The sequence below is a fragment of the Oncorhynchus nerka genome, linkage group LG3, assembly GCF_034236695.1.
Source record: "Oncorhynchus nerka isolate Pitt River linkage group LG3, Oner_Uvic_2.0, whole genome shotgun sequence".
Taxonomy (NCBI): Eukaryota; Metazoa; Chordata; class Actinopteri; order Salmoniformes; family Salmonidae; genus Oncorhynchus; species Oncorhynchus nerka.
In genome coordinates, this window is record NC_088398.1 from 22,394,521 (window position 1) to 22,452,183 (window position 57,663).

The following is a 57,663-nucleotide window of genomic DNA, read 5'->3' on the forward strand; positions in this document are numbered from 1 at the left end:
TCCAGGTAAGAGGCAAAATCCTATTAACTGTGTATCTCCAAATAACAGTGCATGTAATATCATTTCCTACACCAAAACAACCTGCAGTAAATACTACTGACTGAGTTGAACACATCTTTTATTTAGCTTTATTTGGCATATGCTGTGTACCATACTGGCATTTTGAAAAGCGACCGTGCAATATCAAACAGTGATGAGGGAATATGTGAGACAGAAGCCATCTGACGGGTTACTATCCTGTATGTTTTGGAATAATTCACAGTGTTTTCACACAACAACAACAGAACAAACAGTAGCATCAGGGGACCAGGGCTCAGCTGCTTGATTCTAGTGGCTCTGATACACTTCTTTACCAACCAGAGACATTGTTTCAAGTGTCATTAGTCGTATGTACGGGATACGAACACAACAACGCAACAATAAGAAATAATAAAATATAAGAATAGGTAAATGGCTCAGTAGAATATTTTTTTTGTTGCATAAGTATAATACAGGAAGGCACAATGTATAGTCCAATATTTACAGGTGTTTTGGAGAAGGGGGGGGGGGTGTTTAAATTGTGCAGTATTCAGCAGTCATAGTAAGTAAGTGTAAGTGTCTGGTAGCAGCGGTTGTGATGTGTGTATAGCATGAATGTATATGTGTGTGTCTGTGTGGATATATGTACACTGAATATACTGTACCAAACATTAGGAACACCTTCGTAATATTGAATTTCCCCCACCCCTCCTCCACCCCAACCCACAAGGTCTCAAAAGTGTTTGACAGGGATGCTGATCCATGTTGACTCCAATGCTTCCCACAGTTGTGTCAAGTTGGCTGGATGTCCTTCGGGTGGTGGACCATTCTTGATACATACGGGAAACTGTTGAGCGTGAAAACCCCAGCAGCGTTGCAGTTTTTGGCACCTACTACCATAGCCTATTCAAAGGCACTTAAATATTTTGTCTTGCCCATTCACCCTCTGAATGGCTCACATACACAATCCAGGTCTCAACTGTCTCGAGGCTAAAATATCTTTCTTGAACCTATTTCCTCCCCTTATCGAAACTGATTGAAGTGGATTTAACAAGTGACATCAATAAGGGATCATAGCTTTCACCTGGATTGACCTGGTCAGTCTATGCCATCGAAGCAGCAGGTGTTTTCTAAATGTTTCGTACACAAAAGTGTATGTCTGTGTGGGTGTACGTGTGCTAAGGTGAGGAGAATCAGAGCAGGTGGCCAGTCCAGTTCAAGTGTTCAGCAGTCTGATGGCTTGTAGGTAGAAACTCATTGGACATTGAATAACAGGCACCAGAGATATGTACTCTAGGCCTACGAATCTACTCACGTGTTTCTGCAGTTCGACTAGGCTTCTATTGGGTAGGCCACCTACAGTTTTCTTTTAGTTTTTATTCTATGACCAGGCCAGCTGCCCACAGTGTGATGTACAGGTAACTATCAAAGTAAAGGAAACACCAACATGAAGTGCCTTAATAGGGCGTTGGGCCACCACGAGCCAGAACAGCTTCAATGCACCTTGGCATATATTCTGGAACTCTGTTGGAGGGATGCGACACCATTCTTCCATGAGAAATTCCATCATTTGGTGTTTTGCCGATGGTGGTGGAAAACACTCTCTCTGGTATCGCCCCCACAACCACTCCAGTGACCACTCTTGCCCTGTGGATGGGGGCATTGTCATCCTATAGGGGCATTTTTATACAAGACCCTAAGCATGATGGGATGTTAATTGCTTAATTAACTCAGGAACCATACCTGTGTGGAAGTACCTGTTTTCAATATACTTTGAATCCCTTGTTTACTCAAGCGTTTCTATTATTTTGTCAGTTATCTGTATTAGGCAACACCAGGTACAGATCTTCCTCCTCCAATCCATACCTTAATAATTATTTGGGGAAATACAAAGCTGGCCCAAGATCAGAATCTAGGGGCAACCTTATCTATAAAATGAACGCAGTCTTAAGGCAACAATAGTGCCACCTGGTGCAGAATCCTGGAACTATTTTCCAGCCCATGGTAGTGAAGTAGAGAATGCTTCTATAGTGTTACTTATTTGAATGAATCACAGTTTTAGTTATTTAAAATACATGAATATCTAATACATCGTTTTTTTCTGAAACTTGTCTAATTTAGTCGAGCATGCTGTACTGCTGGCCTACAGACCAGCTAAAATGATGAGTGAGACTGGTAACAGAAAACTGTTTAGTCAAAAATGGAACTGAAAAATATAGAGTTAAGAAGTATTACATTTCATGAAAAAAGGGATCCTAGGAAAAGTTACCCTGCAGTTTTAGGAGGTATTTGTTGTACAGGTAAAGGTGTAGGTGAAGACAGTTTTAAAAGTCATTCATAATATTCTCAATGGCTCACTAAACAGGAATGTATTACATTGATTGTCATCAATCAATCACTGAATAGCACCATATAACAGTACAATTTGAACAAAATCAGAAAAGCTACCTTCCATAAGAAATGTAGAAACAATAAGCATGGCCATAAAGGTATAGTGCCTATGTCCATTCATACACACTATGCTTGTCCGATTAAAAACATTAACAAATATTATTATGAGGCAAGACATGCACATTATATATATTATTTGATTCATAGAAGCTTGTATGTTGGTTAATATGTGGGAAAGTGTGGCTACCTAAAGTCATGGCTAAAGTCCTTCAAACATTTGATGGAGCCAGGTACAGTAAGCCAATGGGACCTGACAATCTCATGTTGTCTTCTTCTTGACTGCAATCAATTGGCTGAATGTCTGCAGGCCCCAGTACAGCAGGGAGATGGAGACAAAGGCCTACAGAAAGAGAGAGAGGGAGAGAGAGAGAGAGAGAGGCATTAGGCCAATGTGTTCTTTACTTTATTAGGTGTCTGTGAGTACTGACTGACTCATTTTACACCTACATCTTGTTGGGACTAGATGCTGTTCGTGAGCACTTACCCCAAACAAACATTCATTTTTTAAACTTATGTTTCCAAAATACTCTGGATTGCTTCAAAGTAGATTTTATTTGCTTCATTCTCTTACCCTCATTTTTGGTGTACCATTGTATGCATTCATTCATGTACACTGGACATGATGGTCAGACTGACAGATCTAGATACATAGGATAGTAAGGAAGGATCGATCGATATTATATCTGCCCCACAATTGATAAAGGAGAATAATAACACAGCATCATCTTTCACTTAATACATGACTGAAAGAAGACACAGAATAACTGTGAGCCAGACATATTAGCACGGGACACATAAGGAACGGCAAAGGTTAAGGAGTAGGGCAAAATCATCTCCCATGATGCTCTCATGTTGGGGTCAAGAAGTCGAACGCCACGGGGGAATATGCCAGAACATTCTGCCAAAAGCTGTCCTGTGGCGCCTGTCCCTCCTCCCCCGACCCCCTTTCCCTCTGTGATCTGGCCCATAAACTGCATCCTACCTCGCAGAGCAAGCCAAACCAGGCCCCTGTCCATCACAGGCAACGGCATGATGGGAAAAAAGCAGCGTTTCCTCTGGACGCCACAGCTGTTTTCCTCCGAGAGGGAGAGTGGGAGGGAGTGAGAGCACAACAGGGCCTGGAATGTCCCCCCGCTTTTCCGCCCCTCACTACCTGTCCTGGCAACAGGTTCCCCACTGAGGGAAGGAGAGGACGGAGGGAGGGAAGGAGGGAAGGAGAGGACGGAGGGAGGGAGGGAGGGAAGGAAGGAAGGAAGGAAGGAAGGAAGGAAGGAAGGAAGGAAGGAAGGAAGGAAGGAAGGAAGGAAGGAAGGAAGGAAGGAAGGAAGGAAGGAAGGAAGGAAGGAAGGAAGGAAGGAAGGAAGGAAGGAGGGAGGGGGGGTTGAAGAAGAAAAGAGAAAAGGAGAGGGAGGCAACCCGGGCCTGAGACCAAAGCCTCAACGTCTAGGGCGGACATACCTTTTTACACTGGAGCACTTTACAGAGACATGACGTTGTGATGTGAGCTGTACCCATCCCGGAGATGGATTGGGATCGAAAGTGAAGCAAGGCCTCAGGAGTACCCCACAAATCACATAACAGGCCGAGCTGTCTGTTGGATCGACCGGGAGTACAGTATTGGTTCTACTCCCATCTCTCTGTTGGCCGTTTTAATAGACTTCTCTGGGAAAATACTGCATGTGGGATAGATTACATGCGGAAGCGGGGGTTTGATCGTCTGCAAATAAGCACTACGAACAGAGAACACTGGTTCACCAAGTAGGAATCTCAACAAATCCACTCTCACTCACTTTGTTTTGATTTCAAGAGAGGGTAGTTTGTTAGAGCACCAATGAGTCAAACAAATGGGCTCAGAGCAGGACAAATAGAAATGCATGTGGTAGATCTTAATTTCTGAGTAGTTTCTGTTTTCTTGGGTCCAAATCAAGATATGTTTCTGACCAAGGAGGATACACTTCTACAGTAATGTCGAGACTGCATTGACTATTCGGCCATCATGTGATAAATAAAGTGATATATTGAATAGTCAAGAAAGCTGCCACCAGGTGAGAGGGTAGCCTTTCCTCTCATACCTTTGACTCCCCACCTCCCTACATTGGGGTACCTGTGGCAGTCCTGGGCAGTAGGGGGTTAACATGGTGGCGCCCTGAGTTCTCCCATGCAGCTGCACTCATGATTGAAATGAAAACAGCGCAAAATGGGTGCTGTCAGGAGTGTGATATATGACTTGTAATGGGATGTTTCCAGAGCTCCCCTCCCGTCCATATGGCTAGCCTGCCTGCCTACAGTACACATTAGGAGAGAGAGGGAGGGAGAGAGCGAGAGATGCAATACTCAAACATCTGCATAACAGGGCTAGGAGATTCTTAGACACAAACACATACTCCCTCATTCACAGGCAGGGATACACACGAGTGCACACACACGCATGTGTAGGTATGTATGCATGCATGCATGCAGTGCATTCAGAAGGTACTCAGACCCCTTGACTTTTTCCACATTTTTTTTTACATTACAGCCTTATTCTTAAATGTATTAAAACACATTTTTCCCTCATCAATCTACACACAATACCCCACAATGACAAAGCATAAATGTATTAAATATTTTATTTACATAAATATTCAGACCTTTTGCCTTGAGACTCGAAATTGAGCTCAGGTGCATCCTGTTTCCATTGATCATCCTTGAGAAGTTTCTACAACTTGATTTGAGTCCACCTGTGGTAAATTAAATTGATTGGCCATGATTTGGAAAGGCACACGCCTGTCTATATAAGGTGCCATTGTTGACAGTGCATGTCAGAGCAAAAACCAAGGCATGAGGTTGAAGGAATTGTCTGTAGAACTCAGAGACAGGATTTTGTCAAGGCACAGATCTGGGGAAGAGTACCAAAACATTTCTGCTGCATTGAAGGTCCCCAAGAGCACAGTGGCCTCCATCATTCTTAAATTGAAGAAGTTTGGAACCACCAAGACTCTTCCTGAGCCATCGGGGGAGAAGGGTCTTGGTCAGGGAGGTGACCAAAGACCCGATGATCACTCTGATATAGAGTTCCTGTGATAGAAGAACCTTGTAGAAGGACAACCGTCTCTGCAGCGCTCCACCAATCAGGCCTTTATGGTAGAGTGGCCAGACGGAAGCAACTCCTCAGTAAAAGACACATGAAAGCCCACTTGCCAAAAGGCAAACTCCAAGTAAATAATAGCCTCAAATAAATAATGAAACATGTTCAATTTGGTTTAAATAATGCAAAAACTAAGTGTTGGAGAAGAAAGTAAAAGTGCAATATGTGCCATGTAAGAAAGCTAACATTTAAGTTCCTTTCTCAGAACATGAGAACATTTGAAAGCTGGTGGTTCCTTTTAACATGAGTCTTCAATATTCCCAGTTAAGAAGACTTAGGTTGTAGTTATCATAGGAATTATAGGACTATTTCTATCTATAACATTTGTATTTCATATACCTTTGACTATTCGGATGTTCTTATATGCACTTTAGTATTGCCAGTGTAACAGTATAGCTTCCGTCCCTCTCCTCGCTCCTACCTGGGCTCGAACCAGGAACACAACGACAACAGCCAACCTCGAAGCAGCGTTACCCATGCAACTACTCCAAGTCTTAGAGCGAGTGACGTTTGAAACGCTATTAGCGCGCACCCCGCTAACTAGCTAGCCATTTCACATCGGTTACACCAGCCTAATATCGGGAGTTGATAGGCTTGAAGTCATAAACAGCTGCTGGCAAACGCATGAACGTGCTGTTTGAATGAATGCTTACGAGCCTGCTGGTGCCTACCATCGCTCAGTCAGACTGCTCTATCAAATCATAAACTTAGTTATAACATGATAACACACAGAAATACGAGCCTTAGGGCATTAATATGGCCGGATCCGGAAACAATCATCTCGAAAACAAGACGTTTATTCTTTCAGTGAAATACGGAAACGCTCTGTTTTTTATCTAACGGGTGGTATCCATAAGTCTAAATATTCCTGTTACATTGCACAACATTCAATGTTATGTCATAATTAGGTAAAATTCTGGCAAATTAAGCGGCCCAAACTGTTGCATATACACTGATTCTGCATGCAATGAACGCAAGAGAAGTGACACAATTTCACCTGGTTAATATTAACTACTAACCTTGATTTCTTTTAGCTAAATATGCAGGTTTAAACATATATACTTCTGTGTATTCATTTTAAGAAAGGCATTGGAGCGATGATACCGCATCGATTATATGCAACGCAGGACATGCTAGATAAACTAGTAATATCATCAACCATGTGTAGTTATAACTAGTGATTATGATTGTTTTTTATAAGATAAGTTTTATGCTAGCTAGCAACTTACCTTGGCTTACAGCATTCGCGTAACAGGCAGTCTCCTCGTGGAGTGCAATGTAATCAGGTGGTTAGAGCGTTGGACTAGTTAAGGTTGCAAGATTGAATCCCCCGAGCTGACAAGGTAAAAATCTGTCGTTCTGCCCCTGAACGAGGCAGTTAACCCACCGTTCCTAGGCCTGTTATTGAAAGTAAGAATGTGTTCTTAATTGACTTGCCTAGTTAAATAAAGATTAAATAAAGGTGTAAAAAATAATAATAATAATAATTTAAAAATCGGCCAAATCTGTGTCCAAAAATACCGATTTCCAATTGTTATGAAAACTTGAAATCGCCCTAATTAATCGGCCATTCCGTTTGATCGGTCGACCTCTAGTCTGGAGGAAACCTGGTACCATCCCTACGGTGAAGGATGGCGTGGCAGCATCATGCTTTGGCGATGTTTTCCAGCGGCAGGGACTGGGAAACTAGTCAGGATCGAGGGAAAGATGAACGGAACAAAGTACAGAGAGATCCATGATGAAGTCCTGAGTGCTCTGGAGCAGGTTCTCAGACTGGTGCGAAGGTTCACCTTCCAACAGGACAACGGCCCTAAGCACACAGACAATGCAGGAGAGGCTTTGGGACAAATCTCTGAATGTCCTTGAGTGGCCAAGCAAGAGCCCTGGCTTGAACCGGATCGAACATCTCTGGAGAGACCTGAAAAAGCTGTGCAGCGACGCTCCCCATCCAACCTGACAGAACTTGAGAGATTCTGCAGAGAAGAATGGGAGAAACTCCCCAAATCAAAATCAGATCAAATCAAATTGTATTAGTCACATGCGCCGAATACAACAGGTGTCACAGCATAATAACCTTACAGCATAATGCTTACTAAAAGTAACAAGTAATTAAAGAACTGCAGTAAATAACAATATCGAGACTATATACAGGGGGGTACCAGTACAGAGTCAATGTGCGGTTAGTTGAGGTAATATGTACATGTAGGTAGAGTTATTAAAGAGACTATGCATGGATGATAACAACAGAGAGTAGCAGTGGTGTAAAGGGGGGGGGGGGGGGTTACAAATAGTCTGGGTAACCAATACCGTACAGGTGTGCCAAGCTTGTAGCATCATACCAAAGAAGACTCAAGGCTGTAATCGTTGTCAAAGGTGCTTCAACAAAGTATTTAGTAAATGGTCTGAATAGTTATGTAAACGTGATGTTTCAGTTTACATTTTTTATTAAATTTGCTAAAATGTAAAAAAAACTGTTTTTGCTTTGTCATTACAGGGTATTGTGTGTAGATTGATGAGGGGGGAAAAACGATTTAGTCTATTTTAGAATAAGACTGTAACTTAACAAAATGCGGAAAAACTCAAGGGGTCTGAATGCATTCCCGAATGTACTGTACATGCACTCAAATACACACACATGCTCGAAGGTAGGCACATGGACATATATGTAGCAAACACACACATGCTCCTCTCCTGCTGGGTCTAGTTCCTCCCTCTTCACTATAAGCAGACACACTTGACTCCTGTCTTTGAACCCAGTCAACAGAGAGATGCTGAGCAGGTTAATGTCTCTCCAGAGAGGCTACTCTGTCTGGTGCTTAACAACTGTACAAGAGCCATGGGAAACACTCTCCAACACACACATACAGAAACACAGATAAACGGGGACACACACACACGTATGCACGCATGCGCAGACACCCACGTAACACACATATAGCTTGTGCAGTAGTAATGTAGCAAAATAGTCATGATTAAGTCACAAATGGACTCCTGCAGTGTCTCAGTCTACTCTTTCCACTCTTATCAGCACTACTTTCTCCAAGGATGTCAGAGGACAGATCCAAGGTCACTACAAACCTATTTGGTCCATGAGGCCTTTTCCCTTTCTACTGATCTGGGGTCAGCGAAAGTGAAGGATAATTCACCATCCCGACCTCCTGGCTGTGTGTCTACACACTATTACACTGTCATTACTGCAAAAGCCATAGGCTTGGCACATTCTAAAGCCACAGCCATGGAAGTTTAGGGTCATGTCTCAAATGGTACCCTGTTTCCTTTATAGTGCACTACTTTTGAGCATAAGGCCATAGGGCTCTGGTCAAAAGAAGTGCACTTTATAGGGAATAGGATGCCATTTGGGATACACATTGTAAGCCTCAGCCATGAAAGTCTCGATCTTACTAATACCCATAATGCTCTGGGTGGCTCCAGCGTTGAGGCGGCCCACTCCGGAGAGCGCAGGCGGAAAGTTGGCAGCCGCGTCGCGACGGGAGCGGGTCCAGAAACAAGGGATGAAAAAACAAAGGAGCGAGAAAGAGAGAGAGGGAAAGAGGGGGAGACTTCTGCCTTGCAAAATCAAGCCCAGTGTGCTTTGATGGAGCAATCAGGCCAAGGCAAAGCCCTAGAACTAGAGTCTCAGCGGACGTTCTATAAATCAGTTCAATGGGATTCCACAGAGAAGGGCGAAGATGGATGGAACTCCTGGGGCTTGTAAGAGAGAGAGAGAACAATCCTTCCCTACCCTCCTTCCCTTCTTTCGCTCCACCTCCACCTCTGTCTTCTCCTCCCTCTCATCCTCTACTCTGTTAGCATATTGTACTGTAGGAACCTGGAGCATGATCACATTCAACCATCCTGGCTAGTGGCTAGTAGTGGCCGGGGACTTTAATGCATGGAAACTTAAATCCGTTTTACCTCATTTCTACCAGCATGTTAAATGTGCAACCAGAGGAAAAATAACTCTAGACCACCTTTACTCCACACACAGAGATGCGTACATATAAAGCTCTCCCCCGCCCTCCATTTGGCAAATCTGACCATAACTCTATCCTCCTGATTCCTGCTTACAAGCAAAAAATAATGCAGGAATCACCAGTGACTCGGTCAATAAAGAAGAGGTCAGATGACGCAGATGCTAAGCTACAGGACTGTTTTACACTGGCATATGTTCCGGGATTCTAGAATGCTAGAAGCATCATTACAGAACATGGTTCGATTCCAGGTTGTATCACAACTGGCCGTGATTGGGAGTCCCATATGGCGGCGCACAATTGGCCCAGCGTCGTCTGAGTTAGGGTTTGGCCGGGGTAGGCCGTCATTGTAAATAAGAATTTGTAGGTTACAATTTGTAGGTTACAATAAAGGTTACAATTCTTCCGGTGGCATTGAGGAGTATACCACATCAGTCACTGGCTTCATCAATAAAATCGATGACGTCATCTCCACAGTGACCGTACGTACATACCCCAACCAGAAGCCATGGATTACAGCAACATCCCCACTGAGCTATAGGGAAGAGCTGCCGCTTTCAAGGAGCGGAACTCTAACCCGGATGCTTATAAGAAATCCTGCTATGCCCTCAGACGAACCTAAAAAAACGCAAAGCATCAATACAGGACTAAGATTGAATCGTACTACACCGGCTCCGATGCTTGTCGGATGTGGTAGGGCTTGCAAACTATTACAGACTACAAAGGGAAGCACAGCCGTGAGCTGCCCAGTGACACGAGCCTACCAGACAAGCTAAATTACTGGCAAGCAACACTGAAGCACACAAGAGAGCATCAGCTGTTCCGGATGACTGTGTGATCATGCTCTCCGTAGCCGATGTGAGTAAGACCTTTAAACAGGTCAACATTCACTAGGCCACAGGGCCAGACGAATTACCAGGATGTGCACTCCGAGCATACGCTGACCAACTGGCAAGTGTCTTCACTGACATTTTCAGTGGTAAGGGTAGGTAACAACACATTTGTCATGCTGACCCTCAACACGGGGGCCCCTCAGGGGTGCATGCTCAGTCCACTCCTGTACTGAATGTTCAACCATGACTGCATAGCCAGGCAGGACTCCAACACCATCATTAAGTTTGTCGATGACACAACAGTGGTAGGCCTGATCACCGTATCATGACATGCCCTGGGAGGAGGATCATAGCCCCTCTCTCTGTCTCTCCACAGTTTTATGACTTTACGACAGGTCATAAATACCTGTTAGAAACTGCCATGCAGTGTTGAGAGAGTCTACCAGAACAAAGAGACTTGGACTCCTAAATCCCCAAAATGGGAAAATTGAACAATATTTCCACTTTTGAGAATGTGGAAATGGTCCATGGACACTTAAGGGACAGTTATGACGAGTGCGTTTCATTTTGTGATTTCATGAAGGACAGGAAACACACAAAATGGTATCTCTTAAAGTGTACATTTCCCATTTCTAAAATATTGTGAAACGTATGTGATTAAACATGAAACTATTTGTGTGTAATGAAATATTAACCTTCTAAATGAGAGTATGGATTTTCATATAAAGATGAACTAGTCAGTGGCCACACCCCCATGAGTCCAGACATCACATTAGGCGTCATAGAACCACCCCTTCTTCGACAGAGGATAAAATTCACATCAGACTAGAAAACATGCAGCTGACACAACATGTTTAAATAGTTGGCACTACAACTCTACCAAAGGACAAGAACATACCACGTGGAGCATTGGCTACACGGCTGGAAATGGTTCAACTCTGAGACTATCGATCACTACAGAATACGAGCAAATCTTTGACGTATAATTACTAGTCTGGAGCTAGAAGTTACGTAAGTCTAGAACAAGAATACCGACAACAGCCAAAGCGTCTATTCCATGATAACATTTCTGAATGATACTCTGAAGTATCCATCCTAACCACTTACAACCCTGAAAGACATTGTGACTTCTGGGAAAGTTAACCAGAGACTCTGATGAACCCTACAGGACGATCGAGGATTCCAACAGAGAAGACAACAACAACATACATATATACACATTGCAATTATTCTCGAATGAGCGGACGTTCACGTGCAAAGGATTAGCATTTCAATTAATATAATTATAGACTGTGTGTAGTGAATCCATTTTGTCTTTCCCGCTCTCTCAGTCCCCACCCCTTTCCTTTGACTACCAAACAGTCATACCGGTTTAGCCCACTAGGGACTTTTCTGTCATTGTTAGTAACCAATATCTACTGTTTGTTTGTGATGTATTTCCGTGATTATTTAGTTAGTAAATAAATAGTTAAGACAATTTGTATATTGCTGATTCATTATGGAAACTAGGGTTCGTGCAGATAACCAAGAATTTTACGAAGTTCAGATGAGACTGGTAGAAGGTAAAGAATAATTCATGACTGATTGATGACTGAAATGTAAGAGATTTTTTAGATCTCTAAGAGTTCATTCGGAAGACGCAACTCCTTAAATAAACTTCTCCGTGGTGCCCCAGGTTATTAATGAGTTAATTGTTGCATGATTTAATTAAATCACGTAATCAATGAAATGTTAGGTATCAATTTGATAAAATAGCATGTCATCACATTAATGATAGTCACAGACACAACAACCGACAACAATGAGATAGCCTATAGGGAGGAAGTCAGAGACCTGGCCGTGTTGTGCCATGATAACAACCTCTCCCTCAACGTGATCAAGACAAAGGAGATGATTGTGGACTACAGGAAAAGGAGGACCGAGCAAGTCCCCATTCTCATCAATGGGACTGTAATGGAGCAGGTTGCTTGGTGTCCATATCACCAACAATCTAGCATGGTCCTAACACACCAAGACAGTTGTGAAGAGGGAACGACAAAGCCTATTCCCCCTCAGGAGACTGAACTTATTTGGCATGGGTCCTCAGAAAGTTCTACAGCTGCACCATTGAGAGCATCTTGACTGGTTGCATTACTGTCTGGTATGGCAACTGCTCGGCCTCCGACTGCAAGGCACTACAGAAGGTAGTGCGTATGGCCCAGTTCATCATTTGGGCCAAGACTCCTGCCATCCAGGACCTCTATACCAGGCAGTGTCAGAGCAAGGCCCTAAAAATGGTCAAAGACTCCAGCCACCCTAGTCATAGACTGTTCTCTCTGCTACCGCATGGCAAGCGGTACCGGAACGCCAAGTCTAGGTCCAAAAGGCTTCTTAACAGCTTCTACCCCCAAGCCATAAGACTCCTGAACAGTGAATCAAATGGCTACGCAGACTATTTCTTACTTATCTATTTTTTACCTTACACTTATTTTTCTTAAAACTGCATTGTTGGTTAAGAACTTGTAAGTAAACATTTCACTGTAAGGTCTACACCTGTTTTATTCGGCTCATGTGACAAATAACATTTGATTTGATTTAGTACTGGGGTTGGAATAGCATGACAGATTAGCGTAGGGGTTTGTGGTCCTCCTTTACTCCTCGTCATCCTATTTTTCCTCATCTACCTCCTCATGAGTAAATGACAAAACATCTGTGACGAATTCCCAAGAACAACATTAGGAGAAAGTTACAGATGGACAAATATACCCCCCCAGAAATGCTAACCTCCCCTGTTATTGTAATGGTGAGAGGTTAGCATGTCTTGGGAGTGTGATATAAAATGCTAACCTCCTCTGTTATTGTAATGGTGAGAGGTTAGCATGTCTTCGGGGTATGATATCTGTGCATCTCTAACATTCTCAATTCCAAAGTGCTGGAGTACAGAGTCAAAATCATTAAAAAAATTATCACTGTCCCAATATTTTTGGAGCTCACTGTTATGCTCAATGTTATTACATTGGTTAGATTAGAAAGTGAGTATGTGTGTTTGTGGGTGTGCGTGTGTTTGTGGGTGTGCGTGTCTGTGTGTTTCTGTTTCTTTTCGGGAGGGATAAGCTCCCCTGCAACAAAGATTGCCTTGCATTATATGATTCACTGTGAGCAAGGATCTATTTTGGGTTCCATGTAAAAACCCTCTGGGGAAAGGGTTCTACCTGGAACCAAATAGGATTCAACCTGAAACCAAAAAGGGTTCTTTAAAGGGTTCTCCTATGGGGACAGCCGAAGAAACCTTTTAGGTTCTAAACAGCACCTTTTTTTCTATCCCCAGTGTCTGTCTGTATCTATGGCTTCAGTTTATTATATTGTGACTAATACATACAGAACTTGTTTTGAGAGCGTTGTTGTTGCGGCATGGAATTTGGACCAGTGAGACAACAGCTGGATTTCAAGGAGAAATGGCGTATGAGTCTGTAAGTACATAAGTACATAAGTGTTTCCTTGGATTGTAAATTTGACATCTAGTCATGTTGTATATTATTGGTAATGGTTTTGTATTTCATTGATGAATCATTTACGATTAAGGGTCAATTCATTATTTAAACTCCGAAGACAACCATTATGGTGTGCTTTGGTTTTTGAGGATATCAAGACATTATTCATAAAGTGTCTTAGAGCAAGAGTGCTGATCTAGGATCAGTTTTGCCTTTAGCTCATAATTAATCATATTCTATGGACGGGGCTTTCATGGCTTTCATGAATTACCACAAAAAACAAGCAATCTATTTAGATTTCCATGGCCTTACCTGGCATGAGCCTTGACAACACATATAAACCATTTCTTACTGTTGAGTGACGTGAACCCCAGCACATTGACGGATACTATTTCACACAGGCAGTAGTTTGGACTGTTTACTTGGAGAAAACACTATTAGCCCACATTTCTTTCAAATCCCTTCATTTTTGCCAAAGAGGAGATTTGTTTTCCATCCCTGGGAGCATTCAGATGATGTCATTCTCTCAGACTTTCCATAGCCCCAAATGATCCCTTAACCTCAGGCGTTTCAGTGTGTTTCTGCTACCAGGCATTCTCTCTCAAAGGGCTCTAACGCTAACCTCTCACCCCTGAAAATTAGCTAGTGGAAACAGATCTCTCAGATAACAGTGGATTTTCACTGATTGCTGTCTTATCTTTTCATTCAGGGTTGGGGTGTCAACAATGGGTGGAACTATGGGTTTATGGGACACGTTGTTTTTGTAGATGGGTCAGGTGTTGGGCTAGATAAGAGCTGCCATAAGCTGAGGTGAGCTTTGGTGTTCACGTGAACTTGATAATATTGTTCTGACTCAATGGAGAAAAAAATTCCACCCTCAAAAATATTGAGAAAATCTAAATAAGTGTTACACAAAATAGAGGAGGAGATCAAATATGATGAATGAATAAGTTATGACGATTTCTGGCATACTTGTGGATTCAGTTATATACTGTTATATGAGCCCTGCTCACAGCGAAAAGTGCCAACTGCAAACAGACCCTCATTGGCAAAGTAGCCTGCTCATGATACTGAATCCGACTACAGACAACAACCTTTTTCTCATTGATAGTGCAGTGAGTGACTCATTTTGAATACAAAGTGACTCATCATTCTCACAGCAGGGCTGAGAAGAGCCCATCAGAGGTTCCTTCTCCAATGCACCGGTCCACGGGAGGACAGGTGTATTTTTATTAGCTCTCTTAAATTGCTATGACTTCACTAGTCAGGGGGTTAACCTGTTGGGATAGTAGCTCCTTAATGACTGTGAGTCCAACCTGGCTCTACAGCACATTCCCTTACACCTTCAGGCCTTCAGGCAGACAGACCATGAGCCTAAAAAACATGTTACATCATTACAGGCCAGTCCTCCCAAGTCTCAATGCTCAGCCCCTAATCATAACCACACACGGACACATGTACGCACAAACACACACACATGCGGTGTACATCACCGGGCATACACACGCACATACACACACACGCAAGCTTGCAGGCACACGCATACACACACACATACATATAAACACACACACACACATATATATTCTCTCTCTCACACACACACATACACACATTTATATACACACACAAACACAAACAGTAAATAAAAATATAAATACAGTTGAAGTCGGAAGTTTACATACACCTCAGCGAAATACATTTAAACTCAGTTTTCACAATTCCTGACATTTAATCCTAGTACAAATGCCCTGATCAATTTGATGTTATTTTAATTGACACATTGTTTTGCTTTTCTTTCAAAAACAAGGACATTTCTAAGTGACCCCAAACTTTTGAACGGTAGTGTATACACACACACACACACACACACACACACACACACACACACACACACACACACACACACACACACACACACACATATATATTCTCTCTCACACACACACACTTTACGCCCGCCCACACACCACAATTCTACCTAATACAGCCTGGCTCCATGTGTGCCACTCAGACAGTGGGTGTGGGTGGGGAAGGGAGGGAGGGTGAGAGGTACCCCAGCCTTGGTTTACAGGTCAAGCCTGCAGCTTTACAAGGGAAATCTCCAGAGCCACTATAAATACCACAGTGAGCTTTAAGGGTGCTGTATATCACGCCAGTGGGCTTTAAGTGCTTCAACTCAACCTATTTTTTTGTAGTTCTTTTTTAATAGTGGAATCGAATGAGTGATTACTTTCAGTCCCCAGCGTTAATTGATCGGCGCGACTTCAAAACGCCTCCTGCCAGCAACTGAGTTGGCCGTTTACCTCACACGTCAGGACAATATATCATTACTGTACCTCGGTTTCTTTGCTGCCTCACTTGTAGAAATGGGGAACGAGGTACAAAGTCAGGAAACGTTTCATGAAAATTGTAATGCTTTTCAATGGGCACCACTTGCTTAGGCGACATTTATTACGCTCCAACTGAAATACTGAGACATTGAATAGGACCTAATGACTCATTCGCAGAAAGAGTACATAAAACAAAGATGTCATGGAGAAAGTACTGCCATGTAGCATGTAGTGAATAAGTCACAATGAAAACGTTTTTCAACTGTTTTTATTTGTTTTTATCATCTTGAAAAAAAAGGGTCTGGGGAAAAAACTCCAGTCTCCTTTTTGAACACCTGAGTGTGCAGATGTGGAGTCACGCAATAAAAGTAGCGATTCAGCCGCAGTGCTCACTGCGAATCTCATCAGCCAGCTTTGGTTAGCGGCAGACTAGACTAATTGGTTCCAGAAGTGTTGCAGTTCGCACTGCCTGGGATGGCAGGGAACAAGGGAGTGAGAGTGAGAGAGGGTGTGAGAGAGTGTGAGAGAGAGAGAGAGAGAGAGAGAGAGAGAGAGTTAGAGAGAGAGAGAGTTAGAGAGAGAGAGAGAGAGAGAGAGAGAGAGAGAGAGAGAGAGAGTGAGAGAGAGAGAGAGAGAGAGAGAGAGAGAGAGAGAGAGAGAGAGAGAGAGAGAGAGTGGCCAGTAATGAAAGGTCAGCCATGATCTAGAACTCCACCGCAAGTGTCATACATCGCAGGTAAATGTGGGGCCAGTGACGGTTCACACACACACATAGTCTCTCTCTCTCTCACACACACACACACATGCACACACACGCTAACGCACACGCACAAACACAATGAGGCACACAGGACACATACAGGGACACACACTACTGTATTGGCCTACTGTTACACCTAAACACAGTGCAGCTTCATCCACAGAGCATGGCTGGCTACAGGAAGGGCCAATGCTCTAACTAGACCTAATGGCCACTAAAGACTGGCTGTCGACTCCGCTCATCATCAAAGTGGCAACTCCCCCCACACACCACGCCCCACGTATCCCTCCATCGCCTGGAGGGCATTCTGCTAGTTGCACTACTTTCTGACACCCTTTGACATGGTTGTCGTTAAAAACAACATTCTTATTGATTGGTTAATAGGGTTGTAATTACACTAATTGTTACCTCTGAAAGTATGTTTCGGTCTCCTTGTCACGTACAGTATGTCTGTATTTTCTAGTAAAATGTTTGGGACAATGAAATGGTGTGGATAAATGCCTACTTATATCTCTAGCTTTCCATTACAGTAGGATACCGTTATCACACCTCTATGCCCTCAGACGAGGGCATAAATGATAGATTAGCACATCGTATCATTCTCCAAAAGGGGTTTCTAAAAATGGTTTGTAGTAGCAGCATGGTCAGTCTCCTACCTCAATGGGCACAAACAGTGGTGCTGGTGCAGTCATGTAGCCGTATCGCAGCAGCATCATCATCAGAACACAGCGCAGCAACTCCAACATGGGTGCTGTTGGCCTGCATAGGGAAAGAACGTAACAACTGCCAATAAGGAACTGGTTGAAGTGGCATTTCGACTCATTTGATTCAAGTCAATTCAGTCATGGTATTGAAATCCAATAGATATGAGAGAATCTATTGATCAGTCATTATTGAAGTGTTTTTCCATGTCAATTTTCTAAATTGTTAGACTTAAATTGGGTTGGCCCACATAACCTTGAAGTGGACCAATCTGTGTGTGTTTAATTCCAAGCTACAGTGATGGATAACAGTACAGTAACAGTGATATGTGACAGTACAGTACCGTTGGTCAATGATGAAGCCAATGGAGGTCAGACTGAGTAGAATGTAGCCAGTCATCATCAGAACAGTCAGCTGGGATAGCATCTATAACATAAACACACAACTAATGCTTATCATGAGAAAAAGTTATGGGAAAAATACAATAAACATCAAGTACAGATGTAGGATCTTAATTTGAAAACCCTGTGGCAGGAGAACTTTCATGCAATGCGGGATATATAGAACTTAAAAGTGTCTTTCAGGTTTAAAAAGGCTTCTGATGTTTGTCTTTCCTTGTTGAAATTTCAGACTTGATTTTCCCTTACAAAAAAAATGTATCAACCCCTACAAAAATGTCCATAAATTATAATCAACATAATAATTCACGTTTCCTCTTGCTGTAGGATTCTTTTTCTGTTGAAGCAAACTGGATCAAATTAAGATCCTGCATCTGTATGGTGAATTATGGGCACAGGAGATTTGACTACGAGTGAAGTCATGAACCATGTCCCTTTTAATAGCCCAAACTACACATCTATACACAGTAAGCATTTATATTACATCTAGGTCCTCTACACAATGTAGTGTAGAGTCTTGCCAGTAACTGTGACTCACACAATTAAAGCAGCCCCAGCACCTCTCTGATTCAGAAGGGTTGGGTGGAATGTGGAAGACACGTTTCGGTTGAAGTCATTAAAGTTGTGTAACTGACTAGGTATCCCCTTTCTCTTTCTCACGCTCAATATAATAGGGATATTACCTCTGACCATGTCTGTTGAGTCCTGCTAAGGGACTTGACCAGAGTGGAAGACATTGCGGTGCATAGCTCTCAGTACCGCTACACATCAAGCCAAAGCAAACACTATGAAGAACACTAGTCCTATACTGTACACATTGACATTGACCTTGGTGAGCTGTTTGCGTTTTGTTCGCACACACAACCCCAACCTGTGGATGGATACATCAGTGGCGAAAATGCATGGCCTTAAGTTCCTAACCTAAAAGACAGCTGTAAGACTAGCTTCTCCTAAGGGACTCGATTGGTCTGCCAGAGCAGGGGTTGGATCTTCAACACTCCGCCCAGAGGCCCTGACATGCAAACCTCACTGGTCTCCTTCCATGCAGTGCATTACACAACAATGTACATTCCCAACAGGCCATATATAGCATCAACATATCAACAGGAAGCAATAAAGTAGTATTTCTTAATGTTTATATGGTACAGGCCCTATAATCGTTATACCCCATATTCCCCTAACCCACACGTGGGAAAGTATAGGCGGGGCGCTACTGTATGTATTCAATTGGGGCAAATAAGAGGTTATGAATCAACTATACTAAAATGTTTCCATTACATGGATTCCAAAGACACACAGTAAACTTAACCATCACTAGAGTTAGTAACGCTTAAGGCGAGGTCTAAATTGGCAGTAATACAGTAACTACACAGTTATTGTAAGCTAATTACCATTAATTATCTATTCAGCATTGTATTATTTGGTCATTGTATTTGATTTATTTATTACATTTTATTAGGTTATTATGCTGTCTTGTACCCACTGGTACTGTTACCCAGGAGACAAAGCAGGTCAGTGAGGTTACATGATCTTTACTTTGGCTATCTCTACCCTGGGGGAATGGACCCTAGACACAACTTAAATGATTGGATTTTCATGCCGGCTCAGTGCGCACATTTTTGATTTTGTCCCATATCATATTTCAACGATAACACTGAATGAAAATAAATGAAATTCACCACCTGTTAGTGCTTCAGTGACTCCAGCACTTGACTGATAATGTTATTCTTTCTATATCCCCAGAGACCCGGAGATTAACTCGTTATTATTATGGTAATCATCACTACCATTATTATTTTCAGGACAAGAGATTGGTTGGATTCTGAGTTGAGGAATTAGCGTTTCGACTTGGTCAATTTACCTGTCTGTTCTCATCGTACAATTACCCAACCTGAAATCAACTTGTAGCGACACGAGGGCCGTGCATCTTGTAGCGACACGAGGGCCGTGCATCTTGTAGCGACACGAGGGCCGTGCACCTTGTAGCAACACGAGGGCCGTGCATCTTGTAGCGACACGAGGGCCGTGCATCTTGTAGCGACACGAGGGCCGTGCATCTTGTAGCGACACGAGGGCCGTGCATCTTGTAGCGACACGAGGGCCGTGCATCTTGTAGCGACACGAGGGCCGTGCATTTTGTAGCGACACGAGGGCCGTGCATCTTGTAGCGACACGAGGGCCGTGCATCTTGTAGCGACACGAGGGCCGTGCATCTTGTAGGGACACGAGGGCCGTGCATCTTGTAGCGACACGAGGGCCGTGCATCTTGTAGCGACACGAGGGCTGTGCATCTATACCCATGGTGTAATTCAATCAAATCAAACAAGTCAAATGTATTTGTCACATACACATGGTTAGCAGATGTTAATGCGAGTGTAGCGAAATGCTTGTGCTTCTAGTTCCGACAATGCAGTAATAACCAACAAGTAATCTAGCTAACAATTCCAAAACTACTACCTTATAGACACAAGTGTAAGGGGATAAAGAATATGTACATAAAGATATATGAATGAGTGATGGTACAGAGCGGCATAGGCAAGATACAGTAGATGGTATTGAGTACAGTATATACATATGAGATGAGTATGTAAACAAAGTGGCATAGTTAAAGTGGCTAGTGATACATGTATTACATAAATATGCAGTAGATGATATAGAGTACAGTATATGCGTATACATATGAGATGAATAATGTAGGGTATGTAAACATTATATTAGGTAGCATTGTTTAAAGTGGCTAGTGATATATTTGACATAATTTCCCATCAATTCCCATTATTAAAGTGGCTGGAGTTGAGTCAGTGTGTTGGCAGCAGCCACTCAATGTTAGTGGTGGCTGTTTAACAGTCTGATGGCCTTGAGATAGAAGCTGTTTTTCAGTTTCTCGGTCCCAGCTTTGATGCACCTGTACTGACCTCGCCTTCTGGATGATAGCGGGGTGAACAGGCAGTGGCTCGGGTGGTTGTTGTCCTTGATGATCTTTATGGCCTTCATGTGACATCGGGTGGTGTAGGTGTCCTGGAGGGCAGGTAGTTTGCCCCCGGTGATGCGTTGTGCAGACCTCACTACCCTCTGGAGAGCCTTACGGTTATGGGCGGAGCATTTGCCGTACCAGGCGGTGATACAGCCCGACAGGATGCTCTCGATTGTGCATCTGTAGAAGTTTGTGAGTGCTTTTGGTGACAAGCCGAATTTCTTCAGCCTCCTGAGGTTGTGTGGGTGGACCAATTCAGTTTGTCTGTGATGTGTACGCCGAGGAACTTGAAACTTACTACCCTCTCCACTACTGTTCCATCGATGTGGATAGGGGGGTGTTCCCTCTGCTGTTTCCTGAAGTCCACAATCATCTCCTTAGTTTAGTTGACGTTGAGTGTGAGGTTATTTTCCTGACACCACACTCCGAGGGCCCTCACCTCCGTCTCGTCGTTGTTGGTAGTCATGCCTACCACTGTTGTGTCGTCCGCAAACTTGATGATTGAGTTGGAGGGGTGCGTGGCCACGCAGTAGTGGGTGAACAGGGAGTACAGGAGAGGGCTCAGAACGCACCCTTGTGGGGCCCCAGTGTTGAGGATCAGCGGGGTGGAGATGTTGTTGCCTACCCTCACCACCTGGGGGCGGCCCGTCAGGAAGTCCAGTACCCAGTTGCACAGGGCGGGGTCGAGACCCAGGGTCTCAAGCTTGATGACAAGCTTGGAGGGCACTATTGTGTTAAATGCTGAGCTGTAGTCGATGAACAGCATTCTCACATAGGTATTCCTCTTGTCCAGATGGGTTAGGGCAGTGTGCAGTGTGGTTGAGATTGCATCGTCTGTGGACCTATTTGGGCGGTAAGCAAATTGGAGTGGGTCTAGGGTGTCAGGTAGGGTGGAGGTGATATGGTCCTTGACTAGTCTCTCAAAGCACTTCATGATGACGGAAGTGAGTGCTACGGGGCGGTAGTCGTTTAGCTCAGTTACCTTAGCTTTCTTGGGAACAGGAACAATGGTGGCCCTCTTGAAGCATGTGGGAACAACAGACTGGGATAGGGATTGATTGAATATGTCCGTAAACACACCAGCCAGCTGGTCTGCGCATGCTCTGAGGGCGCGGCTGGGGATTCCGTCTGGGCCTGCAGCCTTGCGAGGGTTAACAAGTTTAAATGTTTTCCTCAAGTGGGCTGCAGTGAAGGAGAGTCCGCATGTTTTGGTTGCGGGCCGTGTCAGTGGCACTGTATTGTCCTCAAATCGGGCAAAAAAGTTATTTAGTCTGACTGGGAGCAAGACATCCTGGTCCGTGACGGGGCTGGTTTTCTTTTTGTAATCCGTGATTGACTGTAGACCCTGCCACATACCTCTTGTGTCTGAGCCGTTGAATTGAGATTCTACTTTGTCTCTGTACTGACGCTTAGCTTGTTTGATTGCCTTGCGGAGGGAATAGCTACACTGTTTGTATTCGGTCATGTTTCCGGTCACCTTGCCCTGATTAAAAGCAGTGGTTCGCGCTTTCAGTTTCACGCGAATGCTGTCATCAATCCACGGTTTCTGGTTTGGGAATGTTTTAATCGTTGCTATGGGAACAACATCTTCAACGCACGTTCTAATGAACATGCTCACCGAATCAGCGTATTCTTCAATGTTGTTGTTTGATGCAATACGAAACATATCCCAGTCCACGTGATGGAAGCAGTCTTGGAGTGTGGAATCAGATTGGTCGGCCCAGCGTTGAACAGACCTCAGCGCGGGAGCTTCTTGTTTTAGTTTCTGTCTGTAGGCAGGGATCAACAAAATGGAGTCGTGGTCAGCTTTTCCGAAAGGAGAGCAGGGCATGGCCTTATATGCGTCGCAGAAGTTAGAATAGCAATGATCCAAGGTTTTTCCAGCCCTGGTTGCGCAATCGATATGCTGATACAATTTAGGGAGTCTTGTTTTCAGATTAGCCTTGTTAAAATCCCCAGCTACAATGAATGCAGCCTCAGGATATATAGATACCAGTTTTCAAAGAGGCAAATAAAGTTCGTTCAGAGCCATCGATGTGTCTGCTTGGGGGGGGAATATATACGGCTGTGATTATAATCGAAGAGAATTCCCTTGGTAGATAATGCGGTCAACATTTGATTGTGAGGAATTCTAAATCAGGTGAACAGAAGGACTTGAGTTCCTGTATGTTGTTGTAACCACACCACGTCTCGTTAACCATGAAGCATACGCCCCCGCCCCTCTTCTTACCAGAAAGATGTTTGTTCCTGTCGGCGCGATGCGTGGAGAAACCAGCTGGCTGCACCGACTCCGATAGCGTCTCTCCAGTGAGCCATGTTTCCGTGAAGCAAAGAACGTTACAGTCTCTGATGTCCCTCTGGAATGCTACCCTTGCTCGGATTTCATCAACCTTGTTGTCAAGAGACTGGACATTGGCGAGAAGTATGCCAGGGAGTAGTGCACGATGTGCCCGTCTCCGGAGTCTGACCAGAAGACCGCTTTGTTTCCCCCATTTACGAAGTCGTTTTTTGGGTCGCCGGCAGGGATCCATTCCGTTGTCCTGGGTGAAAGGCAGAACACAGGATCCGCTTCGCAAAAGTCATATTCTTGGTCGTACTGATGGTGAGTTGACGCTGCTCTTATATTCAGTAGTTCTTCTCGACTGTATGTAATGAAACCTAAGATGACCTGGGGTACCAATGTAAGAAATAACACGTAAAAAAAAAAAAAAACGGCATAGTTTCATAGGAACGCGAAGCGAGGCGGCCATCTCTGTCGGCGCCGGAGGGCTAAGTTCATTTGTTTGAAATGTTTTAATATCTTTGAATTAACACTAAGACCATAAATTGTGTTACACTGCATCATCAATAGTCACGGTAAATACGTTCCTAGTGCCTAGTGAACAGGGAGGTATACATACATACATGGACATGAGTTATTGCCAGGCCAAGGTCCTAACTTTGTTATTTTCCCTGGAAATTCTGATTACAGCATCCTAAAGGCTATTTAGGTTGGGAAATGGTTGGGAAATGGTTGACTTGGCAATTAAGGCGTTTGTGTTCACTGTTAGACCACCAGCTGCTATGCTGCTGTTTCATGCGCTGGTGGCCAATAAGAGGAGGGAACTCTTTGATTGTGGGCCTATGTGGAGGGAGGACCACAACTAAGGGAACACCATGGAGGTAGGAATCACATGAAGACAGGCCATTTTGTCTCAGTTTGAAGGGCTGGGTGGGACAGCACATTTTGGCTAACCAAAACTATGCCTGGGGAAAAAAGCAGTCCAAAGATAACTACTGAGGAACCTGATTTGATTTTTTTTTAAGGGGGGATTTTGGCTCTGAGAGTGGAAAATAATAGACAAAGGTTATTTTAAAGAGGACTGACAGTGAGTCATTCTGACTTGATGGTAGCCGAGTCACTATTTTTCTGGGTAAATACTGTAGAAAAACAACCCAATGAAGAATGTCATAAGCTAAAATAAACAGAATGTTTGTGACTTCTTTCCTTCGGAGAAAATGAAAATGACATTATTTAAAATGGCTAAAATAAGATAGAGCCCATGTGTTTTCAATCCCAGTTGATTATCTATGACTGGTAACTTGGTGCGGCAGCGTAGCCTTGTGGTTAGAGTGTTGGACTAGAAACCGAAAGGTGGCAAGATCAAATCCCCGAGCTGACAAGGTACAAATCTGTCATTCTGCCCCTGAACAAGGCAGTTAACCCACTGTTCCTAGGCCATCATTGTAAAATAAGAATTTGTTCTTAACTGACTTGCCTAGTTAAATAAAGGTAAAAACACATTTAAAAAAACTCTTGGGATTGACAATACATACCAGCCTTGACTCAAACAGATCCTGGTAAACACCCAACAACATTAGACCATGTATGCAGACATAGACTTTCAGAGCCAGAGGCCAACTGGGATTGAATGGCAGCTCTTCTCCAGTAACCTATCAATGACATAATAAAAAAAATATTAAAACAGCAATTTAATACAGCTACACAAAAAGATGAGACAATATAACATGATTCCTGAATGCTGCGATTTTTTAACATGGCTTATCTTTACGCACATAATAAGATACTTTGAAATGATTCACTACAGAACATCTATACTGTATGTACTTTAAAACTTTGTTTAAAACACCACATTGTAGAGAACTACATGTTAAATTGGTACAGGTTTCTTGCAGGGGTTTTCCAGGGGTCTTGGGTGAGTGAGTTTCCTTCACTTCACTACCCTTGTAGGTGTTCCAGCCCACAGCTCTGCTTAGCCTCAAAAGCCAACACATTCGACCCTGACTCTCTCTCACTCTCCCCTTAGAAAATATCAACGCACTCGTCTAGGCCTACAATGGCAAGCCTTTCAAGATATTTCAGGCAAATTCCAGCACCCTCCACATGTTTAGAATCACCATGCAAGAGTTTAGGGGCCAATTTAATCATAAAGTCGAGGGGTGGAGTTTTTTTTAAGTGTGAAGGGCCTAAATATGTGCCACCATCAGCGCTATTTCAAAGCCAACCGCTGGGGCTCCTGATTGGCACTATAGTAACACACACACACACACACACACACACACACACACACACACACACACCCTTTTCTCTTCTTTACGTCATAGTGATAGGTAATGAAGTATGAAAGTGTCAAATGTGTCCCTTTTGAGAATGCAGATACACCAAAAATGCTAGAACACTGTCTTCAACTCCCTCTTCACACTCTCTGTCTCTCCATAATTCCACACGTCTTACACACCCTCTCTCACTATCGCTCTCTCGTTTTCTCTCTCCCTCTAATGACAAAACATGACTTCATTTTGAACGTGGCAGTACCTCGGGCACCTCTGCGTGATCCCCCAGCCTTGGTTTGCCAGGTTTCCAACTGGGTCCTTTCCAGAGGACGCCCAATTTATTGAAGATTTTCTTGTATCTGTTGAACCTCCTCCACAAGTATTTATAGTAATGGAACTAAAGGGAAAATATAAAATATATACCATCACATTACAGTCACATTATATAACATAAGCAGTTTTACTATAAAAGCCCTGATATTACTACATATTCATGGTTGTCAATGCTAATCTGTGCGTTAATTAATACTTTGCCGAGAATGTCCCTCCATTTGGGAGGCATTGCTCATGCGGTAGGTTGCCAGCGGTAAGGGCAGTGAAAATAATCAAACACAACTTCTAGTATTTCATTTTATTGGATTCTTTCACCTCTGCTGGGAGGTTTGTTTAAGGTTGCGTAATAATGTTATGGTTACAGCATGGCTGTTCCAGTGGTAACATTTACTTGTATATACTGATTGAGAGTAACTGCTCTACAAATGGTTTGATTCCACTGATGTAATACGGGGACAATCAGACAGTTTGCATGCAGCGTCAGCTCAGTCTAAACACTATGACAATTTGCTCTTTGATAGCTTGTATATGCATTTTATAGTCTAGTAGTTTATATCTTACAGTGTGCAAAATAAAACGCAGCAAATAAGAAAATGATCTTGTATTTTGTATTTTCTCTTGGGACTAACCTGAATATGGAAGATCTCAAATGTGTTTATTTTGTGTACGAGACCGTAGACAACTTTATTGCCCTCTGGAGCAAAGGTCCCTGATCAATCAAAATAAGAGAATGTAGTTATAATGACAACGCCATATTACAACAAGCAATCACCCTGTGAACCTTTACTTACCGAATAGTCTGTCCCATATTATCAGAGCTCCCCCGTAATTCTTATCAATGCAATATTCATTTCGCCCTGCCAATGAAATGCAACACATCATTTTTCTTTTTTCGCCAATACTGCACTGATCAGCTCACGTCAAATATGGTAAGAATGTGTGTGTTTGAGAAGAGAAGAAGAGGCTTTCTTTCTTACCGTGGTGAACTCTGTGGTGACTGGGGGTGTTTAGGACCCACTCCAGAGGTCCCAAATCTCTGATCACCTGAAAGACAGAGAATGTACATACATTAAACAAAAAATAATACAAAAAATGTTTTTTGCAAATGTATGTTTTAACTGGTAGTGCACTCCTTGGGTATTTTTGAACATTTTGGTTAACATACAGTAGCAACTAAATGTATCTGGCTAGAACCCTTTTTTATAAGACTAAAGCATTTTCTTATTTGATGAGTCCGGTCTAATGACAGAAATCGTGACCTCGGCCAAATTCCCAGACGGAGAGAAGAATATTTATAAAATGGAAGTAAAAGCAACACTAGGATGGAGAGCGGTGCCAAGACCAAAAAGCAGTTGACACTGTTGATAATGCTCTTACATACAGTTGAACACACACATATGCATACAGGCATGCTTGTAGCTACTAGCTAATATGAACGCACACACTTCCTTCCAGACAAACAAACGAATGCATGCACAAGCATTCCAAAACAATACCTCCGTCATTCACAATCAAACACGTATGGCTGTTCAATCACTCTATTAAGCAGACACACACACACACACACACACACACAGACACAGACTCACACACAGAAAATCACTACAGATCATGCCATAAGGCACATATTTCAGAAGAATCTGATTTTTCTTTGGGTGCAACTTTGACAGACATTTTGATGTTAAGGTCTACCCCTGATCGTACAGTCAGTCTGGGAAATGATGTTTAAATGATTCATTATTTCCATGTAATGAGTGGTCTGGCAACAGCCAGAGTTTCATCTTGAATGGAAACGTTTTTTGCAGCTTCACTCAAACTTTTTCATTCCAGGATCAGGTCTGGGAATCGTGTGCCAATAAATTATTCAACATCAAAAAAGTCTATAAAGAAATCATAAATTATACCCCTCAGAAAATGGTGATTTTATGACTGTTTTCACTAATAGTGTACTAAAAGATGGAAGTGATTCCAACTCCATTCATTCCAATGACGATTGGGGATTGTAAAAATGATACTACCAATCACTTTAAAGGAGAACGACTGGTCTTGCTTCTGTTTGGAGTATTTCATAAAATCTCATTATTTTTAATTAAACACAGGTTTGACTTGAGCTCCCCTTAACAGCAGTTAGTATAGGGACTAGAGTGAGATAACTTTCAGTCAAAGTAGCTTTATCCCGGAATTATTTTACAGTTTACGCTATCACAGTAATTGGGAAATATGCATAATGAATCTTGTAGAATATTGACTACATGAATAATCATCATTAAATAGCATTCACTGTGCATGACAATAAGCAAACGGGCCGAAATGAGGAGAGATAATGGTAACCTGAGACTGGGTGGTACTGTGGGCTGCATCTACCTCAGTGTGGATCCAGAACTGGTAGAGCAGGTTGAATTGGATGTGAACAGCAAACACCGAGGGTGGTACTGCCAACGCCATGGGGAGATAGAACACCTGAGGACAGACACAATGAATATCGTTAAAAGGACGCAAAAAGATCATCATTGTGGATAGTCAGTTTAATATAATAGTTCCATTTAATCGTTTAGATGCTTTGCAAGAAAAAACAATTTCCCTAATAATCCTGTTTACATGGACACATCCGAAATCACCAATCAAAATAAACATTCTACCACAGCGACGATGTTATTTTTGAGAAGCCTATTTGATTCTGACTTCGGACATATAACGTTTGTATGTGAAACTACTTCAAAGATGCATACTTTCAGTTGTTCTGAATACACTTCACTCGCTCTAAAGAGGGAGGCACGCTTGGCTGGTGCTAGCACATGCGCATATCAAATACACCACTAGAACTACGATTAAGGTGTTTACATGTCCTAATAATTCAAAAGATTGCGTATACTTATTACCGTACGCCGATTAAGGCAAGCAGAGTCATGTCAAACTCAGCCTACTGCCATAATCAGTTAATCAGTTTAATATCAAATTATTAGTGTACATGTAAAAGTGCTCTATGACTATGGATAAAGAACAGTATACCATACTTCGTGCATAACACAGCATTCATTGTGGTGAAGGAGCAAATGTTGGACTTATCTGCATTTCTAATGCGGCAGGCAGCCCAGCGTTTAGAGTGCTGGGCCAGTAACCGAAAGGTCGCTGGTTCGAATACCCGAGTCGTCATGGTGAAAAATCGGTCGGTGTGTCCTTGAGCAAGGCACTTAACCCTAATTTTCACTATGGCTGACCCTGTAAAACAACACATTTCACTGCATCTATCCGGTGTGTGACAATAAAACCGGATTTTCTTTATCAAATTTTGCCATCTCCAGCATCACACAAAAGTATGTTGTTCACAATACAATAGAATAAAATAGCATATTTGTTCCAGTGGTTAAGTAGGGCTCTTACCCATGATGAGAACTGCTGTGTGAGGGATTGTCTGAGGGCTGTGGAAAGGTTGTAGTACTCTGAGCTGTGGTGGACCTGGTGGGCAGCCCACAGGAAGTTCAACTCTGTCGTGGGAACACATGTGCGCACGCACACACACGCACACGCACACATACACACAGAGTCAGCAACAGATAGAAAGGGCATCACATACTGTAACACTGTCTAACAATTAAATCTCTTAATCTCATACTGTTACAAAGTGACCTGCTTTTAATCTGTTAATGACCATGAGGAGCAATTGCAAAGTGCAAACAGTACTGTACAGGATTAAAGGTGCACTATGTAGAAATCGCACAAAAAGTTGCATTTTGACACACGCATGTCATCGCTTGCACTCCGCTTGCACACACTTTGAATTGATTGAATAAAAAAATGAAGAAATTGAATTCATGAATGGAATGAATTGCATAATTGAATTGAATAAAAAAGTATTGGCAACCCTCATTTTTAAAACAACTAACAACACTCATTGCCAGTCTTTAGAAAATATAGCAAAACAAGAATCTAGCAAACCATAGGAGGACATTACGATATTATGACAACGAGGATATAAAAGCATTCGTCTACAGCTGTTGACCATCCAGCCATGTCCCCGTGCTGCAGTTTACATTCCTCTGCTGTGTTGTGATACTTGCTACATTAATATTACTATTACACTTCATTTTAACATCCAAAGCAACACGCTTGTTAAGTTTCACTGGATCTCCGAGCTGTTTCCGGACCACCCATTTCTCTGTGCTCTTTGGCAGTGGCACCCCTCAAACGCTTTGGCTTCATCTACATGGGAGTAGAGGAACCTTTGCTAAGTCTGGACCACAAAGCCCCCATATAGGCTATCTATAGTAACGTATACTTTTCATTAAAAGCAGTGAAAGTTACTCAATGCCCATTAAAATCCCATGTGGTAGCCCTGATGTGCAATTGTGCTATGATTACACGATAAATGATAACACAAACGACTAATTCAACTCTAATTAAAGTTGACAACAAAGCTGAGTTTTGAAAATGTAGGGAGGCCCATTTTTTTGCCTGCTAAATATAGTCATGCGTACGATGAGCAGATACTCACTGGGCTAGCTCTCCATCCGTTCTATTACGAGAGTTCATTCTAAAGAGACATCTTGAAGGTACTGTATGGCTCTATCAGTGTTTGATAAACTTGTGAATCCTATCGAAACAGAGAGCCATAAAACCCAACGGGTCGAGAGACGCCACCTGAACAAACACACCGTGTAGAAAGCGTGTGTGAAGGTGTGTACGGTAGGTGTCTGTGAAAGGAATGCCATGATCGGTCCTCGAACGCCAAAAATGAAACGTCCAAGAAGCTGTGGACTAACCATCAAAATCAGCCAGCCTTGTCTATGAGGAACTCCCAAAGCCTAGGAGACAGGGAGAGCCCTCTCACCTCTTAGAGAAAAACTGCCTGCCAGTACTCGACACCTCTGTAACGTCAACAAGCTATCAACCAGTGTGGGAGGACAGATGGTTAAAACAGCGAGAGCACAATTTTGGTTGAAAAGTTCAATGACATTACTGGACTGGATTTCAAACTTCATTTCCCGACTCTCCAGAACAGAATTCAATCTGTAGTCCCACTATAAACCTAACAGGAGGGTAAAGAGGAATGAGAAGGAGAGAAAAAGAGTAATCGACATGTGTAATAACTCCAGTCGTTAACGTGTGCTTTTACACTTCTTCCTGTCAGAGCCCGTGGAGGAACTAGATCAACTGTTACACACACAGAAGAAGTTATAATCCAGCCATTGTTCGAATTTTGCTAGCCCCCTTTTTTTTGGTTTGGGGGGCCGGAGTGGGCTAAGATTAATGCTGGGTGTCACTAGTAGGAGGTATGAACTGCTAGGCTTCGTTGCAAGCCATGTCCTCATCCTGCGACTCAGCAGGACATCGCATAGTTTGGCAGGTCCTATTCAGTAGGGAACTCCTTTAATGATGAGAACGAATGCCACAGAGAACCTTTCCCACCAAGAGCAGAAACGCTGAGGACTGCACATCCTCAAGTAGGGCTTTGCACCTTTTTTGAATATCAGTGATAAGTAGATAATGACGCGCTAATATGCAAAACGGAACAGAGACAGTCATTGGAAATAATAATAACATGATCAGGTCTGTATTTTTCAGGGAAGAATCTCTGTAGGTTTGGTTTGAATGGTAGTGGGTTAAGATCAGACATTTACACTCTACTCAAATGAACACGTGCCACTAACGTGTTGCAATGTGCATCATATGGCTTCAGGTCCCACAGGTGTGTGGACTGAGGTGAGAGTAGAGTTGGGACGATAAACCACAGATGATTTTGCTGATGTCGTTCATAACGATAAGTAGCCTAGGCTAGAGAAATGTGAAATGAAATAAGTTTGCCATTGGTGATTGTTAATGGTACAATTGAACCATCAAACTAGTAGTTTAAAGGACAATACACAAAACAAATGCAGTGCACATTGTTATATACGTATCATTCTATTGATTGTTCAGGCAATTTATCGCAATATGGATTTTAGTCCATATTGCCCAGCTCTAGGTGATAGCGAGTTGGACTTTGATCAAACAAGATCATATTTAACCTGTAACTACAGTTCCAGGGACTGTGCTTATGTAAGATATGTCATAAACACAGAGTACTGCAATCCAAGGTCCCATTTAAACATTGTGTAATTCCAGAAAGATGCAACAACAGGTGATTACTAAGTAATGTATTAATAATAGCACTGGACCAGTAAACGAAAGGTCGCTGGTTCGAATAACTGAGCCGACAAGGGGAAAAATCTGTCGATGTGCCCTTGAGCAAGGCACTGAACTCTGATTTTCTCCAGGGGTGCTGTACTACTATGGCTGACCCTGTAAAACAACACATTTCACTGCACCTATCCAGAAGGTGACAATAAAACATATATTTTTTCTTTTTTCCCCCTTTAGTTTATCAACCTACAGCAAGATAATAAGGTCACCTACAGCTATAGTGGGACATCTGTTATAGCCTATCAATAGAACACAGATTATTTTAAAGCAATAATAATCGACTGCTTGAATTGCCACCCTCCGTGACCAGACCTTGGCATAATGTTTTGTCTTTGATCGGCAGTCCGTCGAGTGGTTGGGTGCCCTGTCAATCATGTTCGTAATGGCATGTAAAGGGCCTTCAGTGTTTGGATTGGAGGTCCTTACATGAAGTGCCAACTATAACACAATAACCCCTACCCTGGGACAGCCGACTGGCTCCCCCCTGTCACTGCAATACTTCATGCTGTCCTCAATCCCCAGTCTCACGCACACGCAAGCACGCACGCGGACACACACACAAAGTCAGGCCCACTTAAAGAGAATTCTATATTCTGAGGAATTCTTACTTAAGTTTCTCCCAATCAACAGTGACTTGTGAGTGACTCTATGTCAAGCACATACAATTCATAACCTGTAATTCATGTCTTAGTGCCACTGCAACATAAGTCTATTAATCTAAATCCAAACTAATCTTGCTAAAGAAACGACATATTAATGAAAATGTTTATTGTATACATACAGTACATTATTTACACCTGATCACCAACGTGTCCAAGCTCTGTTTTGATAGGTATCCCACTAAACCATGATTCACCTTTCCTGCCAACATCATTAGGGAAACTAGTCTGTCCTACAAAAACAAAAGTGACAGAGGACAGTCGCAAATGACCAAACATGAGGGCAGTAGACTCCTGGGCCACAGAGCGCTTAGCTCAGCTCAGTCACTTAGCTCATCAGGAAGACTGAATTTCCTTACTTAGCCCAGTCTAGCCCCTCTAAGCACACATACTGTACAGACAAATCCCCCCCCACACACACGCACTCTCAGACAGTGAGCTGAGCTGAGCTGAGCTGAGCTTCGTGGCCTGCTAGCAATTGTTGATATTATCCCTGGGTCCCAGAGGTGCTAGCAGCCCGGGTCTCTTGTAGCACGGCCCACATCCTGACCGACCGGGTTTGGTTCTTTTGTACGCGCTCCAACCCTTCAACCTGTGCCGGGCCAGGAACTTCCAGTCACAGAGAATAGTTATGAAGCCCTGGCCACCAGGAGGTTAACCCCCGCCCCTCCGCACGGCCAAAAGGAGCTCATTTTAAAACAATAACATTCAGATCAGCAGAGCCTCCTCAGGGAGGCCCCAGCCCCAGCAACCCCAGCCCCAGCAACCCCAGCAGCCCCAGCAACCCCAGCCCCGGTACAGCGCAGCGACGACCAGATCTGTTTGTCTTGACAACTGCTGCTGTCCGTAGGGCTAGGCTATGGTACTGTAGAGAGAGGACGGCCCGGCCAGACACACACTCGCACACACACGCACGCACACACACACACACACACACCACAGGATGCTATAGAGAGTGAAACGCAGGCACCCAGGTGCAACACACTGGAAAACATTATCTCAGGTGAAGGATGTCATCAGTACAGTGTAGACTATGAGTCGTTGCTTTTTTTTGATGAGAAAGAACTGATGTGGAGGAAGATTTTTTATATTTACAGTAATATTACCCCCATATAATGGCGACTAATGTGACAGGTAAATAGGAATTAAACTGCTTTTGAGTCCAATTATTTATTTTTTACAGCATACTTGGAGTACTGTACCAAGTGTCCCTATACAGTAACATGAGTATGTGTTAATACTACTGTAGCTACTAATGCATGAGAACAGAGCAAACAGATCTTCCGATGGGGACATATTTTGATATGAATGAGCTGGTGATGTACACAGAGGAAAGCTGGTGTGGTGAAACTCCTCTATATCCATGATCTCACGTAGAACCAATGTGAGGGAGACCTGTGGTTCTGATCTGTGGTTTAGGAAAGCTGGCTGGATACAGATGTGTTCTGGGATGATACTAGCTATTAGTGTGATTTATACAGATGTAGGATTTTAATTTCCCCTATAATCCCACAGCAACAGGATTTGAATGTTTAGTCCATAATGTTGCTTGATGGGTGGTTAGGCTATTAGTTGGCCAAAATTAGGCTACATGAAAAGTGCAATACTGTTAAAATAACCATGTGTTAGTGTGGGTTTCCAGTGAATTTATGTAAATCACACAAATCTCTGAAAATTGTCAGTAACAAAAGAGTGATCAAATTAAGATCCTATATCTGTAGGTTAGAGGAGAATAAACAGAATCAACAGGACTGTCAACAAGTCAGGTCCTCCAAAAAAAACTTCCTGTTTCAACTCTGTACCACCAAAAAGCATATTGCCTTCGGAACATAACTGCCTCTGGACTGTATCATTTCTCGGGTGGAAAGAAGACTGTGAAAGACAATCAATAATAAGCAAATGTCATCACGTTGGGAGAGGTGAAATGAAAAACAAAACACGGTACAGTACATGCTTCCCTATGCAGCTTCCCTTAGAAGATATTTCTAGAAGTGAGTCAGCATACAAAGGATGCAAGCATCCTTAAATAATATATTTTCAATGGTCTGCCAGTCTGCTGATGAGGAGAGAGGCCTTGCTGTTAGAACAAAGTTAGAGTAATAACAGATTGCACTGGCAGGACTACTGGCAGAGATACATGCCACGATAGACTTACTGAGAAAACAGAGGTGGTGACTGGAAAATGACACCGGGTAAGAAATGCAGAACTACCTAACAGAAAGGCAGAGCACAGTGAGGAAATAGTGGTGAGACTGGGACTGGGAGTACTATGAATGGTTCTAAGGTTATATTTGTGGATTATTCAATGACCGAGAACACTTGAGAAAGTGGCTTGCTCTCTGCTCATGCCGGCAAAAACTACTGTATGCGTTTTAGCAGCTAAAAACCTACTGTTTTCGCGACACCCCAACTGGTAGCTCCCCTGTGACAGTGCCTCTCATTGAACCTTAACCAAGATTTGACTAGGGGATTGAATAAACTATATTACATGTTAATTGTGCTTTATTTTGCCATTCACTTTACTCTGTATTAGCTCTGTCATAAAGAATGCCTACAGACAGTTTTAAGAGGGCCTCTAACCTTAAATGCCTGGAGACTATGGCCATTTTGTTATCTGGTCCCTATCCCCAAGAGCTAACTGGCTGCCCAGAGCAAGGGCAAGTAATGTCTTCTCAATAAAGACGGAAGAGTGGCCGGCTTTTTACTTTCATAGCTCTTTCCATTCAATTATAATGAGACTGTCCTTTCAAGTGACATGAGGGGAAACTATGAAATGGCCATAAAACTGTTCAAATCCACATTGGTATTTTACAGTTCTACTAATTAGGATTCACATTTCCCAATGGAGGATTTCACTCTGCCCTCTTCACAGCTTTCTATTGTAATTTCACTTTTAACACAGGATTGAGATTTATAGGTCATATGTTTTGACAGAATAGAATTGCAGATAGATTTTCACGTGCTCAATTGATGCAGACATTTACGATTTAAACTGTTTGATGTGTCATACCAGAACATTGTAAAATAGAGGAAAGTCGTGAAATTAAATGTAGATACACATTGTTAGCTTTCATACTTGTGGAATTACAAGAGCTAAAGTATCCGTGTCTCTTAGTGACTATTACAACTAAACACAGATACATGTCTACTGCCTTATATACTGTAGACATTCACTTACACAGACAACAACCAATACGGAAATGAGAACTTTGCATTGGTCAAACTCTACCCTGGAGTAGGCCAGGTGGTCAACAACTGGTTAACCAAGATGACCTCACCGGGCCAGAATGAAGAGTGAATGAAGACTGGGTCTGGCCTGTCCTGCGGTGAGAGAGGTAGCTCCCTCTGGTAGCGAAGGGGAAAAGGTCCTGTCCTTCTATCCTGACTGAGTGCAGTGCCAGGCACCAGAGAATGAGCTGTGACCCCACTAAGTTCCATACAAGCAAGTCAAAGCTGGAGTGGAGGAAATGAAAGTAAGTGGAAAGTTTTGAGACATAAATATCATACCACACTTCAAAAATAAAATCTGACCACATAAACCAGAGCTATATAATATTGTATGAATAATTGTTTTAAACAATGGAGAGAATGAGAGAATGACATACACAAGCACTTCATTACAATATACTGTACAAATTCTAATTCAGGACTAGTGAAATGCTATTGAGATCAATCGCCATGGTGACTATACAAATAAGCTAAAATAGGCAGAATTGCGGCTGATATTTATGTAACCTATCGCTACAATCCACTTAGCCTGAGAAGAGTGTCATCTACCTTCATATGCCACAATAAAAACCTGCTTAGCTAAGGTTAACGACCTTCCATTGAGGATAATAAACCTCCGTGGGATGTTTTATAGACAGGCAGACCACTCAATCAGGCAGGTTGGCACTGGCAGGGGTCATTTTCTATCATACAATACAGTTGGTAGGTGTCTTACCCACCTTCAAAAACACAGTTTATATTTACCCATGACTCAAATGTCAACACAGGGACAATCTGGACTTTAAGCCAGACATATTTGAAATAGAGAAATATCTGGAGCATGCTTTGATGTGCCTCTGACATAAATAGAGCTACAATTTAGCACACAAACACAATGTTGCTGCTGCCAAGCAAGTTGAGAAAAACATTTGTATTACTGCATTGTCATTCAACACTGGTTGAATCAACGTTGTTTCCATGTCATTTCACTGAAATGACATTAAACCATTGTGGAATAGACGTTGATTTGACATCTGTGTCCAGTGGGACATGTGAGATTTTGTTCTGGGTGCTAAGATTATCATTGTCCAGTACAAACTGCAGTTTAAGTGATAAGGAATGAGATCACAGGATGTTACAGACAGCCCTACATGGGGAGAAGAATTAGAGGGCTTCTTTGGTGCAGCTCCAGAACCGTGTTGCTATTGAGCCAGCACTACTTACAGCTTTCTCCCTATGAAGTGCCAGGTAAGACACCATGTCTCAAGAGATCACAGCCTCTCACATCTGGTCAGTTCAAAAACATCTGGACGTAACTCACAAATAATTGCTTCCTCTCAAAAATAAAAAAAGATGTGCGCATTATAGAATCACGCTGCTTCGATAGAGAAATCAGTAAAGACAAAACATTTTGTTACGAATAATTCAATCCTCATGGACATGTAGAATTGAAATACATGCAAGACTATTTGCTATTTCATTATGAGACGAGATTTAATATTTGATCAAACCTTGCATACCATACAATATTTACCCAAAAATACAAGTACAACTACTTCCCAATAAATATGTGTGTTTCATTTAGCTTGACCAGCTTGTTTCGGTAACACTGTAATTGAAGGGGGTGTACATAAGGCATTCATAACACCTTTATGAAACCAGTCATAACAAATCTAGGACTGTTATGACTGTGGTGAATGTCTTACGTATAACCCTCTTCGAGTAAAGTGTCGACCCTTGCGTCTCATTGGTTCCATTGTACCTGGCAAGCTAAATCAAGTGCACCTCAAGTATTTGACATACTGTATGGATTTGGCCCAGGTCAGGAGCTAACCCAGACTGATGGCCATACCGTGAGCAAAGCGATGGACCCAGTAGTAGCTGAAGTCCACCAGTAGGAAAGCCAGCCACCATGCCCAGGCAGAGTCCCAGGGTAGCTCCAGGAGACGCAAGTTGTCCCACACGTAGATGTAAGTCGTTATTTCAAAACCTCTTGCAAATAGCCTGGGGGAAAAAAGGACAAATGTGTTTAGATTGGCACACAGATTCTCCACAATACATTTCAGGTGCAAAGTTAGAGGATCTTACAGTATACAAAAAAGAATGGTACATATACAGCCATACATTATCATAAGAGATGCACTGCTGTTATTACTTGTCTATATAACTCAATGAGCCAGTTTCCTGGACACAAATTAAGCCAAATCCTGGACTAAAAAGCTACTTCTATGGAGAGTCTCCATTGATCCTTATTTTTAGTTAAGCACAAGGCTTAAGCTTCCCTATAGGAATTCTCGAAACATAACAGAAAGTATAGAGTTTACTCACGTGGGCATTCTGGAAATGATACCAGCTGACACTGAGGTGACGACATCACTAACGCAGGCCAATGGGGTTCCATCCTTCAGCAGGCTCACCACCAGCTCGACAACCATCAAGCCCATAAAGAACGGGGTGGCCTGTAGTCACAAGCAAAGGAGAACAAATACGAAATCAACAGTCCAAAGCACAATGAAAACTGCACCTCTTTTATGTCTTGTGTTTCCTTGAACGCTTACAGTAACCTCACATGTTTGACTTGGAAAATGAACAAGAGGACATGTGGTAAAAAAGGGCTTTCGTGTCTTATGATGCATGATGTTTCCCTGATGGCTCTATGGTGAAGCTACACAGGGGTAGTCACATATCATCTCTCTCTGAGGATTTATTTCAGCTTCCAGTGGAGAAGAAAACACTCGAACAACCCATACAAATAATATTTGGGAGGAACCTTCCATTTCAATAGGTCCCGTTACACCACATGACAGTTCAGACTGAAAACATGTATACCTGATGTGTCTGAATATTATCCATCCATATATAATAAGTCACGTAAACAAGTGGACCATGTCTTTAATATGTATATAGTATGTTCATGTAACAAAACAGAAAACGAACAACAAAAAAAGCTGTATAAACACAAGTTAATATTTTGTCCTCCGATTAGGGCCCTTTTTGAATAACTTTATTCTATTCTATTCCATTATATAAGTATGCTACATACAGTATCTGCTGCATTAGGTATTACGTAGGCGTGGAGTATGTAAGAACAAAATGAGAGGTACTGACCATGTCACTCCTGTGATTGACCTGACCTGGTCACTTAAACCTTCATCTGGTCACATGACTGCACCCAGGGAGTGTGTGTGGAATGTGGATCGCGAGGTGTAGACCTGGAGGTGGAATAGGATGCGTGTGTGTGTGTGTGTGTGTGTGTGTGTGTGTGTGTGTGTGTGTGTGTGTTGGGGCGAGCTGGAGGACCACGAGGGACCGACGATCACACGCTACACTCCAACATCTGGCAGAGGACTGACGGACTAGATCTAACAAATGGGCTCAGAGCGCAAGCACTCTCTCTCCAAACCCACTGACTGAGAGAGAGATTATCATTTTGGATTCTGGCTTGAACGCGCCCTCTTTTTCTCATGTCTACAGTATTGTTTTACCTCGTCAGGGCTGTGTTCTTGACAGCTTTCCACTTTAGTTGGGAAGGAATTCAGGTTCTCATGCCATGTGAAAAAACGGATGCCGAGGGAATGGGTTGTTTTGGACTTAAAAAAAATCCTTCTTCACGTGTGTGTTTGACCTTCACAATCACTGTGTTTACTCTGTGTGGCATTTTCCTCCAAACAACAGGACAAATGAAAACAAGTCCTATGAAGGCTGTAACATACTTTTGGGCTCGTGAAAATTGTCAAGGGAGTTGTATATAAATCTCTGTTTTTGGTCTTCGATCTTGCAAGGCAAATGACATTTGTGAAACAGATGTTGGTATTATCCCAAATGGGGCCATTTTTGTCCGGTTGTAGATGAGTGAAGTTAGCCACGAGTTTGTGAGGGGGAAGACACAAACCCTGTACACTCTCTTATGAGAGTATGTCCACTTTGTCCTAAAGTAACAGGTAGAGTGTATCTTGTTGCATAACCAATTCAACTATGGCAGGAATTCAATCGGACAAGCAATGTTGATGCAGTGTTTTTATTTATGCTATGATGATAATCACGCTATACTGGGGTTCAACAGACCAGCGGCTTTTGTAGAGGGACAAGTAATGATGCTTTGTGGGTGACATTTGTCAATGTGATCAGAGGGTCCTGAGTTTGAGCCCAGATTGGGACAAGGAACGGGATGGAAGCAAGACGGTTACAGGTGAGCTAGTTTGCTACAGCGGGAAAATAATCCTGCAGAAACAGGGAATGTGGATTATAATTCATGCCCATTTTTGTAGGGTTTGATACATTTTTCGTAAGGGAAAATCAAGAATGAAATTTCAAAGTGGAAATTTACAAACTTCAGAAGCCTTTTTAAGTCTCATATACACTGCCAGTTTTACATATCCTGCATTGCATGAACGTTCTTCTGCAACATGGTGATCAAATTAAGTTCCTACACCTGTACATACAGTCAACCAAAACACAGACTAGTGCACAGAGTGATGACTACCTCACAAACAACAACCAGCACCGAAACAAGAGCGACACACCCATGCAAACATCACATTAAACTCTGTAACAATACTGTAGTAAATTAGGTTGTTTCATTACAGTTTGTTTGGAGCAGGATTAAGACACTGAGGAGTCCTGCTGTTTGGGTAATTGTTTTTTCTCTCTATTCATATGGCTTTATAGAAGCCTGTTAAAATGTGAGCTTTTATCCCCCAAATAACAACCGTGCTGATTTTAGGATTTCGTTAAACCTTTATCATCCAGATGTCCCATTAAAAAGTATTGGTGTGTTCTGTTATTTTGCACTGGGTGCTCTTGAGTCAAAAGTGGTCCTAAAATTCAACAATATTTAACAGACATTCCCCCGTTGGACTGAAAAGGGCACACCTCCTCACACTCATGAGCAAATACATATTGTTTGTCTAAAACTAAGGATTTGTTAGAGAATTTGAAAATAAATGTACTACTATCATATCATGTGAAAATATGAACCATACAGCCAAAACTCAAGTCCATATATGACATAAACAATAACAGCAAATAAACTTCGAAAGTGTTTGTATCGTTTGTACAATGTTATGCAATAGCTCTGTGAAATGAAGAGATTACAGGCTCAACTAGGCTACAGCAGAAACCAGTGTAGCGACTTTGTCACCCTATAGCACCACTTCCCTGACAGTTCCTACAGGGTTTGTGAGTTGTTTGTGACTATCTCTGTGAAGATGTATGAATATACCGTAGCATATATGATATCATTCAAACTAAGTGTGCAGACTTTATTTCGCAATGTTTAGACATGTCAAGTGTGTCACTCCTAGCATGAGCGGCACAATATCGATTATCAAAAAAACAAAACATAAAACACATCAAAGCGCTCCAGCGTTTTCAACTCACTCACTCACCTGTTGAACATATGGCGGGACATCCTCCACATTTTCAAATGATGATTCGTTCGGTGTGACAATGTAAAACATGGACCGAATTCCCTTGGTCAATGAGACGACATCCATGAATTGCGCCATTGTATGCACCTTCTATCCGTCAATCCCCCTACCCAAGGTGATGCTAAACCGATCCTCTGGAGAATTTTAACTACCGGGTGATACTCGCACAGTCATCAAAAGTAATTTGAACTGCGAGATAACTGTGTCGTTTTATTTCACTCTCCAGAGGCGGGATACAGTAAGTGGATCATAGGTCAGGTACGGGGTTGGTTGTTTTGTCTCAGGACTGACAATGCCTTCAGCTGCCATTACATCTTACCATCGTATCAATTCCATAAATGAAAAGATAACAACAAATAAGTCTGGTGGTCTTTCATGTATATTATGAACGAACCAGCTATGACATTGACAGACCATTCTGTCTGTGTCTCTTACGTTCCATTGATTTGCAGGTCATGGATAATTGTTAGGTATCTAATAGAGAAGCCCTATTAGTTCACATGAAATGTAATTAGCCTATTAATTTATGTTAAAATATGTAAACATTTTTCTTGATGGAGAGGAGAGGCATTTTCGAAAAGGACACCTGACATGAAAAGAAGGCAGAGAGCATTAAATAATGAACTGCGCATAAAGAAGATAATGGAGAGATGGGTGACATTTGGTGTACCAACTGGGAGCAGTTATCAGTTTTAGAAATCCTAATTGGAAAAAAATTATTGCATGGGTGATTGCGCATTTAATTTAAACGTCCAATGCAGCCGTTTTTTTAATCAAAATATCAAATCATTTCTGGGTAACAATTAAAGTAGCTTTTTAGTTTAAAAAAAGTTGTATTTTGCTAGAACTGTCTGGGAGTGGTCTGGTCTGTCCGAGAACTGTCTGGTCTGAGTGTGGAGGGGAAAACTGAAAAATAGCTGGGAAAGGTTTGGGATGCTCTTTGCTATTGTTCTATTAACCAACGTACTGCCTGGTGATGTCACCAGGCAAACCTAAAATCCTGCCCATGTAAACCTGCTGATTAGAAAGTCTGTGTAGATTGTATTTTCAACCAGCTACTATCAGGAAATAACACTGATCAAATTTCTTCACACTTTTACAGTGTTAGTTTCATCAGCTGTTGTACAATATGATACAAAACAAAGTAAAACAGAATTTTGACTGCACTGTGCCTTTAATAAGTACAGTATGATTATAATTTATTCACACTGTTTCATCATGTTTACCACACAGTTAGCTTTTGGTAAAACTGCACTTTATTGCTATCTTGCACTAAAAAGTTCACAGTCTCCTAAATATTGTTCTAGCTCCAAATTAGAATGCACAGTCACATTGTGCTGAAAAGGAGATCAAGTCTTGAAATTATTCTGTGATTTTGTAATAGAATATGATCCTTTCGCAGGTTCTCCTGTGGGGCTTTGGCAAACGTCCTAAGTCCCGACTCTGCCTTGAGGAAAAGGTGAATTAGGCATGCACCCCATCAACAGCTCTCTACACGTTGGCTAATGTTTAATTCATGTCATCTCAGTTCACAGCATAGTCCTACATTACCCTGGATTCCTGTGGATGGGAGGCATCATAAAGTTATTCAACCCAACGTGAATTCAATCTGAGAAGCATTTCAGTAGAACCTCTGTTCGTGCAATATTCGGTCAGTTTTGTTTACAAATACCAGTCAGGCAGAAGAAAATGATCACTAAGAAACATCAGAAATGTTTATTACTGTGTGAGTATGTGTGTATTAGAAATGATTGCTAGAGCGAAGGTAAGAAAATGACAGATAATTAAGTTCAGAGTATACTGTATATTAGCTGAGCAAATTTGATTCTCCTGCACACTTGATAATAATTTGATTACATCGCAATTTTTATGACAAACAGTAGAAACCAATTGAGGCAAGTGTTCAACAGTGCAAATCAAAAGCATGAACTTGCCCCCTTTTCAATGTAAGACACACAACATGGAATGTTCATAACAATTCGGCCAATTCTGAATCTGTCCTAATATTCAAAGAATATGTTCTGCTTCCAAGAGCAGTGTTGAGTGCAGGCACGTTCGTAACGTATGCTGAATGTGCATTGACCTTTTGCAATATCTCATATTCCTGCGTTGGGTTCGCTGTTCTTGAAACGTATTGGTGATCTTAGTTTAGTTTAACCAACGTCCTAACATGTATCTTCTTAGATCAAGTAACACACGTCATTTCTTTGTACATTTGTACACATTTATTTAGCATCGTTAAACTTTGCTAATGACGACCAGATAACATGTCCTTTTAAGGACGTTCCTGAGATGTGAGGCTGAACCCACTTCGCGTAGGAGTGGCCTGCTGCTGTGCATCATAAGTGAGCATGCTCAGAACTCTGGTCGCTTTCGTGACTGTCCTCATTGGCCAGGGAGTCTGTGGAGTGATGAAGAGCCGCTATGCTGGAGAATTCGGACGGCAGCAATGTCCCCTTTTTCACGTTCACCAGTTCCTTTTCCCTCGCTACAGCCCCCTGTTGACCTCCTTTTACTCGTTTCCACTTCATCCTCCTGTTCTGGAACCACACCTTTACCTGTGGAACAAACACAAAAGACAAGCTGAGTTATTCTAAAAAGAACAGCAAAATGGCGGTGGGGTGGGAGTGGGGGGGTACATTTTGAATAGCTGGAGACTGTTACGAATACTGAGTAGAGTCCTATTAAAAGACTATTAAAAGACCTGGATATTGATCAAATGGTAAGCCTGACACTTGATACAGGCGCTGCTGTAAAGGTTTGGCAGCTATTTCTATACTCCAGCAGGGATTATGTGCTGATGTATTGTCACATTCCTTGGCATCAAGACGCAGCTTCCTCTTTTCCCTGACTCGACAACGCCTCCAGTATTTACGTCTCCCAAAATGATGATTAGGCTGTTGCTTAAAAGGGTTTACGTAGAGGATCGGGTCCGAGTAGACGTGAAAGTCAACACTGACTGGGTTCTGGATGAGTCTCTCTTTCTCTCCTTGCGTTTGGATTAGATGTTGACCGATTAATCGGCCAATTTCAAGATTTCATAACAATCGGAAATCTGTATTTTTGGGCGCCGATTTGCCGATTTTTTTTTTTTATATATATATTTTTATTTTATACCTTTATTTAACTAGGCAAGTCAGTTAAGAACACATTCTTGTTTTCAATGACGGCCTAGGAACGGTGGGTTAACTGCGTCGTTCAGGGGCAGAACCACAGATTTTCACCTTGTCAGCTCGGGGGATCCAATCTTGCAACCGTACAGATAACTAGTCCAACGCAAAAACAACCTGGCTCTCTCTCGTTGCACTCCACAAGGAGACTGCCTGTTACGCGAATGCAGTAAGCCAAGGTAAGTTGCTAGCTAGCATTAAACTTATCTTATGAAAAACATTCAATCATAATCACTAGTTAACTACATATGGTTGATGATATTACTAGATATTATGTAGCGTGTCCTGCGTTGCATATAATCTGACTGAGCATACAAGCATACAAGTATCTAAGTATCTGACTGAGAGGTGGTAGCCAGAAGCAGGCACGTAAACATTAATTCAAACAGCACTTTCGGGCGTTTTGCCAGCAGCTCTTTGTTGTGCATCAAGCATTGCGCTGTTTATGACTTCAAGCCTATCAACTCCCGAGATGAGGCTGGTGTAACCGAAGTGAAATGGCTAGCTAGTTAGCGCGCGCTAATAGCATTTCAAACATCACTCGCTCTGAGCCTTCTAGTAGTTGTTCCCCTTGCTCTGCATGGGTAACGCTGCTTTGATGGTGGCTGTTGTCGTTGTGTTGCTGGTTCGAGCCCAGGGAGGAGCGAGGAGAGGGACGGAAGCTATACTGTTACACTGGCAATACTAAAGTACCTATAAGAACATCCAATAGACAAGGGTATATGAAATACAAATGGTATAGAGGGAAATAGTCCTATAATTCCTATAATAACTACAACCTAAAACTTCTTACCTGGGATTATTGAAGACTCATGTTAAAAGGAACCACCAGCTTTCATATGTTAGCTTTCTTACATAGCACATATTGCACTTTTACTTTCTTCTCCAACACTTTGTTTTTGCATTATTTAAACCAAATTGAATGTTTCATTATTTACTTGAGGCTAAATTGATTCTATTGATGTATTATATTAAGTTAAAATAAGTGTTCATTCAGTATTGTAATTGTCATTATTACAAATAAATAACTTTTTTTTTAAATCGGCCGATTAATCGGTATCGGCTTTTTTGGTCCTCCAATAATCGGTATCGGTATCAGCGTTGAAAAATCATAATCTCTAGTTCGGATGGTTTATTTTGAGGGGTGTCATGCTGTGGGGCCTAGCTGGGTCACATGGGCAGGAAGTCACTTGATTTTACACACAATGTTTGTCTTAAACCTTCAGCGATACATGCCATGCTGACGATTACATCAGTGGTGGTGATGGATATTTTTTCGGCCCATATGATTGCACGTCAGAAGGGCACGTGTGAGCTGTGGCACACCTGCACAAGCACGCCTTCAAAGCCTTTGCCACCTGAATACAGCCTATAGCTCAATGGGGATGCATGCATTTTGTTGGTATTTTGTTGCTATGTTACCTAATATACAGTACCAGTATATTATATCAAATCAAGTATATCAAAAGTTTGGACACACCTACTCATTCAAGGGTTTTTCTTTATTTTTACTATTTTCAAATTTGTAGAATAATACTGATGAGATGGACTGCAGAGTGAAGGAAAATTAGCCAACAAATTGCTCAGCATATGTGGGAACTCCTTCAAGACTGTTTGAAAATAATTCCAGGTGAAGCTGGTTGAGAGAATGCCAAGAGTGTGCAAAGCTGTCATCAAGGCAAAGGGTGGCTACTTTGACGAATCTAAAATCTAAAATATGTTTAGATTTGTTTCACACTTTTTTGGTTACTACATGATTGCACATGTGTTATTTCATAGTTTTGATATTTTCACTATTATTTTACAATGTAGAAAATAGTAAACATAAAGAAAAACCCTTGAATGAGTAGGTGTTTCCAAACTTTTGACTGGTACTGTACATGTTTGTGATATATCACCTATCAAGGTATTTTTAATTCATCGACCAAAATTGAGTTTCATAGTTATAAAATCCCTATCAGGTTGACGGGTAGAGTTCCAACCCCGGCCACCCAGATTTCCTACTGTCATTACTGTAAGTGGATCATCCTTAAAATACATCTGCAAGCTTGCACTTTTCACTCCTGTTATTGATAGTACAGTAAGGCAAGGCTGTACAGTACTGTACAGTCCATGTCATTTCACCTAATGCTATCATCAGTGGGCTAATGACTCAATTACTTATAATGTTATTGTTATGACTGGTTTGTATGGGTGGTTTTGTTTTGTTACAAGATATGAGTTTCCATGTTACTGAAGGTAAGACACAGGCCTGTCCGAGTCATGTTATGCTTTAGGGGTCATGTTGACTCTCTGGTATAGCAGGTCGGTTCATGTTCTCTAAGAGTTCGTTATGAATTTGAAATTGACATAAGAAAAATATTGGATGTTCTAAGTGCAATATAAGTGCTCCAAAACTGTACATAATTACTAGGCTGTTATGGGGTAATTACATAAATACTTCATGGAATAACCCAATGGTATTCACTGTGGTACGGGTGATGTAATGTAACGTGTGGCCATTATTTAATGTTACATTAATGTTTAGATAGTAGGCATAATATTTTTTTTATCTTAGTTTATTTGTATATTTGGGCATTTGAAATGACTTTTAGAAGTGTTACATTGAAGCACTTTGTCGAAAATCGAAAACTTAAGGTTGAAGGTTTTGAGCCTCCGATGTTACGTAAGAAACATATACTGTCAGGAATCAGTCTGTTCTATCCATTTAATCCCTACTGTATATAACAAACTACCTACAGCCAGATGTATGCCACATGTGACATATCGCTTCTCTCTGACACCCCAAATAGGTGTTACGGAACACTGTACCATGTTTCCTTCCCCGCAATTTGTCTTCCATTATTTATTTCACGAGACTGTGTTTACAGCGGCCCTTCTGCCTGCGCTCGGAGACTAATTTGTCCTAGCTGGGGGAAACAGGAAGTGACTTGCTAGACAGCACCTCCTGCTTTTGTGCCTGTCTCCATTACTTGACTGTAGGCTGACTGAAAGAATAGACCCAAATATCTGGAATATGATAGTCCCTCTTCACAGTCACAGCTGGAGCACAACAGCACGCAAACCAGAAGTTCTAAAGTTAGGAAAACATTGTATCTCCGAAAACCTCTGTATGGTCTGACTGAGGCAGACTTTTCCCACCACACGGCATTAATGCGTTATGGGGTCAATATGTTTGAACCCAAAAGGATAAGTGGGAGAATGAGGTTAGAGTGGTGACATTACATACTTGTCTCTCTGTGAGATCGAGGTTGACTGCTATCTCGTAGCGCCTCAGTCTCGTCAGATAGTTGTGATGGGCGAACTCGGCCTCCAGCTCACGGATTTGCTCTTTGGTGAACGCCGTCCGCTCCTTCCTGGGTTTGCTGCTCACATCTGACTTGTAATTCCCGTCTTGGGACTCTGAAATCAAACACAGCACTCATTTTTTCTTTCCAGTCAGGGAGATTTATACTCAAAGAAAATAATGATAAAAAGAGTACTATATGGCAGGTGTGAGCCAGAGACACAAATACAGGCAGAGGAGGGAAGGAGTCAGGTATGGGAAACAATGGGAGCTGCCAATCACCTCTTATCGTTGAGGCATTGTTTATGCACACTGTAAGTGGCTGGGAGGACCCAGAAGCGTCTACACATGTGCCTGTTTCTGGCAGCTGTGCTCTCACACACACAGTGGGCTGGCTCCTACTCTTTACAATGTGGGAGTTCATTTGTCTTACTGTTAATGGAATCGGCTGCTACCCTTGTAGTTTTAATATGGAACGAAACAGCTCTGCAGGATTTGTGAAACTATATTTCCTCAGTTTATTTACCTCAATTTTATAAGCATATTTTTCCAATCTCTCATTTAGATTTGGTGTTGTTTAATTTTGAACAATGTTGTCAAACTTTTTAACTTACTGAGAATGGCTAGACTATGAGATGGACTACAGGGAGAGTAGCACGAACGTATGTCAGTCTGGTTTTGACCTATGATTATGATCTCATACACATAAGGACAAACTGTTACGATTCCCCAGATGAACATGAAGCAATGCAGGTCCCTTTTTTGCAAAGATATGCAAGTCTACCACATGTTGATTAATTGGAGTGATGGGAGGAAATTGTTTTATTGAGACTTAAAGGATTTATTTGTACAACCAATGTGGATTAATAATCTACTTGTCATTGCCATTTTGTTTCAACCTCAGGAGAAGATATTGTTCAATTTTTATTTTTCACTGTTTCTCAGAAGGAAAATGTTTTGTTAATTTGGTTCCCAAACTTTCCTATTGTGACCAGACTTTGTGGTTAGGCCTTTTGGATATGCTTCAGTTGCACATTGCACTTCAAGGCAACAGCGATTGCATGCTAATTCATCTGCGGTTCTGTTCTGCAGTTGCGTTAATCCCAACAGGCGGTCCCAAATCCAAACTGTAAATAGGCTGGGAGTTTACAGGCCCGGACCAGACCAGGCACCCCATTTCGCCACGTCACTGGAGACACTCAGAGAAGTTCTTACTGAAAGAGTGTCTCTTTCAAAATATTTTCTCACAGGAAAAAGCTTTCTTTCTCTTACTCTTCTTACTCTTCTTTTCGTGTCATAGAAAATATAGAAGAATGGAAAATTATGCAACTTTTGTTTGCAAAAAGCCATTCATCATTGATATTGTGGGAAAAAGGAAAAAATTCCAAGCACGTGGTGATATGTCATAGTGCGCAACTGGCATCCATGACAGGAATACACTGCAAATATATAATCTAGTTATTCCAACATAAAGTATAAGACTTTCCTTACAGTGTGGTAAAGTAGCTGAAATTCTGTGCATCATTGTATGGTGAATTGAAAATGTCTCAACATGGCTGTAATTTCACCAGGGTTGACCAACTGTCGGTGTGCCAGAGAGCAGGCCTCATTCAAACATACCTCTTAGATGTATTTACTCTCTGGTAAACACAGCCATTGTGTAAGAATAAAGAATAACATGGCCAGCTGCTGGAGACCAGCGCAAAGCCGATTTAAAAAGAGTCCCAAGGTTTTACGACACAGCCACTACACCACAGCAATTAGGTCCTTGCTGGAACTTTCATCTCTCCACACAAAAGGGAATAATGGGAGGAAAATACAGAGCCCAGACACTGGGTAGTTTTAGGGCTCCCAAATGGTCTGAAGCCAGATCAGGGAACCCTTTCAAAAATAATGTTGGTGCCCATGCCGACGTTTCTGACAGAGAGACTTCAAAGTGAAATGGTTATACTTTTCACTCCTTTCGGTGTGACATTTTCAGTTCATTGGCCAATCATTTTGTAGATTTTGTTGAGGATTCTTATCTAGGGAAAACACAATTTCACTGTGACATAGAATATTGTAATTCTAGATCTACCAAAAATAACCTCAGCGTCAATAACGAAAATGGCAAAGCCATGCCCGAGTTAGTCCCTGAGCATCACTTGCTACAGCAGCACTCAAAAATACACTCCACAAGAAGAAAACAGGATTCAAGCAATTACTATTACTTCATGTTTAAAATCTATTAGCACTTTCCAAATATGTTTTGGTTACACTTTACTTAAAGCCTACATGTATACTGCATTATAATTCACCTATAATACACAGTAGGAGACTTGACATGAGCATGTATGATGACCCTGTACCAATGTCGTATAATTATATAATGATCATGACAACAAAAAAAACAGCCATTTTTTTAGTCAGTAAAAATGTTGAGTCATAGTGATATGGAACATTATAAGCCTTATTGTAAGACATTATGTCGATGTGCATAACATAATGTATAAAGCACTATACCTGCGGGCTAAAGTGTTCCCAAACTTTCAAATCTGCCAGGTTAACCCCTAGCTCCCTCAGAGCTCAAGTATACCCCAAGGGGCCAGCCCAGGTTACACCAAACGGCACGGCCATATTCCCTCCAGGTGGGACCCTTAAAATTAGCAGGTTTCACAGAAACCAGACACCCAAATACCAGCCGGACCACTCATCACGTGACAGTGTATACCCTGCAGTCCACCTTTAGGGAAAAAATCACACTTAAATGATTTGTATTTCTTGACCAGGAGAATGTTTTGCATGGAAATCTGGTTTCAAGTGTTTTATTATTGTTTTCGTATCTAATGTAAAGTTTCACAGGCTGATTTTACTCAGGTTTCAATCCAGATGGTGAAACCCAATCAGGGCTATCTCATCGAATTGGCAACACGGTGCTATTTGGACAGCTGATTGGATAAGCTAACTACGCTCAATAATCAGCATGATTGGTGTTAGCGTGAAGAGAATGTAAGGCCCACGTAATGAGGCTGCAATAACCATTGGAACTAGGGAATTGAAATGGAGCTTGGGGGCCAAGTGTTAGTTTCCAAATGATTTGACCAAGGAGAACAGGAAATAGAGGATGGAGTTCTAAATGTGTGAATATATGAGAGGTTAGTATGGTCAAAACAAGAGCAGTATTATAAATAGTAGTGACTGCCTTCGAAGTTGCGCTCTCTTAGTTTAGTAACTTTCTGTCGTGGTGCTGCTACTTGTACAACGATTTGCATATTCAGCTGTGTTAATCATTTCTATGCATCTTTTTGATATTCCTCTACATCCAAATACCATGAGTCCTTATTTTGGTAACTACTTTTTTAAAAAATAGGATTGTTATAAGCCTCTGAAAAATTATAAAGAAACCTATTTTATATGCCGTCTGTCTCTATGCTGTCCAGTGGCCAACAGTATCCTGTGTGAGTCAAGCGAAACAGGGCACTGACCACATAGGGAAATATCAATCATGTATTCAAGTGGTGTGTACAGAACCACAGCCAGGTGACCCACACTGAGGGTGTTGAAACAGACAGAGGTCCGTCCAGGCCCAGTGCTGCAGGATGACATTCCAGTGACCCGGTATAACGGCAGACACAGTTTCCATGGGAAACCGATCCGTCCCTACTAATACGTTGACAACAAAATCTTCCCTTTAAAAAAAACACTTTAACACTTACAAAGTGCCTAATATCGATTAGAAAGGTTGAATAGTAAAAAGTTGATATATTAAAGAGATATTGGTATATTCAGAGTTATAAAGACACTGCTACGTAGGCTATGTAATAATGTAGAAATGTATGTTCCAGTTAACTTAATGTAATAAATTACCATATGTGTATTGTTTATGTTTTGTCGATATTTCTACACTTGCTGTGTATAAAGTCCACGGTCCTTTTCACAAACGTAGAAAATCTCAATGATTATGAAAGTCACGCCTGTACAGTATCTACTTGAGGTAAGTAACTCATTATTCCAAACCTTATCAATGCAATTAGACCATCATTTCACGTGTTGTTGTAATGCTGGAAAAGCTTATTTTAACGTTGTATATTTTAATAACTGCTCAATAGTGACTGACAAAGTGATCTTCATTTTAAATGTTTAGTAGCGAAGTACGAAAACATTAGCAGTAAAAATGTGTACGGTTGGTTGTATAGTTCATAAATTTTTTAGGACCATTGAACAAACTGGTAGGAAATAGAGAGTATGTTTTTCTGGACGTTTGAAAGTTATATTTTTTTAAATACATTTTTTAAATTTAAAGACTATTAACATTGCAACAAATCTATTAAACTGTATATCAAATGGTATACATAATACCACTGTAACTCAAATTGTTCAATTGAATATATTTATTGATTCAACTTCCCAGTCTCTTTTAGTCAGTGCAATTTATAAAAATGACTGCATCAACAATAATCCTGGAACTAAGCGCACTCCACAGTAAGAAAAGCCTAAATCTTCTCGGGTGTTTATTGTCATTCGAAGCACTGGTGTAGTCTTTTACAATCCATGACATTAATATTTTACAGTGAGCCTCATTTTCTGCCCCTTAAAAATGTGTCGAAATGAAACCGATGGGATTTAGCCCAAAACATGCCAGAAGTCTAATGCCCAACACAGAGTTATCGTCTGGCCTTTGCTCTCCCCTTTAGTCAACATACTGTAATTGCCCCTGTTCATGTCAGCCAACATCTACAAACCTCTCTTCAGACAATATAATACCACATTTTCTGTCAGTGAAACATAAACGTCCCTCAATCCATCTCCACGGAAAGCCTTAGAAGTCTGAGTGATTATGGCGTTCTTGAAACCACACCATTAAGGTACAGCTAAGTTATACCCATCTTGAATAAATGCTCTGCAAGTGTATTATATCATGTTTAGTATTTCAAATGTATGACAACTTATGAATGAGATAAAGATATGTAGCTTTAGTTTCCCATTTAAGTTGTGCAACATTATACTCAACCCATTTTTACATGCGGCTCACAAAATAAGGAAGAAAAAAGACAAATAAAAATAAAAGTCGACCCAAAAGTTGATCTTTCCTCTGGTCTTACCTGAGCTGTCACTCTTCCTCTTGCCATTTCTCTTCTCTGCCTCAGCAGGTGACAGTGTCTGTCTTCCAAAGTCTGCAGGCACACAATTGGCCCCCGTGGGGGTGCTGCTGCCCAGGTTGGGGGTGCTGGCGCAGAGACTGTTCCTGCCAGGGGTGCCTAGGTCTGGGGGTGCGAGGGCACTGTCCTGGGCCGAGTGAGAGTGGGGGTGGGGGTGGCAGAGGTTGTGGCGGGAGCTCGCATTGCCAGGAGAGGGCATCTGTGGAATGTGCCAGCCAGCCTGGTGCTGAGGCGGGTGATGCTGCTGTTGCTGTGCCGGGTGATGCCCACGGTGATGGTGGTGATGCCCGCCGAACAGGCCCTCGTCACCGGGATAGCCGGAGATGATGCAGGCCGAAGGAGAGGAGGTGGCGGTGGAAGAGGCCAGGTCAGGGTAGGAGACGTGGTCCGTGCGTCCGTGGAGAGTCAGCGGAGACTGGGTGAAGGCAGGGTGCAGGGCCTGCACAGTGGCATGGGGGCTGCGGAGGCAGCCAAAGAGTGTGTGATCCATCGCATGCAAACACACAGCCCTCCAGAAAGATAAGGAGGGGGACAAAAAATGAAAGGTAACAAAAAAGTAAGCTAACTAAGTTAAAATATATATATATATATTTTAAAAAAGGGTCAAACAAAACACAGAATATCAAAAATCCACAAATTGTGCTCTTTCCTTAGCTCACCCCAAGTTTGTCTCCTTGATAAGAGTTCGATAAAAAAGTTGTGTGTATGTCCGTGTGTGTGTTGAAAGGGGGGCTCCAGTAATAATCCTGGGCATGCGGACAGTTGCCAGGCTGCGCAGGATAAACAGTGAACCCTAGATAAGCTGCCGGAGAGATTCTCAGATGACAGGAGAGAGAGGAGACTGGAGACCTGTGGAGTGGAGGGGAAGGTGGTTCCAAAGAACTGCAGTAAGAGGGGAGCCGGCAGAGGGAACGTTATAAATAGGCTGTAATGTGAGAGGGAGGCTGGGTCACAGACTGCGTACTACTGACCACATGCATATGATCGCCCTCCAAAAAGCACGGCACAATAAATCAGCTCTATTAAAATGGCTGGTGTCTCAGGAAAGAAGGCCATTTATTTTTTAGACTTTCGCTGTCTGTCTCCTGGTGGCCCCTTTTCTTCTTAGAAAAATAATCCATAATGTTTAAGATGATGATGGTGTTATGTGATAGGGTTGTACCATTTCATACTCACCATAAGAGATGGGATCTAGAAATGTAAACAGACATGAGATAGGGGGTGGGTGTCCAGGGATAGCTCGATATGTATTGTCTTACCTTTGTTGATATCGTTGTGAGGTTAGTTATGTTAAAGCACGTGTTGCTTTGTTTCCTTTGCAAAGCCATCTCATACTAGTATACCTCTGTATGCGTAGTTGGTATACACCAAAAAACGTTTTACCACATAATATATAAATATATATATATATACAGTACCGGTCAAAAGTTTGGACACACCTACTCATCCAAGGGTTTTTCTTTATTTTTACTCTTTTCTTCATTGTAGAATAATAGTGAAGACATCAAAACTATGAAATAACACATATGGAATCATGTAGTTACCAAAAAAGTGTTTAAAAAATCAAAATATATTTTATATTTGAGAAAAAAAGCTATGAAATAATACATGGAATCAAGTATTAACCAAAAAACTGTTAAAAAAATCAAAATATATTTCAGATTTGAGAAAAAAAACTATGAAATAATACATAGAATCAAGTTGTTAGCAAAAAACTGCTAAACAAATCAAAATATACGTTATATTTGAGGTTCTTCAAGGTAGCCAACCTTTGCCTTGATGACAGCTTTGCACACTCTTGGCATTTTCTCAACCAGCTTCATGAGGAAGTCACCTGGAATGCATTTCAATTAACAGGTTTGCCTTGTAGAAAGTACATTTTTGAGCAGTTGTGTTGTGACAAGGTAGGGGTGGTATACAGAATATAGCCCTATTTGGTAAAAGAACAGCTCAAATAAGCAAAGAGAAACGACAGTCCATCATTACTTTAAGACATGAAGGTCAGTCAATCTAGAACATTTCAGGAACTTTGAAAGTTTTTTCAAGTGCAGTCTCAAAAACCATCAAGGGCTATGATGAAACTGGCTCTCATGAGGACTGCCACAGGAAAGGAAGACCCAGAGTTACCTCTGAGGCAAAGGATAAGTTCATTAGAGTTACCAGCCTCAGAAATTGCAGTCCAAATAAATGCTTCACAGAGTTCAAGTAACAGACACATCTCAACATGAACTGTTCAGAGGAGACTGCGTGATTCAGGCCTTCATGGTCTAATTGCTCCAAAGAAACCACTACTAAAGGACACCAATAATAAGAAGAGACTTGCTTGGGTGAAGAAACACGAGCAATGGACATTAGACCGGTGGAAATCTGTCCTTTGGTCTGATGAGTAGTTGAACGGATGATCTCCGCATGTGTGTTTCGCACTGTGAAGCAAGGAGGAGGTGTGGGGGTGCTTTTCTGGTGACACTGTCAGTGATTTATTTAGAATTCAAGGCACACTTAACCAGCATGGCTACCACAGCATTCTGCAGCAATACGCTATCCCATCTGGTTTGCACTTAGTGGGAGTCTCATTTGTTTTTCAACAGGACAATGACCCAAAACACACCTCCATGCTGTGTATGAGCTATTTGACCAAGAAGGATAGTGATGGAGTGCTGCATCAGATGACCTGGCCTCCACAATCACCTGATCTCAACCCAATTGAGATGGTTTGGGATGAGTTGGACCGCAGAGTAAAAGCAGCCAACAAGTGCTCAGCATATGTGCGAACTCTTTCAAGACTGTTGGAAAACTATTCCAGGTAACTATCTCATGAAGCTGGTTGAGAGAATGCAAAGCTGTCATCAAGGCAAAGGGTGACTACTTGGAAGAATCTCAAATATAAAATATATTTTGATTTGTTTAACACTTTTTGGTGTTATGTGTTATTTCCTAGTTTTGATGTCTTCACTATTGCTCTACAATGTTGAAAATAGTCATTAAATAAAGAAAAACCCTTGAATGAGTAGGTGTGTCCAAACTTTTGACTGGTACTGTATGTATATATATATAAACATTAGCTTTTAAATAATAGCTAAATATAAAGATCCTATATTATCTTTACAGAGGCGATGATGATCCTACTATATACTATAGAGTATAATATGACCAGTAGGAGTTTATAAAGCATGAAAATACCTAGAGGAGAAGGTATTTCTCTTATCTTATGTCCTATTTCATTGAGACATAAGTATTAAAGGTATTAATTTTGTCATAATCAGATATATACAAAACTTTTTTTTAGCTCTATAATAGTTTGTTGTATCTAACATATATCTAACAGATTAAATTGCATAGGATGAAAGCTGAATCCAATCATTTATTATTTAAATTTAGCAGCAGGAAGGGGTGATAAAACACAAATAAGCCTACAATCAGATTTAAGTCTAATTTTGATAATGTCAACAAATTGCTGTACAACTTTTGAAATTTTGTGTGCAATTTTTTTTTTTACAAATAATGATTTGCCTACACACAAAACATTATACCGTTATATTCCAAATTAGATCAATAAATTCAAATCTCACCGCAAGAATCAGAAATTATAAGTGGCTCAAGAATTTACAAATGACAAATTAACAGACCAAATGGCATTAGACTATTAAATTAGCAAAATAAAACAATCCAACCTTTTTCAATCAATCAAGATATTCCAATAGCGGCATGTGTTCACCTGATGTACGGCTAATGCTTATTGCTTAGGTATCATGGTCAGTACTACACACACCAGAGCTTCAGAGACTACGCTACTGCAGCCGGCTGTGCCACATGTATGCAGGCCTGCCTGAGCAAGGAAATTAATTACACTTTGAGAGAAAATGACTTTAGCAGATAGAGAGGGGGCAGGCTGTAACTTGGGCGCTATCGCTCTCCCCATTCCTACCGTGCCTTTCGAAGGGAGCAGCACCGTGTCCACAAACTCCTTAGGTGAGCTTGAACCTTCTACTGTTCATCTTTCAAATGAAGGCTAATAGCAGTGTATGAAAGCTAGATGTTTATTCAGCTCTTCTTCGGGTGTTAATACACATGGTTTCACTCTCTGGACATTCTGTTCACAGCATTAGTACCCTGTGGCGAGAGTGTCTCAGTGAATTCTACTCTTGTTGCCCCTCGTGTGGTGTGTTGCTCAAGCCGCCGTGATATGAGTCAAAACCCCCCACAGGTGGGGATGGTGGTGGGGTGATGGGTAATCCACAGATTTTCTGCTGTGACTAGGAGCTCTGGGTCAGTGATGTTACAGATTAAGCTGGGAAAATGGCACCAATTTGGAGCGTGTTTAATGAGGCTTTAGCCGTGACAGGGCAGATAGAGCAAGGCCAGGATGGCACAGCGCTGTAGACATTAGATAGAGACCTGCTGCTACTCATCCAACCTGTCCCTGTCAGTCAGAGAGGCCCAATACGTCCGAACAATGTGGTTATAGACAGAGGATGATGTGTAACAACAACAAAAAAACACAATGAAATTATAGTATAGTGCTTTCAGTCTGTGTGTATTTATTATGTAGTTTTTGGTGTTGTATGTATTGGCTGGTGCAATCAAATTTCCCCCGTTAGGGATTAACGGACAGAAAAATTAAATGAAGACCTTGGTCTGACTGTAGATCTGATGGGTTTCCAAAGTCTAGA

The 57,663-nt window shown here is 41.8% G+C and overlaps 2 protein-coding genes across 5 annotated transcripts; both read right to left on the reverse strand.

Annotated features, from left to right (window-relative positions):
* Positions 1 to 2,194: 2,194 nt before the first annotated feature.
* Positions 2,195 to 41,611, reverse strand: agmo (alkylglycerol monooxygenase). Of its 2 annotated transcripts, XM_029626209.2 has the most exons (13): positions 41,358 to 41,611; positions 38,299 to 38,429; positions 37,823 to 37,974; positions 29,306 to 29,409; positions 28,289 to 28,384; positions 26,902 to 26,968; positions 26,716 to 26,781; positions 26,554 to 26,633; positions 25,854 to 25,988; positions 24,854 to 24,970; positions 18,009 to 18,091; positions 17,620 to 17,722; positions 2,195 to 2,809 (listed from the first exon to the last, which is right to left on the reverse strand). In XM_029626209.2, exons 1-13 carry the CDS (start codon positions 41,475 to 41,477, stop codon positions 2,729 to 2,731), a joined length of 1,335 nt encoding a protein of 444 aa, XP_029482069.1. In that variant the 5' UTR covers positions 41,478 to 41,611; the 3' UTR covers positions 2,195 to 2,728. The 2 variants fall into 2 exon arrangements, with proteins under 2 accessions (XP_029482069.1, XP_029482079.1); XM_029626219.2 differs by lacking the exons at positions 38,299 to 38,429; positions 41,358 to 41,611 and adding an exon at positions 36,042 to 36,216 and having other exon boundaries at positions 37,823 to 37,911.
* A 1,489-nt stretch (positions 41,612 to 43,100) lies between these two features.
* On the reverse strand, positions 43,101 to 53,867 carry LOC115104870 (homeobox protein MOX-2-like). Of its 3 annotated transcripts, none has more exons than XM_065009807.1 (4): positions 53,653 to 53,867; positions 52,937 to 53,451; positions 47,799 to 47,971; positions 43,101 to 43,957 (listed from the first exon to the last, which is right to left on the reverse strand). In XM_065009807.1, the coding sequence occupies exons 1-4, from the start codon at positions 53,745 to 53,747 to the stop codon at positions 43,739 to 43,741; spliced, it is 1,002 nt and encodes a 333-aa protein (XP_064865879.1). In that variant the 5' UTR covers positions 53,748 to 53,867; the 3' UTR covers positions 43,101 to 43,738. The 3 variants fall into 3 exon arrangements, with proteins under 3 accessions (XP_064865879.1, XP_029482092.1, XP_029482103.1); XM_029626232.2 differs by having other exon boundaries at positions 52,937 to 53,502; XM_029626243.2 differs by having other exon boundaries at positions 52,937 to 53,745.
* Between the last annotated feature and the right edge of the window lie 3,796 nt (positions 53,868 to 57,663).

Bases quoted from the DNA above. Each gene is read 5' to 3' on its own strand.
- agmo (XM_029626209.2), bottom strand. From the start codon at position 41,477: ATGGCGCAATTCATGGATGTCGTCTCATTGACCAAGGGAATTCGGTCC. The intron at 38,430-41,357 runs GTGAGTGAGTGA...TTGTGACTACAG, and splicing joins TCCCGCCATATGTTCAACAG to GCCACCCCGTTCTTTATGGG. The intron at 28,385-29,305 runs GTAAGAGCCCTA...GTCTGTCCTCAG, and splicing joins CACAGCAGTTCTCATCATGG to GTGTTCTATCTCCCCATGGC.
- LOC115104870 (XM_029626232.2), bottom strand. From the start codon at position 53,747: ATGCCCAGGATTATTACTGGAGCCCCCCTTTCAACACACACACGGACA. The intron at 53,503-53,652 runs GTGAGCTAAGGA...ATCTTTCTGGAG, and splicing joins ATCAAGGAGACAAACTTGGG to GGCTGTGTGTTTGCATGCGA. The intron at 47,972-52,936 runs GTAAGACCAGAG...GTTTGATTTCAG, and splicing joins GAGGAAGAGTGACAGCTCAG to AGTCCCAAGACGGGAATTAC.